We start from the raw sequence: 63,296 nt of genomic DNA, 5'->3' as shown, positions 1-63,296 counted from the left end.
AGGAGATGAATGGAAGATTGTGTTTTGAACTAGGTATGGACATTTTGAATACAACGTCATGCCTTTGGACTTACAAATGCACCAGCAGCTTTTCAACATCTAATGAATGATGTTTTTCGAGAGTTTTTGGACGATTTTGTAGTCTGTTATCTAGACGACATCTTGATCTATTCTAAGAATCTAGAGAAACATGAACTTCATGTTTGTCATGTGTTACAAAAATTAAGAGATGCAGGACTCTATGCCAAGATAGGAAAGTATGTATTCCACACTACTCAAGTCGATTTCTTAGGTTACATCATTTTAAATGATGGACTTATGATAGATCCTAAGAAAGTTCAAACTATTAAAGATTGGAAGATCCCAAAAATGGTAAGAGATGTCCAATGTTGTTTGAGATTTGTCAACTACTATCGGATCTTCATGAAAGACTTCTCTCGAGTTGCAGCTTCACTTACACATTTGACTTGTATAGACAAACTCCAATGGAATCAAGAAGCGGAAGTTGCTTTTGAATCTTTGAAGAAAGCGTTTGTTTCTGCACTAATCTTGTATCGTGTTGATTTTTTCAAAGCATTCTTTATGGAAACAGATGCATCACACTTTGCTCTAGGTGCGATTTTATCACAAATGAGAACAGATGACAAACTTCATCCAGTAGCCTTTCATTCAAGAAAATTCTAAGCAGCAGAAATCAATTATGAGATCCACGACAAAGAACTTCTTGCAATTGTGGATTCTTTTCAAGAATGGCGTCATTATCTAGAAGGCGCTTCCACTCCAGTCATCATATATACGGATCACAAGAACCTCGAATATTTTATGTCAACACGCGTATTAAATCGTCGCCAAGCTCGTTGGAGCATGTCTTTATCAAGATTCGAGTTCATCATCACTTATCGACTAAGAAAATAACAAGGTTTGTCCGATGTCTTGTCTAGACGTTCTTATCTTGTATCAAAAGAAAGAGATGTAGCTTTTGTGCAACAAAGAATGGTTCTCTTGAAGCCGGAGCAATTTCATCTTCGAGCAATAAAATCAACATTGACTGTTGATTCAACTTTTCTTAAGCAAGTCCAGTTAAGTATGTGTTTAGACCCTCTTATTCATGATATCAAGAATAATTCTTCTAAGTCTCATGATCCCTCTAAATTTGAATTCAAGAACAACCTACTCTATTTTGAAGGATGCCTATATGTTCCAGAAGGAGAAGCACGTTAACGTGTTCTTCAAGCTCGTCACGACTTCCCAGCAGCAGGACATTTTAGATATAATAAGACTTGGGAGCTGATATCTAGGGATTTTTGGTGGCCTCAAATGTGGAAGGCAGTTAAAGATTTTGTACAATCATGTGATGTTTACTCAAGATCAAAAACTCCTCGTCATCGATCTTTTGGACTTCTTCAGCCATTACCCATTCTAGAACAACCATGGTCTTCTGTTTCTATGGACTTCATCACGGATCTTCCAATCTCAGGTTTTTATGACTCTATATTCGTAATAATAGATCGTTTTACCAAGATGGCACATTTTGTGCCATGTACAAAATCTATCACAGGTGAAGAAACAGCTAAACTCTTTCTTGACAATATCTATCGCTATCATGGATTACCCAAGGATATTATATTAGATAGGGAAACTCAATTTGTATCAAGATTTTAATGGATTCTTTTCAAGATTCTTAAAGTGGATATAAAACTATCTTTGGCATTACATCCTCAAACTGATGGACAAACAGAGCGTGTTAATCAAGTTTTGGAGCAATATTTAAGATATACTATTAATTACCAATAAGGTGATTGGACAACTCTTTTGCCATTGGCAGAGTTTGCTTACAATAACACGGTACACTCTTCTATAAAACAAACACCTTTCTTTGCTAATTATGGTTATCATCCATGGCTTGATACTTTTGACTTTTCAAAAGTTGATAATCCTGCTGTGAAAGATTTAACAATTCATTTATCAGAGCTACATGCAACGATGAAGGTGCAGTTAAAAGAGGGTCAAGAACAACAAAAGATCAATACAGATGTCTATCGAAAGGAACAACCATCATCCGTCTTGGGTGATAAGGTATGGCTACTTCGTCGCAATATCAAGACCACTCGTTCTTGTGACAAGTTGGACTATCGAAGGCTAGGACCATTTTTTATTTCTGCACAAATCAATCCAGTTGCATATTGTTTAGATCTACCAAAGTCAATAAAAATCCATCCAATATTCCACGTGTCTCTTCTTGAACCATACAAGACAGTGGACATACCAAGAAGACGACAAGCTCCACCTCCTCCTATAGAAGTGGACAATAATGAAGAGTTTGAAGTAGAAGAAGTCTTAGATTCAAGGCGGCGCCAAAATAAATTAGAATATCTTGTTCATTGGCGCGGATTTGGTATTAGTGAATGCACATGGGAGCCAATAAAGAATCTTGCAAATGCAGCAAAGGCGGTGGAGGCTTTTCATCGACGACATCAATCAAAATCAAGATGAAAACCTTCTTTATAAAAGAAACAACATCTAGGCAAGATAACATTCTACTTTCAATTCTTGTTCGTAGCTTCTTTGTAGTAGTGATGCTTAGGAGATGGAGAACCAACAACCAGCAGATTCAATTCAAGAGCCTTCATTTGCTGACCTGCCGGATGAGACATTACGATTGTCACAACCTTCAAGACGACGCAATCAAGATGAAGATCTTCAAGAACAACATGTTCTTCCTCGAATAGATGGTGAGATATAATGCGTTTGGTATCACCATTTGGGAAGGGACTTCAGATGTTTGGTGATTTTGTTAGAGGTAGGAACAACTCCTGATGGTGTTCCAAATATTCTATTCGAAGGAAGTTACGAAGGCCTCAACAATGATCAAATAACTGGGTTGTCTTCCCGCCCTGGTATGGGACACTACCGATGGTTGAGAGGCCCTATCAATCATCTTCGAAGAGAACAAAGATCAGAGTATGTAGCGAATATAATTCGTCGCATCATAGATTTCCTCAACATATGATGACCGCTCCTCCTGGAACTCATCTCTAGAAAGGGGGGTAATGTCACGGACATAATCATGTAAGCTAGTAATTACATATACAAATAGGTAGAAGTAAGTAAAAGTAGGTAAAAGTAAGTTAATTCTATAGTATTTAATATGGAAGCTTCTAAAAAGCTTTATAGATGCTGCTTTGACATCATAGGTGTCTTTAATTGACTTTTTGGATTAAAAACGTGGTCAACAAGTTGGCCATGTGCCACACATGTTGTTACCTTGAAGATCAAGCTAACTATGTGGCCCACACGTAGAAAAACTTGCCTTATAAGTCAATGCATGTGTTCTACAAAGTCAACACATATTGGAGGTCCTGTAGAACGTCGCCACGTAGCCCCTAGTTAGATAGTATATATAGAGACAAGAGTGAAGGCTTCTTCATTCTTGTCAAGTCCTTTCTTGCTTCTAGTCTAATTTCAAGGGTCTCTAATTTTCTTGTCTTTTGGCAATAGCCATTCCAATTTTTCTTTCAATATACATACTTGTTTATATTTATTTTGTTACCTCTCTTTGAGTGAAGGCTCACTTATCTGAATTGTTTTTTCATCGAGTTTTTGTCCTTGATAGGTGGAGACAATCAAAGAGATCGATTTAAAAATAGAACTAAGGTATGATGTTGGGATGCACTTTGATCTTGGAGCAACTCAAAACCTATCAATCATTGGAGTGAGTGTTAGGAACATAGTCGTTAGAACTTTCTAGAGACAAGTTTCTAGAACCTTCTAGAAGCAAGTCTCTGGAACCTTCTAGAAGCTTCTTAGTTGGTAGAAGTTGCTTGAGAAGCTTCCTAAATAGGAGTATATATTGGAATCAAGGCTGAAGAGTTCTTCAGTCTCGACAACACATCATTTGGAGCTCTAGCTCACCTCTCTGGTGTTGTTCTTGTATTCATCTGATTTATCGAGTTCTTGTCAGTTCTTCTTGAACTTCTTGGTAGATATCAAGTCTGTATTCTGTGTCCATGACAGTTTGTTGAGACTTCACTCCCCTTAGATATTAGAGCTAGTTTCTTCTTTGTTAGAGTGTGGATTACTCATCTGCTTGGAAGTGTACTAGCACTTTAGAGGTTGCGGATTACCCTCCTGTAAACTGATACTTCTTTTGTTACAATATTGGAGTCTTATTCTTCTGGGAGAGAGTGGATTACCCTTTTTCTTGAAGCTCTTAAGGCATTTTAGAGGTTGTGGAGTACCCTCCTCTAAACCAATATTGTCTTCTTGTAGAGTCATTTCTGTCCTTCTCTTAGAATGGTCGGAGGCCAAGACATTAGTATGACAAAAAGTTCAGAGTCCAAGTTAGATGCTATCATGAATGCCCTCGCTACGTTATCGCAAAGAACTGCAGAGATTGAAGGAGATGTGGCAAGGCTTCATAATGATGGAGCATCTGGGATGGCACAATCTAGGTTGCACCAGCCTCAAACTTCTACACTTGGAGAAGCAACTTTACCTCAGGTTCCACAAGCACCACTGGTTCTACAACATAAAGAACCCCGAGTTAGCCTTCCGGACAAGTTCGATGGTACACGTTCCAAGTTTTGAGGATTCGTCTACCAAATCAAGTTGATAACAGTTTTACAGCTTGAACGCTATTCAACGGAGGAGTCACGTGTTGGGCTTGTTGGAACCTTACTTACAGCACAAGCTGTATCATGGTTTGCTCCTTTGTTCGAGAAACGATTGTCCATACTAAACAACTTTGAAACCTTTTTGGAGGCATTTGCGGAAGCATTTGGTGAACACGACAAGGTTCGATGGACTACAACAAAGATCCGGTCACTACGACAAGGAATACATTCTACATCAGTCTATGCATCAGACTTCAAGCAATTAGCTTGCGACATCAATTGGGACGAAGAAGCATTGATGAGTCAATTCTATTGGAGTTTAAGGGACGATGTGAAGGATTTGCTGTTAACTCTTCCTGACCCGCAAACGCTCAATGAAGCTATTAGCCAAGCTGTGAAGTGCGATAACCACCCATTCCAACGTCGCCAAGACCAACGTTCAAGACAACATACGGTTCGCCACACCCCAACTATGTCGGCAAGCAGCGTGAATTCACATTTAGAGGTAGAAGACATGCAAATTGATGCGGTATGTGTCAAATCTCTTACTCTAGAAGAAAAAAAGTGGCGTATGGAGGAAGGTCTATGCTTGTATTGCGGTGAAGAAGGCCACAAAGTTGAAAACTGCCCCAAGAAGCAAAATTGACGTATTATCAAGACTAGGGGCGCATTTATGTAGGAAAACAAGGATGCCCAGCCAGAATAGGAATCGTGCGGCTGGACAGTGAAATATCACAACAACAACCAGGTTCCTTTCTTTCCACTCAACCTGCCCTTTGTTTTACAATCCCTTTGCTTATTGGCCCTCAGAAACTGAGAACCTTAGCATTATTAGATTCAAGAGCATTTGCTTGTTTCTTAGACGAAGAATTTACAAAGCGTCATAAGATCCCTTTAGTACAAAAATCCAAACCTGTTCACGTTGAGCCCATAGATGGATGACCTTTATTGTCTGGTAGTGTCACCTATGAATCAGAACCTATAGAAGTGACGTTTAAAAACCATAGTAGTCATATTATTTTCAATATTATTAGAATCCCATCAAATCCTGTTATTCTTGGTCTTTCCTGGTTGGAAAAGCATAATCCATCCATAGATTGGAAGTTGCGGAAGATGACCTTTTCCACAAAACCACCCAAGAGCAAGCCTAGTAGAAAACCCCGAATAGAGAAATCTTTATTTATTGGAGCAAGAGCGTTTGTAAGATTGTCCAAGGGAGACACACCGTTTGTCATTTATGCGGCTCCAACTACCGGGGAAAAGATCTTGATAGCAAGTATACCGGAGCAATATAAGGATTTTAAAGACGTGTTTCAAAAGAAAAATGCCGACATGCTACCAGAACACAAACCATATGATTGCACCATAGACTTACAGGAAGGAGCACAACCGCTTTTTGGCCCAATCTACAATCTATCGCAGATGGAGTTGGCGGAGTTGCGGAAGTACATCGACGAGAATCTAGCCAAGAACTTCATCCGTCATTCAAAATCGTCAGCTGGAGCACCCATCTTATTTGTGAAGAAGAAAGATGGCTCATTGCGGATGTGCGTGGACTATCGAGGCCTCAACAAGGTAACAAAGAAGAATCGTTATCTATTACCCTTGATTTCTGGTCTCTTAGAACAACTTGGACGTGCAAGGATCTTTACAAAAATTGATCTAAGGGGAGCTTACAACCTCGTACGAATCAAAGAAGGAGATGAGTAGAAGACAACGTTCCGTACAAGGTATGGCCATTTTGAATATAATGTCATGCCCTTTGGTCTTACCAATGCTCCAATAGTCTTTCAACATATGATGAATGACATTTTCCGAGAGTACCTTGACGATTTTGTTGTCATCTATTAGGATGATATTTTGATATTCTCCAAAAATGAGGAAGAGCATGAAAAACACGTTCGTTTGGTATTGGAGAAACTACGCGAGCGAAGACTATATGCCAAGTTGGAGAAGTGTTTATTTCACCAAATAGAGATGGAGTTTTTGGGGTTTGTTGCGACTACGGAAGGCTTGAAGATGGACCTCAAGAAGGTGGAAGCAATCGTGTCCTAAGAGGTTCCGAAGACAGTTAGAGACGTACAATGCTTTCTTGGTTTTGCCAACTTCTATCGAATCTTTATCAAGAATTACTCTCAAGTTGCTGCTCCTCTCACTCGGTTGAGATGCAAGGATAAGCTGCAATGGGGACCTCTAGCAGAGAAGGCGTTTCAAAACCTGAAGACCGCATTTACTACGGCTCTAATCTTGGTACATCCAGACTTTACAAAGGCCCTCTATATAGAAACTGATGCTTCGGATTTTGCTTTGGGAGCTGTACTTTCACAAATGGGAGAAGACAAGAAGCTCCATCCGGTTGCATTCTATTCTCAAAAGTTCTCTGCTGCTGAAATCAATTATGAGATCCACGATAAGGAACTTCTTGCTATAGTGGATTCTTTCCAAGAATGGCACCACTTTCTTGAAGGAGCTGCACATCCAGTGACCATATACACAGATCACAAGAATTTGGAGTATTTCATGTCGGCTCGAGTTTTAAATCGACGTCAAGCTTGATGGAGTATGTTGCTATCTAGGTTCGATTTTATTATCACTTATCGACCTGGAAAGCAGCAAGGACTATTTGATGCCTTATCGAGGAGATCGTATCTTGTACTAAAGGTTGGAGAAGCAACGTTTGATCAACAATGTACAACATTGTTGAAGCCAGAGCAATTTCAGCTTTGCGCTACTATTATGCCAATTGATGCTGACTTCCTGAATCAGGTATGTGCCGTAACCATTGAAGATTCAGTAGCCATTGATATTAAGGAGCGTGCCAATGACGACAAGTTCAAGGTAGAGGGAGATCTTTTATACTTTGAAGAGCCATTATATATCCCAAAAGGACCAGCACGACTCCGAGTTCTTCAATCTTGCCACGATTTTCCAGTTGCGGGACATTTTGGATTCAACAAGACCTTGGAGCTTATTTCTCGAGATTTTTGGTGGCCCCAAATGTGGAAGAATGTGAAAGATTTTGTGAAAGATTCCTGCGACATCTGTTCAAGATCCAAGAATCCTCGGCATCGCCCTTATGGACTCCTACAGCCATTGCCGATTCCACATCGACCATGGTCTTCAATTTCCATGGACTTCATCACGGACCTGCCATCATCGAACTCATTTGACAACATCTTTGTCGTGGTAGATCGGCTTACAAAAATGGCACACTTCGTCCCTTGCAAGAAGACATCATCCAATGAAGTCACAGCAAGGCTCTTTCTCGATAATATGTATCGATATCGTAGACTACCAGATGATATCGTATCAGATCGAGGAACCCAGTTCGTATCAAAGTTTTGGAGATCTCTCTTTGAGATACTGAAGGTGGATATCAAGCTTTCTTCGGCTTTTCATCATCAAACTGACGATCAAACGAAACGGGTGAACCAAGTCTTGGAACAATACTTATGATGCAGCATCAACTATCAGCAAGACGATTGGACCACATATCTGTCGTTAGCCGAGTTTGCATATAACAACACCCTCCATGCGTCGACTCAATACACACCATTCTTTTCCAACTATGGGTATCATCCAAAGCTTGATTTATTGAGTCCATCAACAAATAACAATCCAGCAGCTGAAGGATTTGCGAAACAACTATCAGAGCTTCAAAATACCTTGAAGCTTCAATTACAATCAGCTCAAGAATCCTACAAGGCGTCTGCAGATAGATTTTGGAATCAAGCACCTACTTTCAAAATTGGAGATAAAGCATGGCTTCTTCGACGGAATATCAAGACCAAGCGACCATGTGATAAGTTGGACTATCGAAGATTGGGACCATTTATCATCCAAAAGCAAATCAATCCAGTGGCATACCGTCTGGAATTACCGGCTTCTATGAAGGTACATCCAATCTTTCATGTTTCTTTGTTGGAGCCTTATCGAGAGTCGTCTTTTCATGGAAGAGTGCAATGTCCGCCACCTAGTATTGAGATCGAGAACCACGAGGAATACGAGGTTGAAAAGGTGTTGGATTCTCGACGAAGGTGGGGTAAGTTGGAGTATCTTGTTCATTGGTGCGGCTACAACATTAATGAGCGAATGTGAGAGCCAGCCGAAAATCTCACCAATGCGCCGCAAAAGGTACAGGAGTTTCATCAACAACATCCTCATAAACCTAAGCCGGTTCGACAATAGCTTCTTTCTGAAGCTTTCTCACCTAAGAATATAAGAAAGGGGGAGAGCACCACCAAAATTCGTAGTTGATGTAGTTATTTTCTCCAAGATAAAATAGAATTTTTTCAGTAGCCATAGTTTGGTCTTCTGATTTGGATAGCCAAGAGATAGATACTATGCCAGTTAGATTATCTCAACCAACTAGTTCACGAAGGCGACCCCGAGATGAAGAACCACCTGCACCACGACGACGACGGAGGATACTAAGTAATCGATCACTGGTGATTGTATTTGAGTCCGAGCCTGCTTACGATGGTCAATCAGAAGGCATATTTGTAGGACAATTTCATAATGAAGACACGAAAGTTCATGCTTGATTAGAAGTTGAAGGAGTGGGCCACTACCATTGGCTTCGAGGGCCGATGAACCACTTACCTCGAGAACAACAGTTGGAGTTCATAACAGACGTTATGCGACAGATCTTCATTTTCTTGCGTTGGTATTGATTGATAACAACATTGCTTCTCAGAGACCTCGAAGCTAAAGGAGGGGGTGATGTTAGGGACATAGTCCTTAGAACCTTCTAGAGACAAGTTCCTAGAACCTTCTAGAGACAAGCTTCTAGAACCTTCTAGAAGCAAGTCTCTGGAATCTTCGAGAAGCTTCTTAGTTGGTAGAAGTTGCTTGAGAAGCTTCCTAAATAGGAGTATATATTGGAATCGAGGCTGAAGAGTTCTTCAGTCTCGACAACACATCTCTTGGAGCTCTAGCTCACCTCTCTGGTGTTGTTCTTGTATTCATCTGATTAATTTAGTTCTTGCCAATTCTTCTTGAACTTCTTGGTAGATATCAAGTCTGTATTCTGTGTCCGTGACAGTGAGTGATCATGGATTGAAACCAATGCTTTGGAAGAAAAAAAATAAATAGTAAAAAAGTGGTGCAACGAGTGGGCAAAGATATACAAATGGATCTACATTGTTATATTTGAGGGCTTCCATCACATATTTGCTTTGTATTTAAGGAATATAGAAGGAAGCACCAACACAATCCTTATAGCAATGAAGGTAGCCATAACATGCAAATGAATGTATTCAAAGAGAATAACAATAATTTGTTATACATTTAAGCTCTCTACTTTTAAATGTCTTCTCACAACAAAGAAATAGAAATTATTAAGCAACATCTTTATATAAAAAGATATACTTTTGAAACTAGATGTGTTTATGGAGTCTTGAACAACATATTTATTGTATGTAATCTACATCCCTTGATATTTTCTTCAAGAACATTGATTGTAATGGCAAAGGCAATTCTTGTGATGGATTTATAATGTCAAGAATCTTGTATGAGGGCCTTTATAAAAACATTATAGAAGGCATGACTTACATGTTGAATTGCTTGAATCTAGCTTCTTAGAAGGTTTTGTGTGATAATGTTACAATGCCTGCCTCTATATTGCTACAACTTCATCACATCATGCAATAAAACATATAAGTTTATACCAACCCTCTTGCTGTACAATACAATGTCAAAACCTATGAGTAAGAATGGAGCGGATTAAGATGAGAGTGGGGAATGGAGGGAGCAAAGGTTGAAAACAAGCAGTGATGGAAACCATCATTTTTCTAATGATGGTTAAGATACAGTTGGTCGATTTAGTAAAAGAATGGATCTATTTAGTATTCTTTTAAAATAAATATAAAAATATAAAATAATATAATAACATGACAAAATTTTATTTTCAATTAATTTTGGTTAATTTATTATTACATACACAAAAATAAATCCTTATTACTACATATGTTATTAATTTTGTTATTTTGTGACTTTTTCAAAACTCTATTTTTTTAATGAAGTATTTTTACTACTTAAATATTTAACATAATAAAAATAGAATATTGATAATGCCACCAAAAAAAATCCTATTGCCATCACAACTTACCACCCACTTAAACATATTTCTTTAGTTTTAATTTATATCATTCCAATCAAAAATCATATTCAATGATATGGTTTAGATGGTTATTGAACAAAGAGAGTAACAAAAATTTGTGGTAGTATAAGGTATAGATCCAAAACAATTTTACATGAGGAGAAAACAAATGCACTTTGTTTTAAAACAATAGAGATTACAATAGAAGAGCCTTGGTATCAACACAAATGAACTATCCAAGAGACGCGGTCAGAAATCCCTTCCAAGCACAGCCATTATTAGCTTCAGGAGGTGAAACCCTAATCGCTTTAAGACAAATGGACGACGCGGACGAGACGCGCGCGTGTTGTGGAAGTAAGCTTCATGTCGAGTGATGGAGGACGAGGGGGAGCTGAGAGAGGGAAAGAGAGATTGAGAGATAGCGCGAGAACCCGGAGTCACTGCTCGCGTACCGACTTGCGCTTTCCACGGCATTCTGCTCGTAAATCCCGATATAGAAAACCCAATTTCGAAAGGATCTAGCCGGAGCCATGCGCAACGAAAGTCGCGAGACGTGCAGGAGCCATGCGACGCCAGCTGCTGAACCTGCGAGTAGTGTCCTTGGTCCCGTGAGCTCTGCGTGACGGACCCACGAGCAAGCGACGAGGAATCTCTCGGAAGGCGAAAGCACGATTAGGGGAGCGGAAGAAGGTGGCATTGCATGAGAGAGCAGGGGCAGGGTGAGATCGGGATTAGGAGTTGTGTTGCAGGGGTTTGATTGAGGCATCGGAGGGTGGGCGCAATGCCGGTCGCGGCATCTGCCATCTATTTCCTGAATCTCAGAGGCGACGTGCTCATCAATCGGTTGTATCGGGATGATGTCGGGTATGTGTGTGTGTCCCTCTCCATACAATTTTTTTTTTTCGTGGGGGTTTGTGTGTTGATTAGGCGTGTGAAATGGAGAGTTTTGCATGGTCAATCGAAGAGATGGGGATGGAAGGATTGGTGGGTTGTCGAACCGTAGATGAGCTGGGTGAGTGATTTGAAAACCTCGTGTTCTAGACCCGAGGACGCTACGGAGAAGCTATTCTGCAAGAAGTGTCCACCCGGTGAAGGGTTTTATGTTGGACATGTAGCTACTACAACTACAGAAGTGGCGTTCACTGGGCGGAACTGTGGGCATCATTTATGAATGCAGAGGCAATATGGTGGATGCGTTTCGCACCCACATTATGCAGACTAAAGATCTGGGTACATGCCCCGTGCGACAAGTAGGAGGATGCTCTTTTCTGTACATGCGCATCATGAATGTGTATGTAGTCGCTGTTGTTAGCAGCAATGCCAATGCCGCATGCGCTTTCAAATTCATGGTTGAGGTATATTCTGTGAGCAAGCTCTTTCAATTACGATTTAAAACTTTTTAAACCACTTTATTTCTTTAGACCCAGCTTGGGCCGGTGTGAGATCCAGGTTCAAAACACACGAGATTATAGGAACTTCTGTGCCATTGCTGTCAAGCGTCAGGGGAGGAAGCTACAAGAACAGTTCCATCCAAATCAAACGCAGCAGTGCAACTATTAATCGTCCGCTCGTTTCATTTTCATAGAGGAGAGGGTCAATGGCGTGGCTGGACACTGACCGGCATTAGCCGTATTAGCTGCAGAAACCACGAGGACACCTATTGGCTCTCATGTAGGTTAATTGGTAAAATTTGATCATTATAGTGGAACTATGAATAGAAGAGGATCACTGTTACATAACTGCTTCCGTTTCTTCCACCAAGTACTTTATCTAGAAGGCTTGAGACACGTATTTTATTAAGCCTAAGTGTTTAATTCAGTTATGTTTTAGGGTGCTTGTTGAGGATCTTGAAGTTGGCTTGTCGAAGTAAACTTCTTCTGAAGTTAATCTTGGATGATGGTGCCAGACAGTCGCTCTTTTCAAGTCGTATTTCGGAGGGGCGTTCGATGAAGATGCGATCAGAAACAACTTTGTGCTTATCTACGAGCTTCTTGATGGTGTGGAGTCACTTTTTCTTCCAGGGCCGAATAGAAGTTGATTGTTTTGGATTCTGATCAATTGCTTTGGAACGGTTTGGACCTAATTCTATCTGTCAAACTGTTGGCAGAGTCAAAACGGTTTCATTTTATTTGCAGAAGCTCACAATGCCGCTGGTAAAATGTTATTTATGGTCTAACGTGATGAGCTTTATCTCGTCATGGTGACCACAGGTTCATGATCGGACTTTTATTTCTTGTTGACGTATTCATATGTTACTGACATCAATGTCGTTCTTGCAGAAATCATGGACTTCGGGTATCCTCAAAACTTGTCTCCAGAGATTTTGAAGCTTTACATTACTCAAGAGGGTGTTCGTTCTCCATTCTCATCCAAGGTGATCCGAATCTCACATGTGTTGTGTTTTGGGTTTCGTACCTGCCTACATGGCTTGATGAACACTTGATACTACCTCTAGGTTTTCAGCATGCGCTGCTGAGTTGGAGTAGTGTTTGACCTATGGTCCCTGCTAAATGTGCTTGGTGGTTTATTGAGGTTCTCAACAGCTGCCCATTTTGTTGTCTTTGTGCAGGCCATAGATAATAAACCCCCAGTTAATGCAACACTTCAAGTAACGGGAGCTGTTGGTTGGAGGCGTGAAGGTCTTGTTTACAAGAAAAACGAGGTACACTTATAATGAAAACAGAATGTTTGAGGTGTACCTCATGCTTTATTGGTTATACTGTGTAAAAATATGTAGTACTCAACATATTATTGTTGCCTATGCAGGTCTTTCTCGATATTGTGGAAAGCGTTAATCTTCTCATGTCTCAGAAGGGTAGGTCTTTACATATCGTGAAAGTACAATCATTGGCCTTCGTTATAGTCCTTTGTAGAACCCAGTTCTTTGTAAAAGTGAAGGTAATTAAACCACATTACTGTTTCATTCAATAGAAATTTCGAGAGTTTTGACGGAAGAGCGTTGGGCTTGATGGGTATAGGCTTGTCTAACTGCTTGTTGCATCGATTGGTGTAATTTGGATCTTCTTATTTCATGCGTTTTGGATTTTATATCTGTTCTTGAACGACATGTTTGCACTAACTATTTGGTCTTGCAGGAACTACTTTGCGTTGTGATGTGACTGGAAAAGTTCTAATGAAATGCTTTCTTTCGGGGATGCCGGATCTTAAGCTTGGGCTCAACGATAAAATTGGACTGGAAAAAGAAGCCGAAGTTAAGTCTCGGCCAACAAGAAGGTTGAATGCGCATCCACACTCTTGTGATGGCTTCGTTTAACAATGTTGCCCTCAAGTGTTTTTTATTTTTATTTTTATTTTATTTACTTTATTTTTTACTCTCATTCTCTTGCAGCTTCGACATATTTGGGTTTGAAAAGTGTTTTACACTGTGCTCTTGTGACTCCTCTTTCATGACAGTGGGAAAACAATTGAGCTTGATGATGTTACATTCCACCAATGTGTCAATCTCACAAGATTCACTGCTGAGAAGACAGTCAGTTTTGTTCCACCCGATGGAGAATTTGAACTCATGAAGTAAATTCCTGATCTATGTATCTTTTACTGGAAGTGAACTGCTACAATTCTTTCTCATGAAGTTCGTCGACTCATGCTCTCAACTTTTGGAAGAAGCATATCTTTCCATATCTCACGACTTGCAAATGCTGCTCACATAGTCGGAGATCGGCGTCTTTGCATGGCAAGTCGTGCTAAGCTTCCATTATTTCATTGGTGCACAGGTATCGGATTTCAGAGGGTATTAATCTACCTTTCCGGGTGCTGCCTAGCATTAAGGAGCTGGGTCGGACCCGAATGGAGGTCAACGTTAAGGTTAGATACGCGTCCTCGCGTTGTGATATAAAGCTCTCGATAATGTTTTTAAAGCTATTCAGTTCCAGGGTCTAGGTGACGGATAAGCAATGTTCAGAATGCACATGCTGATGTATCAGCGTGGCTAATGATGTTAAGCATTGCACATATAGGTCAAGAGTGTCTTTGGGGCCAAAATGTTCGCACTTGGAGTGGTGGTCAAGGTGCCTGTTCCCAAGCACACAGCGAAGGCTAATTTTCAGCTGACCTCTGGAAGAGCCAAGTACAATGCGGCTACCGACTGCTTAGTGTGGAAGTATGCCTTCTCTTCTCCTCTCCTCTGCTTAGGCCTTATTGAAGCTTACGCACTTATTTTAAGCAGCGCAAGGTAGGCGTGATACGCATCAGGTTACCGTATGTATTCAGAATATGATTGGCAATGGTTTCTGCGTGCAGGGTGAGGAAGTTCCCTGGGCAAACGGAGTTAACAATGAGTGCTGAAGTAGAGCTGATATCAACCATGGTTGATAAAAAGACTTGGACTAGACCGCCCATCCAGATGGAGTTCCAGGTCCCCATGTTTACTGCTTCCGGCCTAAGGGTCCGTTTTTTGAAGGTGGGTTCCTTCTCCGTATGTGTAATATCGCATGATAGCTTCAATGGTGCACATGCAGACTGGATTTTGCAAGTAACTTTCTCATGTTCGTAGCTGCTTATCTGTTCAGGTATGGGAGAAGAGTGGTTACAACACTGTTGAATGGGTGCGCTACATCACAAGGGCCGGTTCTTATGAAATCCGGTGCTGATTTGCACCATTTGTCCCCCATGAATTAGGTTTTGTAGATGTTAGGATTCTTGTCGGTACCTTCGTAAAGCAGAATCATTACATTCCACACGTGGATAATCCATTCACTGCTGACTACTTTGCCCGTTTCTTCTCCACAATGTGCTGCCCATTCAATCAAAATCAAGGTAACACGGCAAGTTATCGAGCAACATTTGTAATACAGTTTCCCCCTAACGCACCGACATCAACGTACGATATCCGAGGCATTTATCAACCCCCCTAAAAAGAATGTTGATGTGAAAACAAAATGACGACTTCATAACATATCCGCATCAAAATACCTTTTCAATGTTTTTGAACCATTCACTGGATTGATGTATGTGAACTCCAAATAGTGCAATACAGGCGTGTTTACCTTTTTACATTGGCAACTTACCATCATCCGACCCCAAAACAACTGAGTAGGTTCGTATTGAGGCCTTAGTAACTGTTTGGAAGCCATGGTCGCCTGCATCCGCAGCTCGTTCAGAATCAACCATGCATCATCAAAATATGTCCTCCACACATGCCTCCCATTTGAAGTCATGCGAAGTTTTAAAATCCAAGGATTCCAAGTTCTCAGAGTGTACTCCACGACCTCATTTCACCAAAAGCATGAAGCAGTTACGAGACACCAACCTGCGGCTGAGCGTGAGCAGAGGTAGCGCCAGGTAATTCCACCTAGTCCTTGTCATCTTGTAAGTAAGATGGCATTCCGTTTGGCTCTGCTCCAAACTCCATGTCCGCTTCCAAAGCATCCTACTCTGGTTCATGCACACCATCACCAAAACAGGCACCATAATATGAAGTTCCAAATGTAAACCATCAATAGTGGACGCATAGGCTTAGAACTCCATCTGGAACCACCAAGCTATCAGAACTATGTCATACCTCCCAGAAGTTCTTCATCAAGATCGTCAGGTACACCATAACTGCGGCTGAGCGTCTCCTGAATTTCAGAGCTGTGGTTCACTAAGTACATCATTTCATCTTGCATTTTCTGCATTCGAAACATCTGAGGTAAACCATTGATTGCTTCGTTCTAACTGTAAATACCCCAATCTCGGACCCAAGCATGCATCCGACAAGGCAGTCTCCATCATGAACGACATTGACATTTCTTAATCTGCAAGAATAAAGGCACGGAAACAAAAGCACAGAAAGGCGAAGCAAACGAGACAAAAGAATGCACATCAATATTATCAATCTTAAGGGTCTTCATGGTCCCCTTCAGATTCTTGCTCGCAGCTTTAATAGCCGACATCTGCACAAATATGATACCAGAGGCTCATTACACTGAAGCAATTTAAGAACGATTTACTTGTATAACATCTCCTTCATTTCAATGGCAACGATTCCATTCGTCTACTCACTCACGTGATAACTTGCCATACTTAGGACCGGCCACGCCTCATATTCTTCCGAAGCCTACGGACACGGGAGTAAAGCATGCACACCACATGTTCATGTCCATTGCATTTAGAACGAAAAGCAAGTACAGACGAACTGCAAGGAAGTGGATAAGGCCCACCGTTTGTTGAGCATCTTTGAGTCCTTCTGTTGCAAAGGCAACCTGCTCCAAGTTGAAAGATTGACTGAATAGTTGGTCCCGTTGACCCTCACACCTGCCAATTCAGGATAATCGGAATTAAACCACGAATTGAAAGAGAACTCTACAGCTTTAGACCTCAAACCGTAATCGTCTTGTCATTTCTCCAAAATGCCTCGAAACAACTTCGCCGACCAATCCCTGTCACGGGCCTCTTCTACTTGTCACTTGGTTTCACCCTGAAACACCGCCAGCCTCTTCTACTTGTCACTTGGTTTCACCCTGAAACACCGCCAGCAGAAAGCCCCGTTAGTACTAGCCCCGTGAACTGGTCCCTTCTTCCAGATACTATTACCACAGTCCGGTCCCTGTAATTCCAGACTCACGACGCCAACAAACTAAACCCCAGTGGCCGTCGGAGTTCTCATGACTCCTCCAGATCACCCGAGACTCGACAGGGACTCCAAAGACTTTCCTTCACACCGCAGGCTGCCCCGCATCATGTGGTCTCTTGGTGTGAGGGAGGTGGCCCGTCCAACCGCTCCGTTGCCACCTCGCCATGGCTTTCCCATGGGCTTGGGGATCGCCAGGGCTCCAAACCTTTTGACTCACAAGTGCAAGGGTCAGATCTTTTAGACCCTTACACCCTTCTCCACTTTGGAGAGTCAATGTCCTCATTGACATATAAGGTGTACTTGTTTTCCCATTCTCATAGAATGTTTACAATGGATGTTTTGCACTTACATCCTTCTTTCTTTTTTTAGATAGCTTGAAGGCTCTTTTGTCTACCTAGCCTCCATTCACACTTCTAGTCCTTGAGAAGGTTGTAGGGATAAAGGAGGATTTATTAGTTCTTTATTGAGATGGGATGCTACCCCCTTCTTGCATTTTTTGTGCAATTTCTTTTTGCCTTCAATTTGCTTAAGTTTTCTCAATTCCGTGGATTTTGAAAGTTCACATCTCTCAATGTGAATAATAGGAATATTACTCCCTACTTAGACTTAGCCTCGACCGTAGAACCTCTTAACTAGGATCTGCCTCACCCTGGTACCCTTCCCTACCATATGGAAGTGACTTGCTATCACTCAATGTGAAACCCATTTAGGAAAGGCCAACCGTTTAGGCCTGGTTGCTCAGAGTCTTGTATCCACCTCATACAAGCTTCTTAAGGTTTTCCTCTACGAAATCCCCTCGGGTTGGAATCCTTCCAAAATCTTCTATCTCTTGAAAACTTTCATAACCTTCTTTTCCAAGTTTTTTTTTTTTTTTTTTTTTTTTTTTATATATCTCCCCTTACACTATAACTCATGGATACTCTTTTCTTACAAGTCATATAGGCTTGTGACCTTCCTCCACTTTGGAGTGAAGATGTCCTCATCTTCTTGGTCACTCTTTTTATTGATCTCTCTCAAATTGTCAATCAATCAACTAACCCATCTATCCTTTAGTGGGATTTGATTTGCTTCCTTGTCGTCTTGGGTCTTCTATAATCACCAACTTTCTTATTGAAAGTTATGACTAACCCCTGTACATGTAATAAGTTCCTTTTATTTATCCATTGGAACTCATGCGGAGGATACCCTTTGAAAGTACACAAGTATTAAACCCCTCTAACATCCATCCATTTTTTGTCAAGTATCGCTTCTACTTGACCCATGGTTTGATCCTATATTTTCTCTTTAGGTGGAATTCTTGCCTTCTCTTTGTGAAAGCCTTTTTCATCCTCCACAAATTTCTTGAGAATACTTACGTGGAAAATCGGATGCTACTTCAATCTTTTAGGTATATCCAACACATAGACATTCTTGTGTACCACTCTTTCAATTTTATAAGGACCTGTCCATTTCTGGGTCCATTTGGGAGTAAGATGTGCTGGATAAGTGAGGTTACTTGTATTCAACCAAAATTTGTTCCTCTTTTCAAATTACACATCCTTTCGGTGCCTATCTGCTTGTTTCTTATATCTTCATTGGGCCAATTCCAGTCTAGTTTTAGTGATTTGTTATATCGCTTCCCGTTTTGCCACCCACCTTGCTCTTTCAACTAAATAAAATGTCGAAGTTGTTTCATCACTCTGTCTGACTCCTACCAAATCTATAGGTCATAGAGCATTAAAGCCATGAGCTACTTGAAATGGTGTATTTCTTAAGGACATATTGTGAGTTGTATTATAACAAAACTCAGCTATGGGCAACCATTTGACCCAATCCTTATGATCACTTGCCACATAGTGTCTTAGATACATCGAGAGAATTCCGTTGTGTCTCTCAATTTGGCCATCTCCTTATGGATGCCAAGCAGTGGTTAATATGATTTTAGAACCCAATTTCCTCATAACATGTTGCCAAAATTGAGTTGTGAATTTCACATCTCTATCACTCACAATTGAGGTTGGCACTCCATACAAAGAGATCCAATTATTTAAGAATACACTTGCTGTTAATTTTGGGGTAGTTTCTATTGCCGCATTTGAATCCTTTGGAAACATAGTCATTGATACAAATCTAGTAGTCTTCCTGAATCTATCAACAACTACCATTATAGAGTTAGCTTCACCACATTTTGGTAAGCTAGTTATGAAGTCCATTGAAATGTCTCTGTAAGGTAGAGATGGAATAGGCAATGGTTGTAAGAGTCCACTCTTTGTCTGAGTAGAGTGTTTATTTCTTTAACAGACTAAATAACTCTTCACATATTGGTCCACATCTTCCTTTACAAAGGGCCAATAGTAGGATCTTGTCACTTCTTTAAAAGTGATCTTTCTACCTCTATGTCGACCACATGGAGAATCATGTATTTCATATATTAGTTTCTTTCTCCACTTACCTTTTGGTACATAGAGTTTGCTTTGCTTAAACCAAATCAATCCATTTCTTATAGAAGAGACCTCCATAAGTCTCCTCTGTTCTCTTGTAGTTTTGGTTTGAGCAAAGGCTTCCTTAATCTCAAGAGCATCCTTATCTTGTTCATAATCTTTCTTAATGCCTTTTATCAAGAGAGAGTCATCATGATACATTATAGTCTTTAGTGTCATGGAGTCATGGAGTTTCTCTCCCATGAACTCTTCTCTGCTATTTAGCACATCAGACACCAAGTTGTCTTTGCCCGGTTTATGAATTAGTTCAATATCCATTGACACTATCACATCATACTGCCTCAACTCCTTAGTTGAGGCTTGAGCTTTGGAAATAAAATACTTTAAAGAAATGTTGTCAATGTATACTTTGATTCTTCTACTTTCCAAGTAGTGTCTCCAAGCTTTCAAACAATGTACCACAACAAACAATTCTTTCTCATGGATTGGCCATCTCAATTGACTTCCACTTAATTTCTTATTTTCAAAAGCTACCGATCTCTTTTCTTGTATTAAGTCTCCTCCTATAGCAAAATCACTTGCATTAGTATGGACTTCAAATTCCATATCAAATTTAGAATAGAATAAGATGTGACTTGATACCAAGGCATCCTTGATTTCTTGGAAAGATGGACTACAATCATCATTCCATTGAATGATATTGTTTTTCTTTTTCAATAGGCTAGTGAGTGGACTAGCAATTTTAGAGAAGTTCCTTTTAAACTTCTTATAATAATTTGCTAGTCCTAAAAAGGATCTCACTCCCTTTTAAGTTTTCAGTACTTTCCAATTTCTTATTGCTTCAATCTTCTTTGGGTCTGATTTTATTCCATCTTCGTTGATGATATGCCCAAGAAATTCCAATTCTTTAAAAAAAAAACATGTTTTTTTCTAAGTTAGCATACAATTGATTATCTCTTAGTTTTTGCAAGACTATTCTCAGGTATAGCTCATGGTCTATCTCACTTTTAGAAAAAATCAGAATATCATCAATGTACACTACTACAAATTCATCACTTTCCTTATGAAAGATTGAATTCATCAAAGTAGTGAAGGCAGCAGGCGCATTATACAATCCAAAAGGCATTACTACAAACTCATAAGAACCATATCTGGTTCTACAAGCAGTTTTCTCAATGTCTTCTTGAGCTATCCTTATCTGGTAATACCCACTTTTAAGATCAATCTTACTAAAACATCTACTATCACCTAACCTATCCAATAAGTCATCAACTCTTGGAAGTGGGTAGTTGTTTTTTATGGTGATCTTATTTAAGGCTCTATAATCAATGCACATCCTCATTTTTCCATCTTTTTTGCTCACAAAAAGAACTGGAGCTTCAAATGGGGATTTATTTGGTTTTATATATCTTTTTTCAAGCAACTCATTAAGTTGTGCTTTGAGTTCACTCAGTTCTCACTGGTTTAACTGATAAGGTGTTTTACTTGGAGGTTGTGATCATGGTACCAAATCTATCTTATGGTCCACCATTCTACTTAGTGGGAGTTGTTTTGGAAGTTCCTTTGTCAAAACATCTCCATACTCATACATAAAATCAGCAATTAAGTTTACACAATGAGAAGTTGTTTTCATTAACTCATTTTTATTAATAAAAGAAACACTTTTTACATTATCCATGGAATCCATATCACAACTTCTCAAGTGGAAGAAAAACTGTTTCTCTTCTAACTCACTTTGAGATACTATGGAAATCCTGGATTGATATAATATGGTGAGGTTTGTAAATGGTAAGTCTATTACTTTTCCATTTTCTCCAACCATGAATACTCTAATTTTGGGCTTCCGTTGAAGTTCAATTCTATAGAAGTCCAAGAAAATATTTCCTATAATTACATCTATTCCATCAAGGTTACAAATTGTGAAGTCTTCTTGAAACCTATGGTTTCCACACTTAAACTTCATATCTTTTACAACTAACTTGGTCACTTCCTTACCTTGTGCAAACAAAATCTTCACCCTCCAGATTTCCTCCTAAATCAACTTGAGTCTTTGGGCACAAGTTAGATTCATGAACAAGTTGATTGCCCATGTGTCAATCAACATGGAGGTTTCACAATTCCCAACTTTAGTATTGAGATAGATGGGTTTCTTATGCAAACTAATGGCAGTTAGTTTTCCTTGAAAACCCCCCTTCCTTAACCAGAACCTTTTTACTAAGACTCATAACTTGAAGACAATCTATTTCAAGAGTCTCATTTGACAAAGAAGCATTAGGAAGTTCACTTACCTTTCTAGGCACTTCTTCATTCTTACATTCATTTGCATAGTGTCTTTTTTGTTGACACTTAAAACAAATTACATTAGAGGAACTTGCTTTTGCCTTCTTAGTACTACTCCCTTGACTTTCTTTAGTCTTAAGTTTCCCAACTTGAGAAGTACTTTCTTCAAATTTCCTGTTGGGAAAAGGCGGTTTTTTACTTCCATGGAAGGGCCTAGTTTCCCCTTGGAAACTAGTCTTTCCTTCTCATATTTTAGTCATAGTGATTTGTTCACTATAATCTGCCCTTTGTTCCTCTAATTCAAGTTGAGAAGCCAAGGCAAAGGCATCATTAATATTGGTAGGTATGGTTTCCCGTTCCCAATATTTCTTTCTTGTAACAACACTCAATCCATTATAAAAGAAAAGTAATAAATACTTTTCATAGTCCAACTAAGTATAAGTTAGTTGGTTTTGGAACTCACCAACATATTTCAGAAGTGAGGATTTTCCTCTTTCTTGCCTTAATTTGAGAAGTTGCAATCCTATAATGAAGTTTTGCCACTTATTTTCAAATCTAGCTATCAGTCCCTCACAAACCCCAACCCAAGTGGTTTCCTTAGCATAATTAGGATTGGTTTTGATTTTCACATCAAACCAATCTAAAGCACTTCTCTCAAGTAATGCAGACAAAGTCCTTATTTTATCCACATCACTTTCAATATCATTGGCCAAATGCCAATGTTCGATTTTCTTAAGAAATCTTCTTATAGTCCTTTTGTGCTCTCTGCCCTTCCACTTTTTTGATTGATCTATCTTGGCTCTGTGAGAACTTAGCTTGCCTTTTTGATCTTCAAGTAAGGCCTTCCTTCTCACATTTTCTCTCATCAAGGAGTCTATTACAAGTTGGTTCATTTCCATCTTCTTCTCAAACTCCTTGTTCTTCTCCTCCATCAATATCATAACCATTTTCTCAACTTCATCAAGGCAGACAACACTTTGTCTCTCTACTCTTGATTCTTCTCTACTCTTAATTCTTCTATTCAGTCCTTAGAGGTCTTGGAAGAAGTAGGTCTTTGTGATCTAGGATTCCTTCCTTCTTTATCACTTTCTTCTTCATCACTGTGAGGTTCTTGAATTTCTTGCAAGCTTTCTTGAAACTTCTCTTGCTCTCTTTCAGCTTCTTCTTCACTTTCCATCACTTGGATGAGAGAAAGTTCCTCTTCAAGCAAAGGTTTCTTTTTCACCAACCTCCTCTTTGGTTTGGCTACTTCTTGACCCACTTGCATTTCGGTCTCAAGGATCTCATCCTTGTCCAATCACTGAAAGGCAGTTTTGGTAGTTTTCTTCTCCATCTTGTACTAATACTTCTCTTGCCTTAGTCTCGAGATTGGTTCCAGAAATTTCCCTCCAACCTACTTCTCAATACCGATCTAAAACTGCTCTAATACCACATGTCACGGGCCTCTTCTACTTGTCACTTGGTTTCACCCTGAAACACCACCAACAGAAAGCGCCATTAATACTAGCCCCATGCATTGGTCCCTACTTTCGGATATTGTCACCACAGTCCAGTCCTTGTAATTCCAGACTCACGACGCCAGCAAACTAAACCCCAGTGGCCGTCGGAGTTCTCATGACTCCTCTAGATCACCCGAGACCTGACAGGGCCTCCGAAGACTTTCCTTCACACCGCATGCTGCCTCCGCATCGTGTGGTCCCTCGGTGTGAGGGAGGTGGCCCGCCCAACCGCTCCGTTGCCACCTCGCCACAGCTTTCCCATGGGCTTGGGGATCGCCAGGGCTCCAAACCTTTTGACTCACAAGTGCAAGGATAAGATCCTTTAGACCCTTACAATCCATTTGGTATCATATCGTGAAATCTGATGGTGCAAATTCTAGTCAAACCCACCCTCTGTATGTCTTGACGACAAGAGAATCTCCTTTACGGGCAACAGAGAGTAAACAAAGGCAGTAGGAAGACGCGGTTACATTTTTTTTGTGCTTTAAAATTCGCATGGCACGAGCTTTAATGGCCTCCTGAGTAGGTCCTGGCCGAGCCTTCTTAATCTGCTCCCGACGCTTAGAAAACTCTACGTCTAGCTTCTTAATTTTCTCGTTGATCGTATCGCTCCGTGTATTAATCTGCTTACCCCAAACCACCACCTCCTTACTTCTCACAATTCCAAATCCTCTTGTCCCGGCGAATACCAGATCCAAGCTCGACGATCCTTCCAAATCCTCAAAGCTCCACTCTAAGAAATTCAAAGTCCAATTCAAGTAACAAGCGCTCTCATCCATTACCGTCCAAATCAGAGCTGCTCTTACCCTTTGACTCGATTCCTCCACAGTCAGCGCAGGCAGCTTCTCTTTCTTCACACCGAAAAGACGCGCTTCATCAATTCCCGCTTCGCTTACAAACACTCCTCTCCGGGATTCTTTTTTAGCACCTCAATGATCAAGCTCGATCAAACCAGTTCCCGATCGGACAAACATGCGCGATTTAGTCACAGCAACAGCAGAGCAGCTCATGGGCAGTACTGAAGCGCGTCTCACGGACCAGAACACTGAGCTTAGGAGCATGCAATGACTTGGATGAATGAATAAACCATCATCCAATACGAATTCATCATCATTGGATGGGAAACAGTAGAATTCCACTCATACCTGCCCTTGTATAGATTGGTTCGCCTCCGCCGTCATTTCGATTAGTCCCGCAAATTCGTGGTGGAATTGGAATTATCATCAGGAGCTGCGTCGCTTAATCCAAACAATATACCCTTGAATTTCACTGTTATTGTCCGAAGTAAAATCCTTCGTGTGCTTCATTGGTTGAACAGTTCACCACCCACCATTATTTCATTCCTTTGAACGATTGATTTTTATTCGCGTCATGATGCGAAACCACTCATCAACATTTATCGATAAAGGTTATAGTCAGCAGACCGTATTTGTACTCCACAAACACAGAGCGCTTTACATATTAGCGCACATACAAATACTAGCATTGTATTTTCGGACCTCGTCTGGCTCTTTTTCCTGCCGAAGAGAAAGCTCCCGGCTATCATAGAAGGTCGATTGTCTCCGTCACGACTGGATCTAAGTTAGTGAAAAGGCACTGATTAGTGAGTAGTTTAAGCAAAAGTCACCTTGAGCCAGCATGAGTCACCGTTTCTTCGCATGAAAAGCAGCGTCATAAACGACTCCTATTTCCGCACATCTGGATGCAGTTGAGCCGTGTTTAGCTTCCGGTTGGATTGAAACATTGGCTTAAAGGGAGACATTTAAAGTGAAAGGTTCGTGTGACGTGCCATGCTCCCTTTTTGTACTCCCATTCTTATCGTCAGCCTTTTCTGTTACGTTTTAGGAACAAGTCGATGGATAGAGATGAATGTGGCATCGACCATGGATGATTCGTGTTCACAGATTGAATGATTGATGGGATTAGTGAGCTTCGTGAGTCTTATGGTCGCCATTGGTGGGAAGTGGGTCTCTTGATTGGGCGCGGCAATAGGTGCGAAGTCCAACCGAGCTGGATCTGCTAATCGCAGCAAAGTTAGAACTCTTCCTGCGCTTGAGACAATCGTATTAGTGTGTCTTCAGCATGATTAAGTGGTAATTGGTGAGTGCCCGAGAATTTAGTGAGTGCTGGTCGTCGTTCTCGTCTTCTTCACTGTCCGACGGAGGGTACCTATAGCAGGGGCGAGAAGGGAAGAAGGAAGCGAAGGATTGCGAGGAAAGGTTGTCAGAAACACATTTTTGAGATCGAGGAGCGAGGGAGAAACGCAGGGGCGCCTTGCCGCGGCCAAGATGAGCGGGCCCGATGTGCTATTTCCGCTGCGGAACAACTTCTACCTCGGGGCATTCCAGGCCGCCATCAACGAGAGCAACGTCCGGGGCTTGGGCGACTCCGATGCCGTGGAGAAGGATAGCTTCGTGTACCGCTCTTATATTGCGCTCGGACAGCATCAGGTGAGCTCGGCGCCGTTGTGACGTAGAGGAGAGTGAAGCGAGCAGCGAGGTTCTTTTATTTTGGTGGAAGGGAGTGGGAGTTGTGGTGGTTTTCCGCAGAGGTCGTGTTTTGCGATAGTTTTGTGCATGCCGTTGCTGCTACGATGAATGTCGGCGTTGAGTTGCCTACGTGAGCCACAGCGAGCGTGTTATATCTATCTATCCATTTTATTCTAGGGAAGTGATGAGTGTCACTTAGTAGCTGAGAAGGATGCTGAGGGATGACGGGACCAACCTTGCTTGAAGGGGTCTTTTTATGTGCCGAGGGGAAGTACAAGACGGTTGGATTTTAAGCGCAGATTTGGTCTCATTGTTCTTGTGACATCGAAGTGATGGTTGAGGTTTGAGGCCAGCGTTCCGAATTTTGGATCGAAGCACATATTCCAGGGTTTCTTTCACCTTTGATATCTCCTTCGTATTCTACGATCTAGATCTAATACATTAGATAGTGTGTCACTCGGCGTAACCTTTTGTATTGTTGTAGGAAACGGTTTCATTTGTCCTGATTGTTCCTCGCGTGTAGTGCGGCCTCTACCCTTTTATGCTCATTTTCACCTTTATGACCAAGACGATCTCAAATCTCCAATTTTCGGGAAACGTATGTTAGTCATCCCTCTGTTTCATAAAGTTCAATCGAATGCATACGGTTATGAGGTGATTTATTTACAGTTAGAATTCCGGTTTTCGTTATCCCGCCAATGTAGTTCACTGCACGCTTAAGTCAGGACTTTCACCTTGATGAGTGAAAAATGTTTTGTTCACTCGCCTTCATTTTCCTCGACACATGGTTTATCCGCGGCTTTTTCGGTCCTATTATATATCTACGCTCTATTTGTTCCTCATAACCTGATGCAGGTTTCACTCTCTGTGAAAATGCAGCTAGTCATCGATGAAATTAGTGATGCTGCTCCAACTGCGCTTCAAGCCGTTAAACTCCTCGCATTGTATCTATCAGGAGGAGCTCAAAAGGTAAGCTAGCTTAACGAATTCTACCTGCTCTTCGAGGACTGTGTTACTATGGGATGATTACGGTTGCAGCGACTGTATCTATAGTGTCGGTCATTTAGGGCAGGGAATTGAATTTGAATTGCTAACAGCATTCTCCCGCGCATAAAATTTTCATCTCCAGGACAAGGCTCTGTCCGGCTTGTCGGAGTGGTTATCCGATTCGGCTGTTTCAAGCAACCCTACGCTGTTGCTCATCGCCGGAATGATCAACACACATGAACAAAACTACAACGAAGCTCTTAAGTACACACACGTTGGTGGCACTCTTGATTTGTAAGTTAATAAGCTAACATTTACTTCTGTTGGGATTAACCTTCAAAAAAAATTAACGTTCCAAGAAAACTTGTATTTGCTCGAGTCACTGGAGACGAAGTGCCTTAGTTTATGATTTGGTAATGAACATAGTGTCTTAATGAGATTTAATTTCTCATTAAGTGAGCGACTTGAGTGAGGTGCCATCTGAAATTGTTTAAATTTGTGGTCATCGCACAATCTTACTCTAGATCTGATCTGTCGTTGCAGGTGTGCACTTAATGTCCAGATCTACTTGAAGATGCACCGCCCAGATTATGCAGAGAAGCAACTGAAAATTATGCAGCAAATTGATGAAGATCACACTCTTACTCAGTTAGCAAATGCTTGGGTCAATCTCTCTTTGGTGAGAAACTTTATTTGAATCGTCCTTGTCCTGTTTGGCTAGTTTCATGTTTTATATATTCCTTTACTTTCTGGCATTCATGTTCTATGACCTGCTCGTATAATCTGAAAGAGGTTTCATGGTCATCACAACCCCTCAAAAGAATTTGCTGCGAATCGCAGCGCGCTTGTGAATTGCAAAAGTTTAAGTTAGTGGACTGTTAGCCTCTTTCTCTTCCATTTTCCTTTTAACGAATATAGTGCATAACTGATTGTGTGACCTTCCTAATTTCCGTAGGGTGGCGCGAAGGTCCAAGAAGCATACTACATCTTCCAAGAGCTGTGTGAAAAATATACACGCACTGTTATGCTGATGAATGGTAGCGCTGTTTGTCAAATGCACATGGGTCAATTTGATGAAGCCGAGTCTCTCCTTCTGGAGGCCCTGAACAAGGTACTTTGTTCAGGCATTTGAGAGATGTTTTCTCTTTTCCTCTGGCCTGTTGTTTTCAACATTGCTTGAATTTTCCCATATCTGTTGATTTTAACTCATCATTTCCACGTCTTCTTTGTGGTTCGCTTTGCTTGGGAATAGGTAGTTAAAGTACCTTAGGCTTTGCAGGGTTCAACAATACTTGTTGTAACATCCTTCGTTGCTTTGTGTTTTGTTTGAAGGATTCGAAGGACGCCAACACCCTCGCTAATCTCATCGTGTGCAGTCTCCACTTGAGCAAGCCAACTGCACGATATTTGAGGTTTGCAAATAGCTCCAGTCCTCTTTGTGCTTAGTGAGCACCGCTTGTCGATGTCTGCTTGTAACAAACATATAATTGGGATGCCTCGTATTGTGCTCCTGAACTAAGACATATTTCTACTTTTGTGATCAGTCAGTTGAAGATAACACATCCGAACCATGTGCTTGTGGAGCGTGCTGCTGCCGGTGAAGCTGCATTCGAAAGAGCTGTTCAAAGTGTTTCATAAGATGTATTTCGTAACCCTCGTGTCTTCCAATAACCCCGCCATGTTCTGTTGGTTGGAATGCTGTGATATGTAGAAAATAATCTGTGAACGTACTCTGCTTATATTCCCTGCTTTTTCAATGATTGGCAAAGTGACAAATTAATTTCGTATTTCAATGGTTTAGTAAAAAAAAATTATCGTTTATCTTGCTCATAGGTTTCCTATTCAAATCAACGCGTATGTTCTGCAGGATGCTCAACTGACGGATCAACGAAACTTGCTTTGCCGTCTTTTTGGCGAGCACCATTCAAGGACACATGAGTTGCACTCTTCAATTTGTGGTCGTCGTGTAGCCAATCAATTTCATCTTAATTGGGAACTTGTTAGTTCACCAGTTTCAGCTTTCGGTGATGCGCTCATGCATCATTGATCAGGGATTAGGTACTCCGTTTTCAGATTAGTCATAGCCAGTTCTACCACACCCCAAGCTCTATGTTCCTAAGTCTTTTTAGGTCACCTACCCGGCGTTCTTACAGCTCTAGTTTCAAATTTCATTTATTTAAGCTACTTCTTAAATATTCTGGAAGCATACATGCGTGTGTTATTCCAGTCGGACTAGGAATAACAGTTTTTTTTTTTTTTTTTTTTTCACAAAACATTTGCCTCTATCAACTCTTTTGGAAGTATCTATGCTAAGTTTTGAGGATACTTGGACACTACTCGGAACGGGGTTTTTCGCATGGTGATGAGGTCTAGTAGGTTCACAGATCGCTGGGTCAGCCATCGCCTCCGTCTTGTCGCGACCTCTAGCCTTAAGTTCGAGCTTGGATTTATACCCAGTCGACACCTGCAATCCCACATGTACGCAGACGTTGCCGTTTTGCAACAGCGTTGGATCTCTCTTTCACGGCCAGATCCTGGGAATTGAGATGACTGTGCCCCTCGTTGAAGAATCGGTAGAGTTAAATCAGAAAAACCAACCTATTCTGAACGATTCATACCATCATTCCATTACGGCCCTGCAAATGAACGAAGAGTACACCGTCAGTGGAATAACTGGTTATATGTGGGAGTGCATGAAGAGATGGTGAGGGACGAGTTGTTTTTATAAGTTTCAGTTCAATTTGTTTTTATGATCAGTGGACAAATGGACATGAGTAGATGAGCAATGGGTGAAGAATACAATGCATGAAGACGCTAGTAATTATGTACCTCGATTTCACTCATATGCAGTTATCATTGTGTACAGTGAGAATGTAGAATGTTGATCTACTGAAGTGGAACTGATACATCAGTTACGAAGAGCAATGTCCTCAATAAACAAGAATCACGAAAGAATTCTTCCATGAATTTTCAACATTTGTGAGCTACTTGTCTCAGTCAGCATACATACTCCAGCCAGCATTCTCTCCATCTTGAATATTTCTCTTTACCACTAGTTTTACTCGCCAATTTAAGTCGAAGAGCATGAAATATGCCTTGCGATTATAGAACTTTGCAGTCAAGGAACTTGTGACAATAGAAACTCGACATGCTAAGCAGCAATAACAGGTCATAACAAAGTTATACTGAATATGTGAAGGGTACAGATATGGTGGAAAGGGTGGCGCCGAATTCCTTGAGTAGATGCATTGCCATGTGAACATCCATCTTGGGAACAATCATAAAGTATCCGTGTGGGAATGTCTTGTCGAAATAAATAACAATTGTTGTGAAGGATTGTTGAGACGTTTATTAATGTGACCTGGTGATAAAAATCACGATGGGTTGCGAGAAGAATAAACGTCAAGTATGAAGTATAAGTAGAGATTGATATGCATTTGTAGGCGCATCAACAAAATGCATCAATCTCTGTACCACTAATCCAAGAGATGTACAAAATGAGTTCAGAAGGACAGTAGAGAAAATATGAATGAATGAAGTTTCGAACAACTTACGCAATAATATTGGTTTCAACGTGAATTCGCTAGCATGTTAACAACGTGGTAACTACACTCATGCTCCGGAGGATATAAATGTTCCATTTTGTCAAAATTGAGGTCGAACTGAATTCGCTTGCAGGCTTCAGAAGGAGCGTTACATCGTGAGCGAAGCGCAGCGCAGCGATCTCACGTTTAACCACCACAGCAGATTCACAGCTCAGGATTTGACCTCCTTGCTTTGCATTTCGCTTTCGCGTTGGATTCCGGTGTCGATTCAAGTGAAATTCCCCACATTGAGACACCGGCGCTGCTGAGATCGACGCTCACACACGCGCGCCGATTCATACCCAGCGCGGGGCAGAGGTCGCCACCGAGAGCGCATCATCACCTGCTTCCGACCATTTCTCGAGTCAATCATTCTAATACCCGATTCATGGATTCGTATGCACTACTGCGATGCAGACGCAGCTGTCGCACTTAACATTCCACCGCAATGCCGAGACGAATCGTGGAAGCTGCACCAGGTCGTCGCCGTGCATCTCGCTCGGGTCCGTCTGTCGAAGCACGTGGCTCCAGCTCGCGCTAAGAAATCTCATCGCTCATGCTTCCAACGAGGGAAGGGAAGGGAGCGTGGCGCATGGTTCTTCACATAGTTTTCAAGGTCTCTTCATAAGTTAAATATTACTTCTTTATTTATTTAGTTATTTATCTGTCTGCAAACTTGACTCTAGGGTATTAAGGTATTAATTATCTTGATGGAAAATAACGTTAACAATTGTCCAAATTCACAAAATCTGTTTACAAAGATTTTGTTTGAGTTTTATGTAAAGTGTTTGTAATAATGTTGTTTTCAATTTTTATTTTGTTTTAGATAGATTGGATAAATCGTAATTGTTGAGGAATAAAGAGGTGTATTGCAAGATACTAATGTGGTTGGGACTTGCGACAACTTCTAATAAAGTATTGTGGTCTAAATATAATTATGTCATTGGTATTTGGTTGAGAGGCAACATTCTTCTAATTGTAGGTAATGTTGTCATTGTTAGGTTATTGAGATTTTAATATGACTGAGTATATGACTAACTTCATGAGGCACATTAAAAATAGACTTTGAAAGAACTCCCCAAATTGTAAGGACTAACTGAATATCCAAAAAACACTTTGTTGTGAAATACTTTGTTACAAAGCAAATTTGATTAGTTAATAAGATGCAATCACAATTGATTGAATGAATGTAATTCAAATTATTTTTCATTTATTATAATTCTAAAAATAGTTTGAAGTTAATTAAAATTTTAAAAATAATATTTTTTTTATATACTTGAATTTTAGCTCAATTTAATATACATTGTGTCTAAATATTTTTATAAGTTGTTGTAGACTTTGAACACTTACCAAGATTGCTTTTGTATTATTAAATGTTAAAAGCTACTTTTACAATCTATCAAATTTATATATTATTTTATTTTTATTTTTAAAAATCATATAATCAAATAAATGTTGAAATATTAATTATTCTATGAGTCAATAAAATGAGTATTTATTTTATTTTATTTTATTAGAAATATAATTACATATTCGAAAGTAAAAATACTTATTTAGTATATTTTTTTATAGGAATATAGATCAAAACCAAAAAAAATTATACATGTTAGTAATTTTAATAATTTTATTTAAATATTTTTTTCAGTTTTGTTTTTCTAATTATATTTTTGAAATTTTTTTAATAAAAGTTTTTAGATGATTGAAGCATATTTATAAAAATGAAAGATTTAAAATTTATTAATTTTTTATAACTCTCTATATATATAATCATAAATATACTCCAACTTGAAAGCATAAATAACTACAAAGATGTAATTTATTATGTTGTTGTAAAAATCAATATTAATAGATTTGTAGTAAAAAATAGAAAAATATCTGTTATTACTTTAGTATAATAAGTTTTTTCAAAGGTCATTTTTTATGCATGCATAATTTAATATAATTCTGAGATTAATATAATTTAAAAATTAAATCACAAGTTTTAAGATAATATATATATATATATATATATATATATATAATATTTTTTAGAAATATTAATTCTTATTTTTCTCTAATTTAGATGCTTAAGGAAAAGAAATTAGACCACTTATAAAAGAAAATAAAATATAACATGATAATGTCAAAGATATGAATTAAAAATAACCAATACATCTATATATTCTTGTATCACTTAAGAAGAGTAGATATTTAATTAAAGATAGTATAATATTATAACTAGAATGGCTATTGCTAAAGACAAGAAAGCTATTCTTGAAACAAGGCTAAGAATAAGAAAGGCATTGTGAATAGTGAAGAAGACCTCACTCTTGCTTCTGTATATACTATCTAACAATGAGCTATATATCAACCTCTAACATGTGACTAACCTACAAGATATGTTTCCTACATGTGTAATATGTGGCCAACTTATTGGACAAGGTTTCAACCTATCATTCACCTGCAAATATATAAGAAGTCAAATCCACAACTATATAAATTCTAAAAAGCTTCTCTATAAGATATTAACAAATTTAATTACTTCTATCCACTTCCTTTCATCTATGTAAATTTGTATATTTGTAAAAAATAATTATTGTTGTCAACATATGTTTGAATTATTTTTATTGCAACTGATCAATATAATAAATTAGAGAACTTTAATTTTAAAAAGATATTAAGAATATGAGAGATTTGTCATTTAAAAATATCAAATGTACATTTACTTGATGATGTTGTTGTCTTTATAAATAATTTGATAATAGAAGTAATTTTGTTAATCTCAGTCATAGACTGTTGTTTTGAGAAACAAAGCCCCCCGGATGGATGGATTGAGAGCAGCCATGGCGATGCGGAGCGAAGAAACAGAAGCACAGGCAGCTCCCGTCCGGAGCCTGCAAAATTTGCTCAGATCTGAATGCCCCGCACGGCGATCCCCCTGCCGATGCCAAATTTGATCTGCTGCAGCTTTGGTCAACTCGCGTGGAATCGATCGAGAGCTCACCCAATCTGGAAACCGGATAATAGCAAAATCTGGCACAATGGGATTCCGGTTGGAAATGGTCTCCCCGAGTAAAACGAGAGCTTCGGGACCTTCCTGATACAGCTTGACGCCACATTGAGTCATTCACCTCAATCGCGCCATTCTTTTTTCCCGTTGGGCGTGCAAGTTGACGAATGTTGCCGAACATAGTCAAAAATAATAAAAGAAAAAAAAGAGGGAAAAGGAAAAAGAGAATAAAAAAAACATTCTCGCATAGGTTACGCCACAAATGGTTGTAATCCGTCGACGGTACTGATTTCGCCCAACTGGCTGGGATGGGTCGATGGATCCTTGCCAGCTTGAATTGAGATCACATTCATTGTTATACTGCCAATACATTGATTGAGTGACATTACAACGGCAGACGATTTCGATGAAGAATCAAGCGCTCGTGAAGGGGAAAATAGTCACGAAACATTATTACCGAAAAGTTCTGGTGGCGTGAAACATAGGATCGCGGCGGGATCCAGTGGAAAGGGTGGAATTAACTCACACATCCTGCCCCTGTCGTCCCAGGCACGAGGGCACAAGCCCACCACGAAAGCTTCGCAGTGGTACGGCGCAGCGCAATTAGACTGGTCGTGAATCATGCAGCCCTGACCTTAGAGTCTCGGTGACGTAATCCCCTGCCGAATTCGGAAACCGGCTGGCTTTGCCGAACTTTTCTCTCCACCTACGCGCTTCAAATAGTATACAGCGAATGTCAACTTTAAAACGGCATGGGACTTTGTCGTTGGGTTCTGCTGATTCCACTGCTGCTGCATCTCGCACGCATCCAGATCGCGTCCATGGATTCGATCCATGTCGGAGCCTCGCATCGGCGTCATTGATCGATGCGTCTGGATTTGCGTGGTGAGGGCTGGATGTCGATGTTAGAGGGGTCTTACCCACTCTCACTCTCTCACTCTCACTTTCGGTTTTCAAAGCAAAACCCAATTTCTCTGCAATGCATCGTCGATGTGCTCCTCCCAGGATTTCAGGCTTACGGGTCCTCCTCCTTCTCTAGTTGCATACTTGAATATGCTCTACTTTCGTATGTGTATGTAGCAAACATATTGTTGTAGTTGTTTGCGTCCAGTTAGTTGTGTTTTTATGGGGTTTGTTTGTGTGATTGAAATTCGAGCCGCCGAGTCTTCCGTTCGGATAGTGCGAGTGTGCGTGTGTTTTGTTAATTTATTTATTTATATTCTTATTGTAAATTCTGCTTTTCAGCCAGGACACAACTTTTGTATATAACTTCAGTTTTTCGTGAAACTCCCAATGAATGCTTTACATTTGTACTCATTTGAATCGGAGAAGTTAATCTTATGCAACGAAAAATGCAGTATAATAGGTTCATAAAACATAAAAACTAGACTAAATTTTAACACTAAAATTTTACCACTAAAAAAGTGCGTGTCTGTATATGCAGACACGAACTTTAGTGTGCAACATGTGTTCCTTTTTCCATGTAACATAGTAAAAAGTTGGGTATACATTTTGTCTAAAATTATACACGGTAAACAGTGATAACTACACTAATCAAAAGACAACACTATGATTAATGAAAAAAAGACAATTTTGTGACTCGAAAGGCTTACAATACAAACACAGAGCCACACTATTTCTCCATTCTCTAGTCCATAATAAAAATAGGGGAATGTTAAAGTGACCTGGGCTTTTTACTAAATCGACCCACCTATCTAAACCATCGTTACACTCTGTTCCCAACCTCCCCAACCCCGTCCCCCGTTTGCCGTCTCCAGTCGTCGAATTTGAACGATTCTTTACTTGATGGTTTAAATAAGCAGGCCTTCCACAGAATACAAAACTGAACGGTAGTACATAATTAACGTTCTACTGTTCAGTTTATGACCTTCAGTTCAGTGACATGTATTCTGGAGCTACACAACTTGTGTCAATAGAACATCAGTTTTGATTTGAAGAGTAACTCCGCATTATGTAACAATCATCCCCATTCAGCACCAGGATTTGGAAGGAAGCTAGCAGATCGTTGCTTTGAGGTTGAGATCGTTACCGTCGTGCCCAAAAGGCCTGAGTCCCGTTCATTACACAAAGCATGGTGTTGCGGTTTCATCACAAGTATTGAAATGTTTCATGGTCGATTTGCTAGTCACCGAGTGCCCATTTCTTCCCCACCTTGCTCAGGAGGTTGCTCGCTTATAGAGCCTTGTAGGAGCGTTAGAAGGCTGTTGAAAGCCTTGCACAAAAACCTCCGGGGATCGGCGGCCGCGCCTGGCCTTGAACTGTAAATGTCTTCAACTGGGTCACGCTCTTACAACCTAGACCAATACTGCTCCAATATGTTGCAAGTTGCAGGCAATAGACTCCCCAGTTTACGATGAAAACTGCATCTGAGGTTGCTGCTGGGCCATCATATTGTTCATGGTCTGCTGCTGTTGTTGTGCTTGCTGCTGAGCAAGCTGTTGATGGTTCTCCATGATCGAGTAGGCAGTGACAAACTATTACATCTGGTATGTCGTTTACAAGAAATATACTACGCGCAATGGAACAGTCAAGATCCTTCGAGATACTATTAAAGTCTATAGTGGGATTCCAGTTTTTTTAATTTTAAAATAAGAGGAACACCTCAACGGAGATCAGTTAGTGTATTACACTACCTGTCTACAACTATTTACCAGGTATTGTTCACTTCAGAATACTAAATAGAAGTGATTCAGAGCACTGATTCTATGACATGTTTAAATCACTCGGCCACTTTCTGGCGTTTAATTATACTTATAATCTAAGGTTCAGTGTTACTGGAGCAGAACCATGCTAAGCACTGAGACGCGCGCTGGGAACGGGATTGGGGAGCTTGGAAACGGGGGGGAACGGGGACAGGGGACGGGGGCATGTGACGATGGTTCAGATAAGTGGGTAAATTTAGTAAAAAACCTGGGTAACTTTTTAACATTCCCCTAAAAATAAGTAAATAAGAGAGGTCCAAATAAATAACAATGATAATACTAATAAATCCGTCACTTCCAGTTTTTTTCAAACAGTGACTAAAGGAATGGAAAGAAGAGAATAGAAAAGAAAAAGCAGTGCTTGTTGGGTGTCAATATCATGCATTAAGTCATGTTAGATCAGCAGTAACATGCAAAAATAATCTTCCAATAATCACAAACTTTGTTTTTCCAGAGGATGCCTGGCCGAGTCCGGGCAGGAACCAAACCTAGCTCGGGCTGCTCCAAGTCGAGAAGAGAATTAGGGTTGGGAGAGGTTCGGGAAGGGTATGCATCGGAGTAAGTGAAGCACGAAAGGAAGTGAAGGGGCTGTGGAGTTCCACGGCGCGTGTGTCTGCGCGAGCGAGCGATGGCCATTTCCCAGCGGCTCAACTTGGCTCTAGAGGAGCAGGTCGTGATCCGCAATCAGTGAGAGGCGAAGCGCACCCTCCCTCCTAGCACAGATTTGGAATAGGAATCGAGAGACGTGGACTTATCGATTGGATTATCCCAGCGCTTTTTCCAATTGGGTTGTGAGTATGGGCGCGGGAAGCTGGGTACGCGGGGAATCCGCGACAGGGTGTGTTTCTCGGGGCGCCAAGCGACGACGACTCAATTGCAAAACTCTTCTGTTCCGCCCTCGTCGATGATTTGCGGGATACCGAGACCAGGGTAATCGACAGTGCCAGTGCCGCGACGGATGGCGCTGCGTGTGCATGAGGACGAGGTGAGCGACGGGGATTCTGGTAGACATTCAAATATTCTCCGCGGCCCGAGAACCTAACTCCCGTGTGGTTGTGTAACTTGTATCCCATCCAAGAGAACCAATGTTTGAGCGGAGTTTTGAACGTGGAGCTCTCCTTTTCGTCCATCCCGGTGCGAATATTCCTCTCGCAGTCGCAGCTTTAGCATGTCCCCTGCAAGTTGCATCCCGTGAGTTGAGGCCACGAGGGCCGGGTTCCAAGAACTACTACTTTCACTACAGGTTATGTAGCACCATATTTACACTACCGGGGTGGATCGATATCATTTATGGTAGATGCGATGATTCAAGTCTACGAGTCCCCACTTGCCTACATATCCGCTGAGTGCGGACAAAGCAAACGGAGTCAAGAATCTTGGAAATGTTGGATAAATGGAAGGCGTTGAAGGATTTGGGGAGGCGAGTTGAGGATATGTCGAGCCTGAGCCGCAAGGTTTGGTTGCGGGGGGGCGGAGCTGGGAACGGGGTGGGCTTGGCTGATATGTCCCTCACCAGTCAACTCCATTGCTAAAATTGGGCAAAGCCGTCTGTGGGTTGGGTAAGATCCCACCGTCCGGCCATTTTTCGCCGCAAGTGGGCTCATCGCACATGTCAGAGAAGTGTCAGCTCGCAAATTGGGCATCAGGAGGAGCAAGTTTTGGTGTGTGCGGGTAATGACCGAACGTTTTGGGTCCCTCCCCCTCTTCATGTCTTGTGCTCAGGCGCTCTACTGGGTCTTCTGGGTTTGCAATCGACGGTCGTGCGGTTGACGTGACAAGACGACAACGATGCAACTGTGTTCGCGTACGGGCGGTGCAGGGGCTGGGGACACAGGATAGACACTAGGGGTTTCATTTGACACTCTGGTGGTGTGTTTGTTGAGGGATCTTAGGAGGGTTGTCGGGGATGGGTGCAGGGGAGTGGTCGATGCAAATAGCGGGGTTAGTATGAGGAGTTTCTCGGGAGCGGTTGTGTGCGCATCCGATTCTCGCCCCTCGTGGATTGTAGGAGGGACGAGTTTGGAAGGTGTTCCTGGGTTAGGAAAGCACCGGTATGGGACATGTGTTGTAGGCGATCATTCCTGCGCCGGACGCACTTGTCCTTGTATCTCGAATCCCTTCCACGTTGCAAGGGCGATGTGCATTGGTACATAGGAATGCCGGAATTAGTTGCTCATCAATATTTTTTTGTGTATATTTCGACTGTAATTTTTTTGACTGCCACCAGTGGTATTGGAGATCGTATCCATCGCTCAATCTTCCAGTAATGAGCAATCTCTTCTGCTCGGGTCGTGTGAGGTACTTTTGAGTGTGCTACAGCTTGTGAATTGGTACCCTGTACCTCGGCTGTTGCTGCGCCCGAGTTTTTCTGGGAAGGAATGTCTAGATTTTGAGTAGTCGGAGGAGATTACGATATGGGAGCATCTTTCGAGTGAAGTTTCCTAGGTGACACATATCTTTCCTTCGGGAATTGCTTACGACAGGCTGGAATATATGGATTCTTCTCCGTCTGTGCCGAAATGGATGGATCCTTCGTCATCTATGGCGAAGCATGTCCCTGCTCTAGCACCGATTATCTTGGTAGCGATAGGGTACATGGATCCAGGAAATTGGGCTTGCGCAATTGAGGGAGGTTCCAGGTTTGGATTTGAGCTCTTGTGGGTAGTGATCCTCTCCAACTGTATGGCAGCTTTTTTCCAAACGCTCGCCACGCGACTTGGTTTAGTTTCTGGAAAACATCTTGCTGAGGTTTCCAGCTCTCCTCCTTGATTTGTATAATAAGATGCAGTAAAGCTCGGTTTTCTAGATAAGCAGTGACTTTCAAAATGTTTTTTTACTCAATCGCACATTTTCTCGCTGTTTTAGGGCGGATATCGTGATCAAATAGTTTGAGATCTTTGTGGTAATATTTGTTTTTGCAATTATCAGGTGCATTTCTTTTCGGCAGGCAATTCACGCCGGATGTATTTTTCATTTATTCCCTTTATCTTCTTTGCAGATATGCCGAGAAGACTATCCCAGGCCTGTTTGTCTGCTTTTGTGGATGCTTTCGGAAGCATCTATTATCGCCCTCGATTTGACAATGGTACGCGTTGCCCACTTTCAGTATACTGTTTCCTCTTTGATTGCTTAATGGTGTGCTTCACACTTTTAACCTAGTTGGCGCTGAAGTTGGTCCAAATGACCTAGAAATATTCCTAATAGCATACTTTTGTGTCTACGGATATTACTGGATAAACATGTGCTTGTTTATGGGGTTTTCAGAAACACTGCTGTTTTAAAACCGTCTTTTGGTCATAATGTGCTGATTACGATTGGCGCTTGGGCTTTGGCAGGTTATAGGAGCCGCTACAGGCTTGAATCTGTTGTTTGGATTCCCTTTACTCCCCAGCGTGCTTTTGTTGTCTGTCGATGGCATTATTTTGATGGTGGCATTGCCGATGGTGGTGAGACTTTCTTCTGGACTCGGATTAAATTTTTTCACTCAACGAGGATGTTCATCTAAATAACTGGATTAGATCTCTCTCGAGCATTGAGGTAGACACCACGTTAAATTTTAATTTAGCAACGACGTGGCGTGCAGAAAGTATGGATTTTAGAGTAGCTGTGCTGAGTACTTTACTAGAAGTCTGTAAAGATGTTGATCGTGCTAGCTAGTCTTCAATTATAACTTCTTTCGTACACACTTTGTTTTGAAGTCTGAAGAATCCCCTTCACAGCTGTTGCTTCGACTTGACCTAACCAAATCTAACTTGACCTAACCAAATCTAACTTGACCTCATTTGTAAACCAATGATCTTCAGGGTGTGCACCGGGCGGAGATGGTTGCTGGAACTATTGTTGGTGTCGTGCTCGTCTGCTTTGGGTTAGGGGCATTACTAAGCGGACCAACAGCTCCTGCCATTATTAGCGGTCTGTGGCCCAAAGTTCGAGGAGACTCCCTCTACATCGCTGTGGGACTGATTGGAGCGAATGTTATGCCTCACACGTTTTATTTACATTCTGCGCTGCTTCAAGGGCAACACAAACTTTCGAGCAAGGCGAAGGAAATAGTTGTTCAAGAGAACATGCGGGACACAATTGGAGCGTTTGGGGTTGCGATGTTGGCAAATGTAGCCGTGTTGATGGTAGCTGCATCAGTTTTCCACAACGTTGGGTTGGTTATTCTGACTCTCCAAGATGCGCACGCACTAATGGAGCAGGTATTTCATTTTGCTTAATTTGTGATGGCGTGCTGCATTCAATGATAATGCTTGACCTGAATCCAATTAGTGCTTTTGTGTGTAGTACACACATTGAGTGCATCGTCTTATGTCACAGCTCATTACGTTTGAATTGTGAAACTCAATGTTTACTCACTTTAATGGCTCTATGTTTTTGTTGTTCTTGATGTAGATATTGAGTAATTCGGTTGCACCAGCGGTGTTTGGATTAGCCTTACTTTGTGCGGGACAGCTATCATCTTTATCGGGAACCCTCACCGGAAAAGTTACCATGGAGGGATTTTTAGATATGTCCATGCGCCCATGGCTGCATCGCTCCTTGATTAGGGGAGCAGCAGTGATTCCCGCTGCCTTCTGCGCATGGCACTATGGAAGCGAAGGTTTATATCGGCTGCTGTTGTTTGCACAAATCGTAATAGCTGTGGAGCTTCCCTTTTCTGCAGTGCCACTCGTCAAAGCGTCGGCATCAGAGTCTCGAATGGGATCTTACAAAATCCCTTCTCTTGTTGAGAGCATAGCCTGGGTCTCTGTTGCTCTGGTGGTGGTTGCCAACATCTGGATGGTATTTGACGTGTTACTTGACGAAATCGATGAATTTTCTGGCTTCGCTGCACATCTTGAGAGTCTTCTCGGAACGGATTCATTTGGTCATCATGGAGAAGATACTTTGAACACGTCTGTTTTTGCCTTGGTATTGATTGTGATTGGGCTTAGCGTGGGATTCCTAATATGGTTGGTTGTAACACCTCTTCGCGTTGATAGGATAGCTATGGAAAGGAAATGGGTTCAAGAGTATGAACTTTTTGAAAGCCAAACTCTTTCCGATGATCGACTAGGGGTACTGGAGTATTCCTCGGATCCTACTACTTCTGAGGTGTATGACATGATTCCGATGACAGAGGATATCATGCTGGTCAATAATTTAGTAGGCCTGGAATATCCTTCCAGGCAGGAAAGCGCATTATCCAGTATTGACACTGATCCCGCGCTAGAGCTTGGGAGGGGAGAACTTGTCAAATGGACGTCAACAGTCAGCACATCTAGCAGTGACATCGATGATATAGTTTCCAATCAGCCTGAATTGGTGTATCTTTCCGAACCAGCTCAACTGAATGGTTTAGTTCGTACATCAGAACTTAATGAAGCAGCTGAACCTTTCATACCCTCGGGCAAAAGTCTGAGCTCTGAGCCTGTTTTGACTTCTCCCCATCTCCCTCATGAATCTGATAAGGAAACTCCATTGAAAGTTGTGGATCCGCCAGTGGATGCCACTGTATTCAATCAACTCCGAGTTCCAGCTTATTCTAAAGTGGTGTCACATGACCTAAATGTGATCGCGAAACCTGTTGACGACTCAATGGTGGTTGCAAGTTTGCCGTCTGTGGTTGACGAGAAGAAGCAGGATGTAGTACAAGAGGCTCCGTTTGGCCATGACAGAGGTCACATCCTTACAGAACCTGAGATTGCTGGTACAATAGAAACATTCCTAAAGGATGCGTCTCTTTCCGGCGACGGATTGACGAAGAAAAGTACAGCCCCGCCACCCCAGAGATTGGTTGCAGTTCGCAGGCATGAACCTCTAGCTGCAGATGAAGCGGAATCTATCGCATTGAAGAGAGCGGAAGCTGAAGCGGATGCAGATTTGATTGATAAAGACGATGATGAAGTAGACGACTTCGACCACGAGGACGTTGTGGTGGGACCTTTATCTCACGATAATTTAAGACGCAGCTATAGTAACCTGGCGTACGAAGCCTCTGGCTCAGCCCGAAGTCTGGGGGGTAGGACTGATGCTAGTGAAGGTGGTGGCAGCGGGAGTGGTAGCTTGTCACGCCTTTCGGGACTGGGACGAGCTGCGCGTCGACAGTTTGCTGCTTACCTCGACGAGTTCTGGGGTAAATTGTTCGATCTGCATGGGCAGCCCATAGCCAGCAAAGGTAGCACAAGGCTTAGTGCGCTGGGATCATCCATAGGACCTCTCTCATTACCTTTTGATAATCCCGGCATTACACCAAGATCAGGTGATCCTGGTGCCTACCTGGGAAGGTTGAACTCACCTCCGGATGGTTATTTGGGGGGAGAAAGTAATGGGTATGGCTCAAAACGTGGTCCATCAAAATCGACCAGCAGCCTTCATCAGCAAGTGGAACAACACTTTATGGATGCTTATGCAAGGGCACAGTCTCACGCCACTGCAACTACCTCTTCTGGTTTTCTTGGGTTCATGCATGACTACTCAGGCAGATCAGGAAATTCAGGGTCCCTACAATTACCTGAGCGCCAGTATTCCAGCATGCGCTTGCCAACTTTTTCAGATGAGTTCGATAGGGAACCCGCCACAATTCACGGCTACTACGCTCCTTCGTTTCTTGGTGGTAGAAGCGCTACATCAAGTCCTGCACTCAAGTCAACCCGACCCATGTCGTCGTTGGACATGCATGGTGCGGCATCGGCACGAGCTCTCTCTGGTCAACTTCATGTTCAGCAACCTCTAGGAGTAGGCGTCCAAGGGGAGTTCGAAGGATCTCTATACGGTGGGGGTTTTCAAGGTAGCTTGGAGGACGCTATCCAGTCTCTTCGATCTATGCATGCCTTACCCAGTAGGAATGCTATGAATTGCAAAGTTAACGCTGATAGGGAACTGAATGGTCCCAGATCTTGGGACAGCAGGATGGCTACTGTGGATCCTTTAGTGCATCGAGCCACAGGGGAAATTTACCAACCCAGTTCGGGCCATTCACCGATTGGAAGGATCGGAAGCATGTCTTCTGTGAGGGCTCCACTGTCGTTTGATGAGCTTTCCCCTTCGGTGACGCACAGAGATGGATTCTCGATTCAAACTGCACAGTCCGAGAACTCACTTTGGTCTCGACAGCCCTTCGAGCAATCATTCAGCGGAATGACGGATCCGTCTGCCAACGGTGGATCTTCCAGGTCAAGAGGTGGATCTGGAGGTCTGGGTACAAACCGAAATGGAACCGTTGGCGGTCGGCCTGGGAAGACTAGTGGCGGCGCAGAGAGCTTGTCGAATGCCTCTACCGCCTTCAGTTCTGGACTAGATGCAGATTTGGATATGATGGAGACCTTGAGAGCTTGCATTTGCAAGCTTTTGTGCCTGGAAGGATCAGAGTGGCTGTTTCGTTTTGATAACGGTTCAGATGAAGATCTGGTTGCAGCCGTTGCAGCCGTCGAGAAAATGCATATGGATGCAGATTCTCCTGACAGAGTGTCCCGAAATGAAAGGTGGCAAGCTCATGGCCGTCCTGTTTCGTCTTTCTTGAAAGGCAGCAACGACGCACGGAGAGTTTGCTACTGCGGTGAAGCGTGTGTGTGGGGAAAAGGCCTACTTATTAGCTTTGGCGTTTGGTGTGTCCATCGAGTACTTGAACTGTCCTTGATGGAAAGCAGGCCTGAACTTTGGGGAAAATATACTTACGTGCTGAATCGACTCCAAGTACTGTCTCATCCTTGATGACATGATCTTTTTGGTTTCTGATGTTTTCTAATGTCAAGTTCAAGCATAACTTCATCCTACTTAGTCACAACATATGTAGATTTTTGTTGTTTGTTTCTGATGAAAGTCTAGATTCTTTTACAATCAACGTCTTTTTCTATTCAGCATCCCTGCCGCTTACCTGAGCTTGTGATGTTGATCAGGGTGTACTGGATCCGGCATTTTCCAAACCACGTCTTGTTGCACCGATGTGCAATTGTGTGATAGAGGTTTCGGAGATCCTCAGCAGGCGAGCGCCGCGGGGGGGTTTGATCAAACAGGGATCAAACGGCTTCCGAATAGATTCCACAAACGGTGACCATGTGAGCTTACCCCAGAGCAGCTATCCTTTCCCGTGGTCCTGGGGTCGCAACTCCAGTAGCTCGAAAGGAAGAGGGGCAAGTGCAACTGTTTTCTTGGAGATGATCAGAGAAGTGGAACAAGCAGTGGGCTCTCGAAAAGGTCGGACTGGTACTGCCGCGGGAGACGTTGCGTTTCCGAAAGGTAAAGAAAATCTTGCTTCAGTCTTGAAAAGGTATAAAAGGCGTCTGAGCAACAAGCCTCCTGGCGCAGCAGGGGGTGGCGGTGGCGGTGGCGGTGGCGGAGGAGGTGGCCGCAGATCCAACAATGGATTTGCCCAGGCTCTTGTTTTTGCAGCATGTCTCTAGACTTCGGTGCTGTTTCCCCCTTGCTAAAGGGGTTGTTAAATTTATGCCATGTCACTACAGCTCTGCAATGACCAAGGGTAAACATTTAAAGGCATGTGATAAATTCCCCAAGCTCCTCCCCTTGGAATTGTGCTTTAGTGACTCTAGGGAGGACTTGTGATGATCATACGAGTATACCCTCAGAATACCTGAGTGGTGGAGATTTTCCTCTTGGCATTGATGCCTTTTAGTGTTGGATAATATTATCTTCAGTAGTTTATGTCACGGGATGTTTTCCACTCTGCGCTGTTTAAAACTAGTTTGTTAAGTGGAGCAGGCTCTGATGACGTGGAGAAATTGTGAGTTGTCCCCAACAGGTTATGGGGACCTCTGATATTCCTCTAGTAGGACATATTCCTCGTAGTGTCTAATTGTAGACATTTACTGTAGACTGGTGAAAAAAGATTAATAGAAAAAAGAATGCTTTTGTTTCGAAGCAGTTCATTTCCAGATATTTATATCAAGTCAGATAAGTCGTGGATTTGTGGCCTTCTGGGGCTGACGGCTTGCATTTCAGTACACTACGTTTTCATCTGATGTCAGCTTTGTGCAATTCAGTACGAATCACTCTTTCCACCACTGTTACTCAATTTCGAGATTGGTGATGGTACTCATAGTGCCATCTCCCGATTCTCCTGCAGGATTTGTATGCTCTCACTTCCAAAGCATGTATTTGCTATGTACATCAGTTGCGTTTGACTTTTTATGAAATAAAGGTCTTGGAAGGTTACGATGACATTCTCTCCCCCAAATTCACTTATTAGTGGATCGAAATCTGTGGTATTTGTTAAGATTCAGTAAAGTTCCAACTTTTTGTGCATACTGCTGATCGAAATGTGAAACGTTTCGTCCAAGTATTCCCATCTTAGGATTAAGCCGTTGTACATTACCGAATAATACACTAGTGAACAGGGAGAAAGAGAGAGATAAGGTATTCTGGTAATCGGTGATTTGCAGGTCTTCCTGAAACACGACCTCTATGTGAAGCTATATCAATCAGGAGATTTAGAAGCTGAGGAAACTAGCGAAAGCGGGGAAGTGTGTAACCTACCCACATGTGTCAGCAGATAGTGAGGCAATGACTGCTAGTTATGAAAGAAGAAATTGAGTGGGCCACGAAGAATCGTAAAGTGATGCGTTAAGAGTGGCGGCCATATCCACAGCGTGTCGGTGACGAAGCCTTTCACGTGAGATAGCACCGCAATTTTGCCTCTCTCCCAAGCACACGTGTTTACTTCTCAGTAAAATCTCGTCTAGTCTCTCGGACCTTGCAGGAAGCTCAACAATCGAAGTGTTGTTGCAATTTTCTTTTCGTCACGCACATCACTTTGGACTTGATCACTAGAAGTCGAGAAAGATCAGAAAGAAAGTCGAGTAAGTTTTAGGGTGAGCTGATAGAGAGGGAGACAGGGTTTTGAGCGAGGAGGTTTCGCGTTACAACGTGTGAGGAGATGTCGCTCTTGACATGTGATGTGTGCGATGCACACGAGGAGCAGCTCACATCCGGCGATCTCCAAGTGCTCACTCCCGGCACTTTACAAGCCTTTGGTCAGAAACGCATATTTTCGGGGCGAGTAGTCACTGTGAAGGTCTTCGAGGACAATGTTCTGGTTCGCAGCACGCTGGAGGAGCCTGGGAATGGGAGAATCCTCGTTGTCGAAGGCGGCGGCAGCCTGAGAACCGCGCTTGTGGGAGGTAACGTTGCAAAGCTGGCCGAGACGAACGGCTGGGCGGGGCTTGTGATTTTTGGGTGCGTCCGCGATGTAGACGAGATCAACGAGTGTGCCGTTGGGGTACGAGCTCTGGCTCCCTGTCCCGTGAAGAGCAAGAAGAACGGCGTCGGCGAGAAGAACGTCGTGGTGACCTTTTTGGGTGCCACTATCCGACCCGGAGATTTCTGCTGGGTCGACAACGATGGCATCCTCGTGTCGACGTCTGTAGCTCCAAGCAATCTTTGAGGTACTTTTCCCTTCCTCTTGGGCGTTCAGGTCTTCCACAACCATTTCCTCAACCCTTAGTTTTCTCCTTTGGAAATTCCACCATCATCGTCGACTCTTTTCCTGGTTCGCATGCTGCAATCTTACACAGGTTACAACCAAAACTTGTGCCAACAACTCTCGGAGTTGCAGCAAAGGATATGCGCCCGTAGCTAAGCTAGGACTATGCTCTGGCTACGTCAGTGTGTAGCACATTTCACCTTCATCTAGAAGAAGTAGCTGAATCCATCGACACAATCGTGTGTGTGTGTGTGTGGTGTGTTCCGTGCTTGCAGCCCTTTTTATTACACTCCTTGCATCTCGCCACCGAAAAAATAAAGCTATGCGAAACTATCCATTGTGTGTGCTTTGTACCCATCTGAAGCAGTTTCGACTGCTGTGCTTGCAGCCATGGTTGAAGTCTCCCAGGGTCGATTCCATGCTTCAAACTAGAGCCTACCCAGTTCCGTTTTCATGAATTCAGTTGCTTCACTCAACACCCACTTCGGCGAATCGGACACATCTACGCTTGGGCCTCGACTCCGAAGAGAATTCTGAGCGATCCCTCGCAGTGTTTCGTGCATGGTAGAATCCACATGCGGCGTAGAATCCAAGGTGGGCACCATTCAAAAAGTGCCATTTCCTGCACTCGTCTTGGAAATGGATTTGAGGAAATCATCTGTAAAGGATCCATGTGATAAATTTTCATTTTCAGGGATTGGGCCTTACATGATTTTGTGTTATGTTGTTTCAACTGTTTTTGTTGTTGTTGATGTCTTTTGTTCAACTGTTTTCAGTTTTCAGTTCTTATTTATTTTATTTTATTTTTCTTTTCTGCAGTTGAAGATCTAAAAGCAGCCAGTGTCTGGATCATTGTGGACTGATGTTACATGACATAATTTTGCTTTCAACATAAGGAATGAATCAGAAAAGTTTTTATTTTGGAGTCTTCACTTTCTTTTTTTTTTTTTTTTTCTTTTTTTAGTACTTTTTTCCTTGGGGAACTGTTACATGGAAGACTAATTTAATAGAAAGAGGCAACAGAGATGAATTGGACAAAGAATGAGCTAAATTTGAATGGATGTGGTTGAATGAATTATCAAAGAATTGAAAGGTGAATAACAATACCAAATTAAAGTATGTTTAGGAGGCATCTTCTAAATCTACTACAAGAAAATATATAAATAAATAAGTGTTTATTGTAGTAAGGATGTTGTATTTTGTAGAAAGTGTTTTTTTAATAAAATTTTCTTATAATGTAGGCAGGTGGAGAGGAGAGTGGAAAAAAGTAATTAATTGACTAATGATATATACATATATAATAAGATATGAGCTATTTGGGATGATTTTTCATGCCTTGGATTGTCTTATGGTATTTGGATAAGGCATTAGAATTTTATTTTATCTTTTGTTGGGATTTTTGTTCATAGTTAGATTATATGATTTTGTTACATGCAATGATGGTAGAAGGAAGAGGTAAGGACACAAGAACAAAGAAATGAAAAAATCTAAGAATTACAAGATTTTAATTTCAAACCAAGACTAGATACAAAACTAAAAAGAAATGAATACTTGAATTGTTCCAACACTTGTTTTGAGAATTTTGAAGTATCTTTTATCTTATTCCATTATATATATCAAGGCAACTAATTTTTATTTTATTTTATTTTATTTTGTTTTGTTTTTTCAATTGAAATACTTTCATTACATTAATTAAGAAATAAAAGTAAAAAATAATCTAGATTCTAATACCTTTTTGGAGCAAACATAGAAGTGTCATGAATAATATAATATTATCTAATTCTACATGTCTAGTTTTTATTTGTCTTATAAATGATGAGATTGCACCAAAAAAAAAAAAAAAAAAAAAAAAAACTTTATTGTTCTAATAAATTTGTGTCTCTTTTTTAGAACTTAATATTTATTTTTTTAGCCAATTCTTATCTTATCTTTTTATTAGAAGTTTTATTTGGATTGATAGCTTATATATATATATATATATATATATATATATATATATTGCATGTGATCTATCATATTAAGTGTCTATATTCCTAAAGATTAGACCAAATAATTTGTCCTACTTTGTTGTCACCTACATTTGGCTATTATATGTACTTGAAGTCTTCTGAGCTAGCAACAAAGATATCTTTCCTTTAAAATGCAAAGTTCTTCGTTGAGTTATCACTTGATAACTAGAATTTTAAAAGGCCTATAAAGTATAAATCATTTATTTTTCACATTGCCATATTTTAGGCTTGGAGTTGAAAAACCAAGATTAGGTTGAAATTTACTACTAATTTTTATATCTTTATCTAATATTTTTGTTTTAGAGATCAAGAATATTTTGATTTTCACTTTTATTTTTTGTTATTTTGTATAATTATAACATTGGAATAACAAAAGCCAATGTATCAGCCTTGGATATTGAGTTGGTTTAGTAAACATGAGCTTCAAGCCCTTATGATTCACTTGAAATATGAAAGTATCACCTAGTAGATGTTTTCTAAATTTTTGGACTACATGAATCATTTTCAAGCATATTCTCTAGATTGTAGAATAATTCTTTTATGCAAGACCAAGTTGTTGAGATGTATAACATACAAAATGATCTCAGTTATTATTATCTAAGTGAAACAAGACTAGATAAGTTGCTACATTTGATATATCTAGAAACATGTGGAACTTGCAATCCAAGTGTGGTGGCCATAAAATTGGTGCCAATACTAGCTTTTACAAGAGATGCAAAAAGATCTTGATATGTTGTTGTCAATACAAATTTTGCATGGTTATTCAATAATTGGATGAAGAGATGAAACAATGTTGTATATTTGTCTATGAACCTCCTACAATAGTCACTATAGCCAAAAAAATTGCAAAGCTTCTTGACTATTATACATGGTAGCATTTTTGCAATTGCCTTAACCTTTTGTAGTTGGACCTTGATACGATTGTGACTAATGATTATATTCCATTCAAAGTCTAGCTACAACTTTGTTTGGACTTGTTGTACCATTTTTATTAGTTTTTTCTTAAAAGGATTTTGGATGTTTGATTTATCCAAGTATGATTCTTTTATCACTTATTTTTATAAAAATAAAGTCACATTTTTTTCTAATATTGTATTTTATAACCATAGCTTAAGAACACATTATGTACCTAGTAACAAAAGAAATTATCTAAAGCATTTTGAATCCAAAATATATAATTTTTTAAAGAATTCTTTCTTAAAAACAATAATTTTCTTAGATATTCCAAATCCAAGCAATGCTAAATTCTATCAATCCTAAAATTCAATCCATATTAATCTTATTAAAACCTAAAAGGTATTCAAAGAAATTTCTAAAAAATTCTAAAAAAATCTTAACAAATTCCAATAACTGTATAAAAAAACATTAAAACTTTTCAAAAAAAAATCTTAAAAAATCTCTTAAAGTATATATATATATATATATATATATATAAAAATTCCAAGAAAATTAAAAAAAATTGTTAAAATTCTAAATAAACCTTAAATAAATTATAAATAAGTTTTAACAAAGCTTATAAATTTTTTAAATAAATATTATTAAATTTTAAATAAATTGGATAAAATAATATTTTTTTTAATTAAAAAATCCTATAAAAATCCTAAAAATTCTAAGATAATTCTAGATTTTAAGTTCCATGAGCTATGACTCTTGATTTTAGTTTTAGATCAACTTCAAATTTCTTGTGCTATTAGATGTATTATTGCTGAACAATATTCTTAAGATTTATATGCAACTAAAAAAGTAGAATATAATATTAATAATCCTCTATTGATGATACTTTGTTTCTAAAAATGAGATTGAAAACGAATTCACATATCAATATCTTAAAAGTTAGTCTTTGATTTTTTTTCTTTTGTATTTTTATTTTTATTTTTATTTTTGTGCACCTTCAATGATGTATCTTTTGTCAATGTTTTTAAACTATCTCTTCAACTTATTTTTTTTAACTTTTGACAACTAAGAATAAGTGGATAATCTTAATTTGACTTTTTCAAACATCTCTTTATATATGAAAATCAACACTTTGCAACTAAACTATTAAAACCAAACTAAAATTAAGAAAAAAGCTATTCTTTTCATATACAAGTACACTTAGATCAATCTTAAAAATTTTGAATCTCTAATCAAATTTCACAATAAATTTTATTGTCTTTTAAATTATAATTATTAAAAACTTTGTTTTTTCTTCTTGCATAAATGACCCTCCCCACATCAAAAATTTACAAATATTATATTTTTAAAAAGCCTTCAAAACTCTTTTTCTATAACTTCACAATCCAATCTTAATAAAAATCCTCCCTTTCTTGTAGATGTGTGTTTTTATACTTTGGAATTGATTTCAACCATATCTCATAAAATATCAATTTAATCTTCTTTATGTTCATATTTATTAAAAAAAATACTTTAATAATATTCTAAAAGTAATTGTATCAATTTTATATCTATCATATTTTTTTTTTGATCTAAAAAAATTGATAGAAGACTAATTTATTTTTATTCTTTAAAATTATATCAAAATTAAAATTTATTTCAATATAATACTATAATTTTTGATAAATTTTGTATTAATCATTTAATAAAGATCTTTTAAATTATTAAATTTTTATCTAATTTATTATCTAATAGTTATATTACAATACCTCATTAAGTAATTTAGTGTCAAATATATATTTTTTTAAGACATGCAACAAATTTCTTATAGAACCTTAACTTGAATGAGTTATTGTATGTTACTCCATATGAAGCTTGAAATAAATTCTTTGGATTTACACATCGTTTTCAAAGAATCTATCAAGATAGAATTTAAGAATAAAATGTTTTAAAAAATAAAAATAAAAAACAAAAACAAAAACATTGTTAATTACAATGGTTCTATCTACCACATTGATTCTAATAAAAAAATCAAGAGTCTTCTTTCTTTTGTGGTTAATTTATCAAGAATTTATCTAAAAATTTAATATGAATAAGAAAAAAAAATAAAATGTTCTAATATTTGATTTTTTTTAGTTTTTTTTCCATGCCCAATCAAATCAATTAGCTTAGTAGATCTTGATTCTTTCTTGTATTTTTAAAATGTAGTGGATTATAACTAGTTATTTGAAAACTAGAAGTTTGGTTTAACTTTTGTAACATATATAACAAACTAAATTATAATGATTGATCTTTATATATAGTTATTATTATAGTCATTATAAAATTAATTTTATATTAATTTTTATTTGTTATTCGGTAAGAAGATTATTTTTAATTATTTAGTTTTAAAGCTATTTTTGTTGCTAGATTAAATATATTTTTTAAAAATAAAATCATAGTGATAAAAAATATTTTTTTATTACTTTTCTTTTATAGAAATTTTTTAGTTTAGATTTCATTAATTATAATTGTATTCAAGACATAAATCTTTAAAAAATTCTAAAAAAGCAATATATTTTTGTGACACTTAAAAAGAAAGAGTATATAATTAAAAATAATTACATGATAGAAACTAGGCTATTGCAAAATACAAATAAATCAAAGATACCTGAACTAATACAAAAACACAATAAAAGCATTGATCTCAGTTAAAAAATACCTTATTCTTGTCTCCACATATATTATCTAATTAAAGAGCTATAAGACAATGTTCTATAGATTATTTGATAGATGTTCAACATGGAGTACATGTATCTAATTTGCAAAGCAAGTTTCTTGCATATGTTCTACACGGCCAACTTGTACAACAAATAGCCAATACGTGCAACATATGGCAAATATATTGGCTAAGTTTTTAACCTATTAGTTATCTAAAAATACTTTTGAAGTCAAACTTGCATCTATAAAGCTTCTAAAAGACTTCTTAGTAAAATATTATTAAATTTAATTTCTTTTACTTCTACCTAATTTCTCTTATCATTTTAATTATTAATGCCAATAGTAATGTTCATGAAAAATTATTACCAAATATTTTTAAATTATATTTAAATATTATTTATTAGATCATTATTATAAATAAATTATCCTAAAAGTTCTTTTAATTAATATTTTATATATTATAAATTTAAAATAATTTCTTATGTATCTCAAAAAGATTTTAATAAATTTTATTAATAATTCTATTTAGATCAAGATTTTTTTTATCATATTTAAATGGTCTAATATAAATTTTTTAATTATAATTTTTATAGTTGTATTAATTTATCATTTTCATAGCTTTGATTAGAATAGTGTCATAGTCATACATATTTATTCCAATAATTACCTACATGATTAAGTAGAAGTAGGTAAAAGTAGATCAATTTCATAATATTTTTTAAAAAAACTTTTTAGAAGCTTTATAGACATTATTTTGACTTTACATGTATTTGTACTTAATTGGTGGGTTAAAAACTTGGTCAACAAATTAGCCATGTGTCACATGTATTTTCCTTCCAAGATAAAACATGTGTCTAGCAAAGTCAATACATATTGGAGGTCTTATAAAACATTGACATGTAGCTTGTAGTTAGAAAGTATAAATGGAGGCAAGAGTGAAGCCTTCTTCACTCTTCTCAATGTTTTTTTACTCTGTAGTCTTGTTTCGAGACTTTCTAGTCTCCTTGTCTTTGGCAATAGCCATTCTAGCTCAATATATTATCATCTTTGACTGACTTTATAATCTTTTTGAGTGACACAAGAATGTATTGAGTTTTAAATATCAAATAATTTAATTTTTTTAAAAAAAAGATTATATCTTAAATAGAAATTAATATAATATTTATCTTATGTATCTTTATGTTGTTATTGATTTTTTATTTAATTATTTTTTTGGATTTTAAAGAAAATTGATCATACACTTGAATGTATTTTCTTAATCCATTTAAAAAGTAAGGTTCAAAAAAACATGTCATCTTATGGTTTATTTTTAATCTTGATTTTTAATCTTTGATCTTTTAATTTTTATTATTTGTATCTTATTAAGTGTCAAGGACAAAGACTCGATGAGGGAAAATATATACAAAAAGGCTATCTCGATATAATAAGTCAAAATATAAACAAGTATGTATATTAAAAGAAAACTGGAATGGCTATTGCCACAAGACAAGAAACTAAAGACTCTTGAACTTGGACTACGAGTAAGAAAGGAGTTGACAAGAGTGAAGAAGCCTTCACTCTTGTCTCTATATATACTATCTAACTAGGGGCTACGTGGCGACGTTCTATAGGACCTCCAATATGTGTTGACTTTGTAGGACACATGCCTTGACTTACAAGGCAAGTTTTTCTACGTGTGGGCCACATAGTTAGCTTGATCTTCAAGCTAACAACATGTGTGGCACATGGCCAACTTGTTGACCACGTTTCTAATCCAAAAAGTCAATTAAAGACACCTATGAAGTCAAAGCAGCGTCTAGGAAGTTTCTAGGAAGCTTTCATATTATATATTATAGAATTAACTTACTTTTATATACTTTTACTTACTTCTACCTATTTCTATATGTAATTATTAGCTTGCATGATTATGGCCGTGACATTACCCCCCCTTCTAGAGATGAGTTCCACGAGGAGCGGTCATCATATGTTGAAGAAATCTATGATGCGACGAATTGTATTCGCTACATACTCTGATTTCTGTTCTCTTCGAAGATGATTGATAGGGCCTCTCAACCATCGGCAGTGTCCCATATCCGGGCGGGAAGACCACCCAATTATTTGATCATTGTTGAAGCCTTCGTAACTTCCTTCGAATAGAATATTTGGAACACCATCAGGAATTGTTCCTACCTCTAGCAAAATCCCCAAACATTGGGAGTCCCTTTCCAAATCGTGATACCAAACGCATTGTATCTCACCATCTATTCGAGGAAGAACATGTCGTTCTTGAAGATCTTCATCTCGATTGCGTCGTCTTGAAGGTTGTCACAATCGTAATATCTCGTCTGACAGGTCAGCAAACGAAGGTTCTTGAGTTGAATCCACTGGTTGTTGGCTCTCCATCTAATTAGCGTCACAAATGCAAAGAAGTTACAAACAAGAATAGGAAATTGAATGTTATCTTGCCTCAATCTTATCTCTTTTATAAGAGAGATTTTCATCTTGGTTTTGATGGATGTCGTTGATGAAAAACTTTGACTTTAGCTGATGCATTTGTTAGATTCCTGGATGGCTCCCATGTGCGTTCACTAATATCATATCCGCGCCAATGAACAAGATATTCCAGCTTATTTTGGCGCCGCCTTAAGTCTAATATCTCTTCCACATCAAATTCTTCATTATTATCTACTTTTGTAGGGGGCGGTGGCATTTGTCTTCTTCCTTGTATATCCACTGTCTTATATGGTTCAAGAAGAGATACGTGGAATACAAGATGGATCTTCATTGACTCCGGTAGATGTAACCGATATGCAACTGGGTTGATCTGTTCAGAAACAGAAAAGGGGCCAAGCCTACGATAGTCCAACTTGTCACAAGGTCGAGTAGTCTTGATATTGTAACAAAGTAGCCATACCTTATCACCCACATTGAGTTGTGGTTGCTCCTTACGATATAGATCTGCGTTTATCTTTTGTCGTTCTTGAGCTTCCTTCAATTGCGTCTTCATTATTGCATGTAACTCTGACAACCGATTTGCCATATCTTCTGCTACAGGATTATCAACTTTTGAAAAATCAAAAGTATCAAGTCGTGGATGATAGCCATAATTGGCAAAGAAAGGTGTTTGTTGCGTGGAAGAATGTACCGTATTATTATAAGCAAACTCTGCCAATGGCAGAAGGGTTGTCCAATCATCTTGTTGGTAGTTGATAGTACACCTTAAATATTGCTCCAAGACTTGGTTTACGCGCTCTATTTGTCCATCAGTTTCAGGATGGAAAGCCGAAGATAGCTTTATGTCCACTTTTAAAATCTTGAAAAGGGTCCTCCAGAATCTTGACACAAATTGAGTTCCCCTATCCGATATGATATCTTTAGATAATCTATGATAGCGATAGATATTATCGATGAAAAGCTTAGCTGTTTCTTCACCTGTGATAGATTTTGTACATGGCACAAAATGTGCCATCTTGGTGAAACCATCTACTATCACAAATATAGAATCATAAGATCTTGAGCTTGAAAGATCTGTGATGAAATCCATAGAAACAGAAGACCATGATTGTTCTGGTATAGGTAATGGCTGAAGAAGTCCGTAAGGTCGATGACGAGGAATTTTTGATCTTGAACAAATATCACAAGATTGTACAAAGTCTTTGACTGACTTCCACATTTGTGGCCACCAAAAATCTCTTGATATGAGTTCCAAAGTCTTATTATATCCAAAGTACCCTGCTGCTGGAAAGTCATGACGTGCTTCTCCTTTTGAAACATATAGGCGTCCTTCAAAATATAATAGATTATTCTTGAACTCGAACTTAGAAGGATCATGAGACTTGAAAGAATTATTCTCGATATCATGAACAAGAGGGTCTGAGGACATACTGGACTGGATTTGCTTGAGAAAAGTTGAATCAACAGTCAATGTTGATTTCATTGCTTGGAGATGAAATTGCTCTGGTTTCAAGAGGACCATTCTTTGTTGCTCAAAAGCTGCATCTCCTTCTTTTGGTGCAAAATAAGAACGTCTAGATAGGGCATCAGACAAACCTTGTTGTTTTCCTGGCCGATAAGTGATAATGAACTCGAATCTTGACAAAGACATACTCCAACGAGCTTGACGACGATTCAATACGCATGCTGACATGAAATACTCGAGGTTCTTGTGATCTGTATACACAGTGACTGGACTAGAAGCGCCTTCTAGATAATGATGCCATTCTTGAAAGGAATCCACGATCGCAAGAAGTTCTTTATTGTGGATCTCATAATTGATCTCAGCTACTGAGAATTTTCTTGAATGAAAAGCTATCACATGAAATTTGTCATCTGATCCCATTTGTGATAAAACTGCACCCAAGGCTAAATCTAATGCATCTGTTTCCATAAAAAATGCCTTGAAAAAGTCAACACGATATAAGACTGGTGTAGAGACAAACGATGTCTTCAAGGCTTCAAATGCTGCTTCCGCTTCTTGATTCCATTGGAATTTATCTTTACTAGTCAAGCGTGTAAGTGGAGCTGCAACTCGTGAGAAATCTTTGATGAAGATCCGATAGTAATTGGCAAATCCCAAAAAACATTGGACATCTCTTACTGTCCTTGGAATCTTCCAATCCATGATTGTTTGGACTTTCTTAGAATCCATCATGAGACCATCATTTGAAATGATGTATCCTAAAAAGTCAACTTGAGTAGTGTAAAATACACACTTTTCTATCTTGGCGTACAATCCTGCATATCTAAGTTTTTGTAATACTTGACGAACATGTATTTCATGTTCTTCGACGTTCTTAGAATAGATCAAGATATCGTCTAAATAGCAGACGACAAAATTGTCTAAGAATTCACAAAATACATCATTCATGAGATGTTAAAAAGCAGCTGGTGCATTCGTGAGTCCAAAGGGCATGACATTATATTCAAAATGTCCATACCTGGTTCGAAACACAGTCTTCCATTCATCTCCTTTTTTAATCCGTACTAGATTATATGCTCCTCTTAGATCTAGTTTTGTATAGATCTTAGCTTGATTCAACTGGTCAAGGAGTCCTGATATCAAAGGTAATGGATACCTGTTCTTGATTGTGATCTTGTTGAGTCCTCGATAATCAACACACATTCGTAAAGATCCATCTTTTTTCTTATGAATAGAATTGGAGCTCCTGTTGGAGATTTTGAATGGCGTATGAAATTCTTCGCTAAATTCTCGTCAATATATGTCTTGAGTTTAGCCAACTCATCTTGCGATAAACTGTAAATTGGTCCAAATGGTGGCTGAGTTCCTTCCTTGAAGTCGATTGACCAATCATATGAGCGATGCTCAGGAAGAATATCTGCATTCTTTTTCTCAAAAACGTCTTGATACTCCTGATATTGACTTGGAATGCCACTTGAAGTCTTTACGTTTTCAGAAATATGTGCAACATAAATAGCAAAAGTTGATCCTTCTTTTGCTGCGTGTATAAATGCTTTTGCACCTATCAGTATGGGTTTTACTATACTAGACTTATAATTTTTTACTTGGTTGGTAGAACTATTAATAACACTCTGGGAAAAGTCAAGTTTACGAGAATTCCAATCTATTCGAGGGTTATATTTTTCTAGTCAGGATAAACCTAAAATAATTGGATTGGACGGGGATTTAATTATGTTAAAAGCTATGTAGCTATCATGACCGTCTATTGTTACTTTTATAGGATGAGTTTGATGAGTGACATCTCCAGAAGACAAGGGACGACCATCTATGACTTCTACATGTACTGGTTTAAGTTTCTATATAAAAGGTATTTTACGACTTTTAACAAATTGTTCATCTAAAAAACATGCTGAGGCTCCCGAATCTAATAAAGCAGAGGCTTTGTAATTCTTAGGTCCTAAATATAAGTCTATTATAAAACAAGAAGAGAGTTCTGAGGAGAGGATAAGACCTTCATTAGAAATTGTACAAGGTTCCAGCTGCACGGTCCCTATTGTAGCTGGACGAATCCGTTTTCCGACATGTTGTCTTCTTTGACCGTCGTACCCCTCATTTTATAGTTGCGTCGTTTCTTTGAACAATGTTGAGCAGTGTGCTTAGGTTCTCCGCAATATAAACATAATCCTTCTTGACGACGACGAATCTTTTCTTGCTCAGATAGGGGTTTAAAACGTACCGCGTCAATTTGCATGTCTTCTACTTTCGAATGTACGTTTGGCAAAGATGTTATGTTGCCATTGAGTAATAACGTTGAGGTTCCCATGAATGATTTTTGGATCGAAATTTGAAAAGTCGATTATCACATTTTACCGCAAAATCGATTGCTTGACTCAAAGTTTGAGGATCAGGTAAGTTGAGCATCAATTTCTTTACTTCGTATTGCAATCCATAAAGAAATTGACTGATGAGTGCAGCATCATCCCACTTGATGTCAATTGCAAGTTGTCGAAATTGTGAAGCATACACTGTTACAGAGCGATTTCTTTGTCGCAGAATTCGGATCTTATTTGTTGCAACACGAGTTGCATCGTGTTCACCATACATAGATCAAAACTCTGCCAAAAAAGCTTCCAAATTGTCCAATATTGGATTTCGTTGTTCAAGAAAAGACGAAAACCACGATAATGCAGAACCAGAAAGTAGAGTGCCAATAAACCTGACTTGTGATCCTGGAGTTGGATAGCTTTGCGGTTGAAGTTCAATTGCCAATTGTACTTGATTGATGAACCCTCGAAACTTTGATCTCGTACCATCAAATTTCTCGGGTAAGGCAATTCTTGGTTCTCTAGTGCTTACAGGGTGTTGTACAATTGGGGAAGGAACATGATTTGTTGTAGATGTTGAAGCAGCTCCGATCATCTCTATATCCCCACTTTCTGCTATTCTTGTTCTTTCCTGTGTTGGTGAATTGAGTTGATGCATCGCAAGCATTAACTCCCTCATTTGCTCTTGCATTTGTGCCATTGCACTCTTCATTTCAACAAGCTCTGCCATAATGACACTAAGAAGAAAAATTTGTTTGATACTGCTCAAGACAAAAGAAAAGAAAGACTTGATAACAAAGAAGATACTAAGAACAATATCAGTTTAGAAGTGGGTAATCCGCAAACTTCTAATACGCTTATGTTTTGTCAAGAGAAAGGGGTAATCCACTCTTACTCAAGAAAAACAAAGCTCTGATATTGTAAGTGTAATCTTGTCAATCTGTCAAGGACAAAGACTCGATGAGGGAAAATATACACAAAAAGGCTATCTCGATATAATAAGTCAAAATATAAACAAGTATGTATATTAAAAGGAAACTGGAATGGCTATTGTCACAAGACAAGAAACTAAAGACTCTTGAACCTGGACTAGGAACAAGAAAGGAGTTGACAAGAGTGAAGAAGCCTTCACTCTTGTCTCTATATATACTATCTAACTAGGGGCTACGTGATGACGTTCTATAGGACCTCCAATATGTGTTGACTTTGTAGGACACATGCCTTGACTTACAAGGCAAGTTTTTCTACGTGTGGGCCACATAGTTAGCTTGATCTTCAAGCTAACAACATGTGTGGCACATGGCCAACTTGTTGACCACATTTCTAATCCAAAAAATCAATTAAAGACACCTATGAAGTCAAAGCAGCGTCTAGGAAGTTTCTAGGAAGCTTTCATATTATATATTATAGAATTTACTTACTTTTATCTACTTTTACTTACTTCTACCTATTTCTATATGTAATTATTAGCTTACATGATTATGGCCGTGACACTAAGTTTGTTTTGTGTTATATTGAAAGTCTCTTAAATCATAAGTTTCTAAAGAAAACTTAATTCTTATAGTAAACTATTCTTTGCAATCATTTTTTGTAAAATTTGTTAAACTGCCTATATCTTTTAAAAAAATAATTTTCTTTCAAAACATCGATCTACATCTTGTAAATGTGGTCTTTAACTTTAGAATTATTTAAATATCTTGAAATTATCTTATGATTCAATTTTATTGGCATACTTTGTCTTAATTATATTTTGATTTTTATTAGAAGCTAGTTGAAAAGAGCCATATGTGTTTTTATTTTATATATATATATATATATTTTTTCTTTGACTTAGTAAAAGGCAAGAATTCAAATTAATAAATGAGAAGGACTTAATTCTATTAACATATTCAAATCATATTTTTAAATTAACATATCATTATATGTGTTTAAATCCTTATTTTTCTTAAAATTGAGGTTTGTTTATTGATGATAATTAAGCCAATCTTATCCAAATGTTTTTCTATTCTTTGCTCTATTCTTATATTTTATATTATAAAACTATCTTTATCTTATTGTTTGATATTATACTATACACTTGGATTGCCTTTGCTTGGATTGCATCCTAAGCCATCTTCTTTTGAGCCTAATATAGCTTGATTCACCATAATTTTTAAATATATTTTCAAATAAAAATTTATCTTTCTAATATTTTTTAATGTATTATTTTGCCTTTAGTTTTTCTAAATAACTGAATGAATTGTTGTTCAAAAGTGTCTTCAAAAAGTTTTCTACTAATAAAACAATCAACCATTACTTAAATAGACAAATATTCTAAGCATGAATTACATCTTTATCCACTTTTACCATTGGATATATTATTTAAATTATAAAACCAACATAGTTGTGCCCATGACCATGTGAGAATTTCTTGCTAAATGAAACTTTTGTAAGTTGTGGCTTCTTGCTTTTAATATATACTAATAGGAATTTAGGCATTATCACTTCCTTCTATAACATTAAATTTGTATCTTCCATTTTATATTTTTGTTTCTCTAATCATAAAATCTTTCTCTTGATTGAAGACACACTTCTAGCCGCAATTACATACAGCCCTCTTAAGACCACTAGCTTGAAACCCTGAAGAGCAAATCTAAAAACAAAAATAAAATAGATTGTTGATCTCTAAACTAGTTATTGCTTGCAATTCTTAAAGAAGATTTCCTCCTCAACATAGCTAAAGCCATGCTAGGTAAGATTTGTAATATGGTACCTTCTCAAATCCAAAACCTAAAAGTAAGCGAAATTTCAAACTTTTAAAATATTTAAGTTATCAGTAACAATAAGTATACATGAAACCTCATCCAAATCTCATATCTATCCATCTTTTATTTGGACATTTGGTTTTGGCTTTCAATTGAAGATCAAATAGTACACCAACATTATTAGCCAGGATGCATACAACTGAGCACACAGAACAAGATGACTTCAGTCTCAAAAGAAAAGGAAACACACCTTCAATGTATCCGTGAGTTATACCATTCACTGACATCCATCGGCTCCACAAGATGTTTTCACAATGTGTCGCAAACTACGTGTCCAAAATTGGACAAAAGCAAATGATTAATGATAACAACAATAATAATAATACATGTCTCCGTTAACTTGTTTCCAAAAAATCAAGTGAAAGGCAGAACAACACCTGCAATAGTCACAGCATTGCACGCGCTTCAGATCACTGTCTCACTGAAGGTCAAAATCTAAAATATCTCATGTTTGTTGAAAAGTCTTTCTCACACCACATTGCATACAGATGGAAGAACACTTTCAGACAGGATACATCTATAGTGTGGTCAAAAACTGCCTTCCGCTTCTCAGTCCTTGCATATCTCGGGCATTAGTGCAGGTGATCGTCTTTCCAAAGGCAAGAATATGTCCATAGATTGCCATTTGTGTTTGGAAGAAACTCTCTCAGAGAGTGATTCTTCACCGTGCCTGGTCAGTCCCCGGAGTACGCATCTCTACATATTTGTCCCGGCAGCTATGGGAGGGCGATGAAGTTAGGAGCCGTGAAATGGAACTCGATCAGAGAGTCATCGGAATAGTGCTTAAATAATTCGATTCCTGATGTCCTCGAGCTTCTTCAAAACTTCACCTGGGGTTCGATCAAGGTCGTCAGCAATCTTTCTTTGCAACTCGGATGTAAGCATTGGATACTGCTCACATAGATCTCCATCAATTACATCCTGCAACAACCGTGTAAATAATAAACACCAAAAACCAGTCTTCATTAGGCGAGCAATCCACAACATCACTAATCGTTTACTTCAAGAGGAAGTCAAACCTAGAACGAATGCGTTCAAACATCCTGCAGAAGATTCCATACAGCCCTTTCTACTTAGAAGTAGCATTGACAAGAAAGGGGTAACAAACCTTGACAGGGAAATATGCAGATCGAAATGCCATGTGATCACGACCACACAAAGGTGGATTCTCTTGTCGCAAGTGCATCTCAAGATGAGAGAAGAAGTCCACATCTTCACGGGATGAAAATGGCAACAGAGCTCCCACGCTTCCCATGATAGTGCCGTAGAGCACACTTTCTCCTCCGCCTGGAATGAGAGATGCTTTTTGCAAGCTTGTGACTACTTCTCCAACATGAAACTGGATAATCTCCTCAACCTTGTTTGGCGCCCCATTCAATCGACCTTGCTCCCATTTAATTTTACCTCCAGTAGGGTCATCTTCTATCTCCTCTGAAACATCTTGAGGTAATCGCATGACGTAAACATTACCAAACTTGTCCGCTCCAGCCATAGTGTCAAAATCGATATGAAGTGACGCAGTCAACCACCGCGGGCAGCTATCATCCGCAAAAGTGTACAGCTGATTTTCGTCCCGTCGGTATTTAACATAATGGAATGACTGCATTAAGAAGAACAATGATCAGGATAACGTGTACCCTTCTGGCCCGCAGTGACAATGCCAATTATGGAAATAGAACATGTTCCAATGACTTATAACTACTTCACAAATGCAGGGCTTCCATACTCCAGTAAACTGCCAGCAAAAACCCTGGATGATTGCTTTCATACGAAGTGTACTTAGACGCCTGATCCGAAGAAAGAGATAATTCAAAGCGACACATACCTCTTGTATATCACCAACATATATTCTGTCGCCATATGTGTGGATAGCGATAATTGTGTTCGGAAAATTTTTGTTCTCACACTTACGCAGCAACTTTCTTTTTCCAAGATCGTATATTCTCAACACTTGACCTACCCCAACCAGAAGACGACCTTGGAACTGACACAGAGCTGTAGGAACCCCAT

General features: G+C 39.2%; 6 protein-coding genes and 1 long non-coding RNA gene across 13 annotated transcripts in view; 4 read left to right on the top strand and 3 right to left on the bottom strand.

The window, feature by feature from the left end:
• Positions 1-11,026: 11,026 nt before the first annotated feature.
• Positions 11,027-15,513, top strand: LOC112293058 (AP-2 complex subunit mu). Of its 3 annotated transcripts, XM_024542105.3 has the most exons (13): positions 11,027-11,577; positions 11,891-12,068; positions 12,299-12,384; positions 12,624-12,710; positions 12,993-13,087; positions 13,283-13,375; positions 13,480-13,528; positions 13,809-13,947; positions 14,128-14,244; positions 14,448-14,538; positions 14,691-14,833; positions 14,974-15,133; positions 15,243-15,513. In XM_024542105.3, the coding sequence occupies exons 2-13, from the start codon at positions 12,031-12,033 to the stop codon at positions 15,321-15,323; spliced, it is 1,179 nt and encodes a 392-aa protein (XP_024397873.1). In that variant the 5' UTR covers positions 11,027-11,577; positions 11,891-12,030; the 3' UTR covers positions 15,324-15,513. The 3 variants fall into 3 exon arrangements, with proteins under 3 accessions (XP_024397873.1, XP_024397872.1, XP_090099647.1); XM_024542104.3 differs by lacking the exon at positions 12,299-12,384 and having other exon boundaries at positions 12,620-12,710; XM_090243521.1 differs by lacking the exon at positions 12,299-12,384 and having other exon boundaries at positions 11,755-12,068; positions 12,620-12,710.
• LOC149987685 (vacuolar protein sorting-associated protein 60.2-like) lies at positions 15,240-17,317 on the bottom strand. 3 transcript variants are annotated; one of them, XM_090243523.1, is made up of 5 exons: positions 16,875-17,317; positions 16,536-16,607; positions 16,235-16,343; positions 15,983-16,107; positions 15,240-15,812 (listed from the first exon to the last, which is right to left on the bottom strand). In XM_090243523.1, the coding sequence occupies exons 3-5, from the start codon at positions 16,271-16,273 to the stop codon at positions 15,785-15,787; spliced, it is 192 nt and encodes a 63-aa protein (XP_090099649.1). In that variant the 5' UTR covers positions 16,274-16,343; positions 16,536-16,607; positions 16,875-17,317; the 3' UTR covers positions 15,240-15,784. The 3 variants fall into 3 exon arrangements, with proteins under 3 accessions (XP_090099649.1, XP_090099650.1, XP_090099648.1); XM_090243524.1 differs by having other exon boundaries at positions 15,240-16,107; positions 16,875-17,312; XM_090243522.1 differs by having other exon boundaries at positions 15,240-16,107; positions 16,235-16,607; positions 16,875-17,316.
• Positions 17,318-22,751: 5,434 nt separating this feature from the next.
• LOC141046332 (uncharacterized) lies at positions 22,752-24,510 on the bottom strand. The gene is made up of 3 exons (XR_016497834.1): positions 24,293-24,510; positions 23,957-24,109; positions 22,752-23,776 (listed from the first exon to the last, which is right to left on the bottom strand). It is a non-coding gene; the product is annotated as an uncharacterized LOC141046332 (long non-coding RNA).
• Positions 24,511-25,700: 1,190 nt separating this feature from the next.
• Positions 25,701-29,298, top strand: LOC112293943 (coatomer subunit epsilon-1). Its single transcript, XM_024543960.3, has 8 exons — positions 25,701-25,936; positions 26,855-26,944; positions 27,105-27,256; positions 27,506-27,641; positions 27,918-28,073; positions 28,295-28,374; positions 28,507-28,603; positions 28,830-29,298. Exons 1-7 carry the CDS (start codon positions 25,775-25,777, stop codon positions 28,598-28,600), a joined length of 870 nt encoding a protein of 289 aa, XP_024399728.1. The 5' UTR covers positions 25,701-25,774; the 3' UTR covers positions 28,601-28,603; positions 28,830-29,298.
• Positions 29,299-37,688: 8,390 nt separating this feature from the next.
• LOC112293940 (ethylene-insensitive protein 2) lies at positions 37,689-45,135 on the top strand. 2 transcript variants are annotated; one of them, XM_024543955.3, is made up of 6 exons: positions 37,689-39,006; positions 39,257-39,343; positions 39,594-39,704; positions 40,062-40,460; positions 40,654-43,935; positions 44,139-45,135. In XM_024543955.3, the coding sequence occupies exons 1-6, from the start codon at positions 38,752-38,754 to the stop codon at positions 44,640-44,642; spliced, it is 4,638 nt and encodes a 1,545-aa protein (XP_024399723.1). In that variant the 5' UTR covers positions 37,689-38,751; the 3' UTR covers positions 44,643-45,135. The 2 variants fall into 2 exon arrangements, with proteins under 2 accessions (XP_024399723.1, XP_024399724.1); XM_024543956.3 differs by having other exon boundaries at positions 37,791-37,929.
• A 459-nt stretch (positions 45,136-45,594) lies between these two features.
• LOC112293942 (uncharacterized) lies at positions 45,595-47,385 on the top strand. Of its 2 annotated transcripts, none has more exons than XM_024543959.3 (2): positions 45,595-46,640; positions 47,067-47,385. In XM_024543959.3, exon 1 carries the CDS (start codon positions 46,133-46,135, stop codon positions 46,637-46,639), a length of 507 nt encoding a protein of 168 aa, XP_024399727.1. In that variant the 5' UTR covers positions 45,595-46,132; the 3' UTR covers position 46,640; positions 47,067-47,385. The 2 variants fall into 2 exon arrangements, with proteins under 2 accessions (XP_024399727.1, XP_024399726.1); XM_024543958.3 differs by having other exon boundaries at positions 45,618-46,640; positions 46,954-47,385.
• Positions 47,386-61,543: 14,158 nt separating this feature from the next.
• The window catches only part of LOC112293873 (spliceosome-associated protein 130 A), a 5,154-nt gene continuing 3,401 nt past the window's right edge, over positions 61,544-63,296 (bottom strand). The window contains exons 2-4 of the mRNA XM_024543806.3: positions 63,112-63,296; positions 62,395-62,886; positions 61,544-62,207 (exon numbers count right to left, since the gene is read on the bottom strand). The exon at positions 63,112-63,296 is cut by the window's right edge and continues 372 nt beyond it. Of these exons, the coding sequence (XP_024399574.1) occupies positions 62,070-62,207; positions 62,395-62,886; positions 63,112-63,296 (815 nt within the window). The 3' untranslated portion in view covers positions 61,544-62,069. The remainder of the gene's footprint in view (positions 62,208-62,394; positions 62,887-63,111) is intronic.

Source organism: Physcomitrium patens, chromosome 16 (genome assembly GCF_059467195.1).
Source record: "Physcomitrium patens ecotype Gransden chromosome 16, ASM5946719v1, whole genome shotgun sequence".
Classification (NCBI taxonomy): Eukaryota; Viridiplantae; Streptophyta; class Bryopsida; order Funariales; family Funariaceae; genus Physcomitrium; species Physcomitrium patens.
This window is presented reverse-complemented; position numbering and strand designations above follow the sequence as displayed.

Excerpts from the sequence above, each read along its gene's own strand:
- LOC149987685 (XM_090243522.1), bottom strand. The coding sequence starts at position 16,273 with ATGGTGTACCTGACGATCTTGATGAAGAACTTCTGGGAG. Across the intron at positions 16,108-16,234 it reads TGATGAAGAACTTCTGGGAG|AGTAGGATGCTTTGGAAGCG; the intron begins GTATGACATAGT and ends TGCATGAACCAG.
- LOC112293940 (XM_024543955.3), top strand. The coding sequence starts at position 38,752 with ATGGATTCTTCTCCGTCTGTGCCGAAATGGATGGATCCTTCGTCATCT. Across the intron at positions 39,705-40,061 it reads TGGTGGCATTGCCGATGGTG|GGTGTGCACCGGGCGGAGAT; the intron begins GTGAGACTTTCT and ends AATGATCTTCAG. Across the intron at positions 43,936-44,138 it reads ACGTGCTGAATCGACTCCAA|GGTGTACTGGATCCGGCATT; the intron begins GTACTGTCTCAT and ends GATGTTGATCAG.
- LOC112293943 (XM_024543960.3), top strand. The coding sequence starts at position 25,775 with ATGAGCGGGCCCGATGTGCTATTTCCGCTGCGGAACAACTTCTACCTC. Across the intron at positions 27,257-27,505 it reads GTTGGTGGCACTCTTGATTT|GTGTGCACTTAATGTCCAGA; the intron begins GTAAGTTAATAA and ends CTGTCGTTGCAG. Across the intron at positions 28,375-28,506 it reads CCAACTGCACGATATTTGAG|TCAGTTGAAGATAACACATC; the intron begins GTTTGCAAATAG and ends TTTTGTGATCAG.
- LOC112293058 (XM_024542104.3), top strand. The coding sequence starts at position 11,495 with ATGCCGGTCGCGGCATCTGCCATCTATTTCCTGAATCTCAGAGGCGAC. Across the intron at positions 14,539-14,690 it reads GAATGGAGGTCAACGTTAAG|GTCAAGAGTGTCTTTGGGGC; the intron begins GTTAGATACGCG and ends TTGCACATATAG. Across the intron at positions 14,834-14,973 it reads ACCGACTGCTTAGTGTGGAA|GGTGAGGAAGTTCCCTGGGC; the intron begins GTATGCCTTCTC and ends TTCTGCGTGCAG.
- LOC112293942 (XM_024543959.3), top strand. The coding sequence starts at position 46,133 with ATGTCGCTCTTGACATGTGATGTGTGCGATGCACACGAGGAGCAGCTC.